Source organism: Mirounga angustirostris, unplaced genomic scaffold (assembly GCF_029215605.1).
Source record: "Mirounga angustirostris isolate CCGP_5_RB_7025 unplaced genomic scaffold, mMirAng1.0.hap1 SCAF_6, whole genome shotgun sequence".
NCBI lineage: Eukaryota > Metazoa > Chordata > Mammalia > Carnivora > Phocidae > Mirounga > Mirounga angustirostris.
The window spans coordinates 82,669,585-82,730,532 of record NW_026991714.1 but is presented as its reverse complement, the minus strand read 5'-3'; the positions used below and the strand labels follow the sequence as shown (position 1 = coordinate 82,730,532).

Below are 60,948 nucleotides of genomic sequence, written 5' to 3'. Positions count from 1 at the left end.
CAAAAGGTAGGCTATTTTCCCCCCTCTTTTGTCTTCAGTGCATTTCACACAGCCCAACATGGCTGATTCGTTCCAAAGCTTTCCAGAGAGCAACTCCATGTCTCGACAGCCTTTTCAGTGTTGTCAGGATCTTCCTTCCAGTCTACGATTGCAGAGTGGCTGGCTCCGCTGCAAGTTGAAAAATAAACAAGCGCTTTCTGGCCGTACTTTGTTCAGCTCTTCTCTTTATCTGTTTCCCTTATCCAGTTGCCCTTTCCCCCTGGTCCCTAGCACTTTTTTTTTTTTTCCTACCATCAGTTGCCTTTTTGTTCTGGGTCTTTTTATCTCCTGTTCTTCTCCTGCAGTTCCAGTCAAACCCCAACCCCAAACCCACACATCCTTTGGTCACATTGCCCTTAGTGATTAAAACAATAGCCATTCTGAGCTTACTTTAAAAAATTAAAAAAGGCCTCAGAAAATGTTCAGTGCTCCCAATTTTATTTTTATTTAATGCTAAAAGTTAAAGAAAAAAAAAGGTACTGTAAATCTGACAAATGACAGAATGCATGTGATTTTTCCATAGCGTGATTTTAAAATATAATAGTGTTGATATCTGAGATTACACTCACTTCAGCTGACATGAGTTTCATCATATATAGAAAAAGTATCACCTTCAACTTAAAAAAAAAAAGTAAAGGTTAAAAGGTGGCACACTTTAAAAATACTTGGTGGCCAAGGAAAGGTATATAGTAAAAGTTGTAAACCATGTGTACGTTCTCATAACTTTTAATGTGAGGCCACATGAAAGACAGCACATCTGTTATATTCTATAAATTGTTAAAGCAAAAAAAGGGAAAGCTTCAACACCCCATCCCCTAATATTTTGAGTATTAAAAGCACAGCTGAAATATTTAGGATCTTAAATCTGATACTGCCCATGTACAGTAAGTAGCTTTCTGACATTTTTATCCAGCTGTGGAGAATCTCTGCACTGTCATCAGGTACAACAAAACATCAAACCCATGTCCCAGTGTTAACTTTTTAACTTAAGAGAATGCCAGAAAAATAACCCGGATCAACATTTTACAGCTGCAAGCCTTCCACGAAGGCCACCCAAAGGCCAGGCGGACTCATGCAGACCTTAGTTTTTAATGGGAGTAACCTCAATACACAGCCCTTTAAAGCTATTCCTATTCTCCCCCCTCCTTACACACCAGCACAGAGAAACCATAGGTTGTCTTTTCCACAGCTGGATAGACTTATTCAAAACAGCAGGATGGTTCTTTATTAATCTTTTTTGGAAAGCTTATCTGTATTGAGATTGCAAAGCATACAGATAGCTACCACGAATTAGGTCAAATGACTGATCAACTTGTAAAGTCTATGAGGTCAAATTCCAGTTTATAATAAAGTGCTTAGATACACATTTATACAACAAACCATAATAGTTGAATTCTTTACACATGTCTTTATGGGCATGTAAAATTGACTCTGTGTTTCTGCATGTGTGCATTTACATAAGAGAAACCAGTCTGATCTGAGTCATAGATGCGCCAATTAAAAAAAAAAGTGTAACAACAAACTGGTTAATCATGCAAGTCTGTTTGTAATATAACAATGACCAGTAACATGAATTTGCACAGCATTAATAATAGGTGCACTCATTAAAAACACTACAAAAAAAAAAACTATTTGGTGCAGTATCTGATTTTCAAGTGTTAATAACTCGACCATTAAAAAATATTTGAGCAATTTAAAAAAGAAAGACAAAAACGTAACTAAAAAAGAATCCAAAGAGGGTAACAATCTCTATCTTCAAACTAAAACAGAAGCTAGGTCGTAAACGATACACATAAGTTGTAGTAGACCTTGAAGCCATGATTCAGCCTAATTAGAGGGCCAAGTTACAAACACCTGAACATAAAAGGATTTAAAATAGTGTTCCTGTCAATGTGAAATCGTAACAGCACAAAAGAAAAACCAGTATCACTGTGAGACAACTATTTCTAATAACAGATGATTTATTGGTTTAAAAAAATCATTTTACTGATGCAAAATAGTAATCAAAAGAAATTAGTTTACAAAAGGTTTCTAAGAATAGTTTGAGAGGTGGGGCCTGCCTATTATTAAAACCCTTTCTTTAATTTTCACTAGTTTATCTTTTTTTTTTCCCAGAAGAACAGTATTATTCACTTGGTATTTCAAACACATGTAAGAAGGAAATTACAGGCTTCCCCCACCCCCGGCTGGGCTGTCACGGATATGCCCACGGGCAGAGCTGGCGGCACCATGCGCTCTTCCTGCCATCGTACCATACTGTATTTAGCACTCACTAGCGACAGGGTGTCGGTGATAGTACCAACAGCAGTAGCACTACAGGTAAATGATAAAACAAAACAAAACACAAAACAGAACAAAACCAATCCCACAATCTCCAAGTTCACCTGAACCGTAACTTCTCTTGCGACTCTTTTCAAAGGAAAGACACGACCAACAACAAACAGAGCTCTAGGGTGTTTAAAAAGATGAAGGGGCGCTGCAGAGCCAGGCTCTGTTCAAAAGATAGCAGTGCCATCTTGTATACACCACCATCCATTATCACCGCCTTCAGTCACTGAATTGGGTATTATGTAACCAACTAGCATGCAGCATTGTACTCGTACAACTGATCACGTGGGCAGTGAACAGTGGTCAACTTTGCCTTTAAAAAAAAAAAAAATCCCCCCCCCACCCCCAAAACCACACAGTCCTGAAAATCTCTCAGCAGCAACTCTCAGGCAGTCATCAATATCCCAACAACTGAAATTTAAGAACAAAACAGAGAAAGATTCAAAATCTATTTTCCTACTACTTTGAGAGGACAATGTTTTGGGGTAAACTTGGTGACATTTCTCAGTGGCATGCCGCCCATTTCACAACAGTGCCCCCTTCGCTCATTCCCTTTCCTTCTCCACCAACTGGCCTCCAGCCTGAGAGAGGGGCCAGCAATAAGGAATAACAGACAGTAAGGCAATCTTACAATGTCAGAAAATGTATTTGGCTTTTTTTTTTCTTTTTAAAATAAGTGCATACAAATACAGCTAGAAGCATTTCGGATTTGCCAAGTGCTCTAAAAAAGCAGCGCAAGTCACAGCCTACATTGAACGGTAACTGTCACCAGGATAATAAAGCACAAAGATATGCTAATAACATTAACAAAAGAAGAAAATGCCTTTATAAGTACATACCTTTTGTCGTCAAAAAAAAATATATAGAAACACAATGTATTCAAAAAAATCAAAATTATACAGCCATGTTTATGAAGTCTACATTTCCCTTGTCTTGGATATATATATATATATGTGTGTGTGTGTGAGTGTGTGTGTGTGTGTGTGTATATATATATATATATATATATATATATATATATGGAGATATATACACAATTCAAGCAGTTTTAGTTAAGGGTAATCATTGGGTTTTTCTGAAACCGGAAAGTCACGAGTCTCTCTCTTTTTTCACTTTCACATCTCCAGCAAGGATGGTTGCAATTTCCCCTTGCATAAAGGCCCAGGGGACATTGGAGCCCACAAGAGGGCATTTTTCCCCACTGGGACAATAGACCTCTCCACTAGCTCCCTGCTGTTTGATGCTTTGTCTGGAGCAAGGGAAGCAGAACTTGTGCGAAGGGACAGACGGGCACTGCACAAAGTGGGTGTCCTCCAGCCGCTCGTGGCAGAGGGTGCAGCATAGAGGGGCGCTGGCTGCCAGAGAAGAGTCTGGGAGGCTGGCAGGGTGCACTGGCTCCAGTCCTCCTGTGCTGCCTGCCCCCTGGCCCCCCACCTCTCTGGGGCCTAGCCTTCTTTGGTTCATAGAGGACGGAGAGGGTGGACTGCTGCTATTCCTCCTGGTAGTGGAGTGAACCTGGTTGGCATCTTTCGAGGCATGACTGCCCCCTGCATTGTCTGCCACTAAGATCAGGGCTGCCATGGGCGACTGGCCATTCTGAGCCGCTTCAGGCGGTGTGGTCCGGTTGGAATGAGGTGAGGCAGTGGGTGGCGGTGGAGACACAAAAGAGGATGTAGGAGTAATGGGGATCTTGAGCCCTTCTGTGGGTGTGGACAGCCATGGCTGTGCCTCTCCATTGATCTTAGGGGGCCCGACTTCACCTTCTGGTTCTGGAGAAGGCTTTCTTTTCCTTGCTGTTCTTGCAACTGACCGGTGGGGGGGGGGGGGGAGGCGGGGAAGAAAAGGGAAAAACAAAATAAAACAAAATAAATGGATGTGCACTTAAAACATGTCTTTTACTCACACCAAACAAGACTCACTAAAGAATTTCTATTCTCTCAGAGCTTGTATAGAAAAATCTCACGAGTTTCAAGTGCACGTGCAACTCACAACACTTAAGACTTACGGAGCTCTGAGGCAGGATTTTAAAAGGCCACAGAACAGAGCAGGTACATAACGGCCTGTTTTTACACATGCATGCATGTACCCAGGTTGAACTATGCATACGATTACTATTGTCCCCCAACAGGTTAAAAGGAGGCTGGTGCCCTCACGCTCCCATCCAAGAATGTGCTGGGAAAGGAAAACCCTGTGTCAGTGCCTATCAGCCCAGTCTGACTCATCTCTGTTATGCTGCTTCAGCACATGAACACGTTGCCACTAAGCACTGGTTCCGCCTCAGGCAGATCAGGAAGTTGGGTGTTTGTTGTTTCTGGGCTGGGGTAGAACCGGTGAATGGAAAGAACACCCCCTCCTCTGCTCTGCGTCCCCCTTTCTCCCCTGGGTCCCCTCACTCCACAGCCGCCCCTACCTGCTTTAGACCCGTTGGCCCCGTTGGCCTCGAAACCCAACAACCTGCCTGCAGTCAGGGCCGGCTCCTTCTTAAACTTGCTCTCGAAGGGCCCCGAGTGGCCGTGCTGGTGCAGCGCCAGCAGCGTGTCTCGCACGGTCTTGGGCCTGTTGACCCAGTCCTGTTCTCCGGGCCCGCGGCCTTTGCTCGCGCCCTCGGCGCCCAGCTCGGTGGCCCCGGCCGCGGTGGCCAGGCTGTCGGCCGCGCCGCGATGCGAGGGCGGCGGCGGCTGCTTCTCCTTGGCCGCCGCCTCGCGCTGCTCGTGCTCCACGGCCGCGCTGCTCGACACGGACGCCGGCCGCTTGTGCGAGCTCAGTTCGGCGGGCTGCGCCGAGCCCAGGCCGGCGGCCGCGGCCCCGGACACCGCGGCCAGCGAGGCGGCGGCGCGGCCGCTGAGGCCGAGCGCGGCGGGCAGCGGCGTGGCCGAGCCGTTCATGAGCGGCACCAGGGTGGGCGGCACGGCGTGCCCGCGCCGCGGGTTCGGGCTCTGGCGGTTCAGCTCCGGGGGCTCCTCCAGCTTGGAGAAGCCGTTGGGCACCAGGATGCCGTTCACGGGCGGCGGCTGCGGCGTCGGCGGCTGGGCCAGGCCCGTGGCCGGGCGGCTGCCGCCAAAGTCGGAGCCGAGGCGCGGGGGCCGCTCCGCGGCGGCCGCCAGGGGGTAGCGCTCCAGGGCCTGTGGGGCGCGCGGGGTCGCCTCGGGACCGCCGTGGCCCAGCTGCTGCTGCTGCTGCAGGAGGATGTCCTTGGCCGAGAGCGGCGGCGGCTTGGCGGCGGCGGGGGCCGCGGCGCCCGGCGGGGAGCGGCCCTCCGGGAAGCAGCCGTGCGCCCGCTTGAGCTGCCGCGCCGTCTCGATGACGAACTCGACGCGGTCGGCGCCCTCGTAGTTGACGCAGCCGCGGCACACGGGCTCGGTGAAGTCCCAGATCATGGCCCAGGGCATGCGGGGCAGGTCACACAGGTAGCACGACTGCCGCCGGGACGCGGCCGCCACCGCCACCGCCGCGGCCATGTCCGAGGAGCCCGCGGCGCTGGAGGTGGAGGAGGAGGAGGAGGAGGAGGGGGCGCCGCCGCTCCCCGCCGGCACCACGCGCGCCCTCCTCCCCCCCCAACCCCGCGTCTCCCCCACCAGCGGCGGCGGCGGCCGCAGAGGCGGCGGCGGCGGCGGCAAAGCCCGCGAAGGCTCGGCGCCCGCGCAGCGCCCCCGGGGCACGAGGGGCGGCGGGCGCGGGGCGAGGGGTTGCAGCCGCGGCAGCACGTCCCCCCGGCCGGCGCGGGCTCGGGCGGGCGGCGGGGCGGCGCGGCGCGGCGGGCGCGGCGCTGGCGGCGGCGGCGGGAGCTCGGCTGGGGCCGCGGCCGGCCTCCAGACCGGGGCGAAGACGGGCCGCGCGGGCGCGGGGGAGCGCAGCAGGTCGCGGCGGCGGCCGGCGCGGAGTGCGGGGCGGGGGGCGGGGAGGCCGGGGGGGCGGGGGGCGGGGGGCGGCCGCCGGGGCAGGCTCAGCCCGAGCGGCGGGGCATGCCGCGCCGAGGCGGCGGCAGCGGCCGGACGGCTTGGAGCACGGGCGCGGCGCGAGCTCCGGGTCGCTCCGCTGCTCTCTCACAGCTCCTGGCGTCGCCGCTCTCCAGCGCCCGCGTCAGCGCCCAGCCCGCCTCAGCTCCGCCGCCGCCGTTGCTGCTGCTGCTGCCGCCGCGGCCGCTCCACTTCTACAGACTTGATTCTTCGACAGCCTCGCACGGCGCCTGCGCGGGCCCCCTCCCCTCGCGCGCGCGCCCGCCCTCCCCCGCGCTCGCGCCCTCCCCCTCCCCCCCGCGCGCGGAGAGAGAACGAGCGCTGCCGGGAGAGCCGGCTCCGGGCGCCCGCCCGCGGGGCAGCGCCGCCTGTCCGCGCTGCGACCGGTGTCCCCGATGTGAAGGCGGTGGAAGCGTGCTTTTGCCTCCACTACTCGGTCACCATTCCTCCCCTCCAGAACGTTTGGGCCAAATCGTGCTAATGCTCGTGTTTTTAAAAGCAAGGCCACTTTGTGACTTGGTGCTGTCTCTAGAGGATGGGGATTTTAAATCTAGCGTGGTTCACAGTTTTTTTTAAGGAGTTACATTTAAACTCCACTAAGTGCTTTCACACTCGCATTTGCCTGGGAAGGACACACGCGCCGGCGGTGCCCTTAAGTTTTACTAACATAAGAGTCTCTTTCCAAGCCAGGGATCGCGTCCACACGTCGTTCGGCGGAACCCTCCCGGAGGGGAGCGGGAGCGCCGTACCCCTCGCAAACACCGAGACTTCCTCTCAGCCCCGCCCCCCCGAGCGGGGAGGTCCTCGCGGCGCCGGCGGACCCAGCCGCCTTATGTAGGACCGCGCGGCGGGCCCGTGACGTGGGCGCAGAGCCGCGGGCCCGCGTGCGCCGCCGCCGCTGCCGCCGCCGAGTGCGCACGCTCCGCGCGGACGTGACGGCGCCGCTGGCACTGGCGGCCTCATTGAACGACTGCACATTCCAGGGATCCGGGGTCCACGGCCAGCGCGGTCGCGTCACCGCGCAGGCTCCGCCCCCTCCGGCGACAGTGGGCCTCTAGGCCCCGCCCCCTGGCCCAAACTTGGACTAGAGGTGGCGCGGGGCGCGGTCGCCGGGGTCCGCGCCGGCCGTGGGGTAGCCGGCTGGCCGGCCTGCGGGCTCCGCAGGCAGGTGTCGCGCGGGGCCGGGCCAACGGCAGAAGTCCCCGACGCCGTAGTGAGGCGGGACTGACGGCGCGGCCCAGGCCAGGGTAGCCCCTGGTGGGTGCAAACCCGCCTGGAGCGAAGGCGGGGTGCGGCCGCAGAGCCTGCTCGGCCCGCTGCGCTCTGCCACGGTTGGCAGCCGCAGACTGTGCGCAGACTGAAGTGAGCACTCGGGTTTCACACTTTTATCGGGAGGAGGAGCTGGTGTGTGTTATGGTAAATCACTTTTGGCTGGTCGTTAGTCTTCCTGACTAATAGACGCGGGCTTAGTCACTCTCAGTTGGGACTTGGACACTTCAAGTCTGTAAGGGCGGCCCTTTGGAGCTTCTTTTGTTGGAAAACAGGCCCACATCGCTCCCTGAGACTGGAATGGGCTGGTTAAGTGTGGGAAGAACAGGGTACTAATTATATTATCTTTCCTACAACTGGATTGGTAGGTGGAGAGAGAAAAAAATCCTGCTGACGTTTCTCTCTAGTTGTTGCTATTGAAAATGCCAGGTTGCTTCAAAGGATTAGCCACAAGGAAGAGGAAAAACACCCTTAGCGAAACAGTGGAGGGAGCTGCCTAAAGCACATGAAGAAACCTGTTCGAAAGTGGCACAGAAAACGTAATGCCAGACTTAAATGTTTTTACAGGCTAGCCCTGCATGTCTTCTCTTGGGGATTTCCAGAGAAGGTGTGCTTGCCATAAAGGTCTCCCCATCTGTTCCCGGATCTTGCTTGCAATTGCAACCCTGCCTCACTCTCTTCTAGCTGGGCGAATTGGGCCTGCCCAGATCCTTCCCTGGAGCGGCTGGTACCAGTGGGCTTGGTCACTCCTGGTACCTGCTGTCAGGAACCTCTTTCAGGACCTGCTCCTCTCGTCACTCTCCATGGAGACCCTGTGCCACTCCTTGTAGCAGGTGACTTTTCTCCCCGGGCCACTGCCCAAAGTGGACGAGGTCCCGTCTGTGTGCTGCAGAGAGACTAGCCATCTGAACACCCCCCAAGAGATGGCCCCCACTAGGCAGTGACTGGAACATTAAAAACAACAACAACAACAACCCTGTGTTAGAGCCATGGCCTAATTATACTCATTTACCTACAAGCTGGTACTGTAATACCCTGAAGGAAAGCCTGCCATTTCATACCAAAATAGAAATAGTGAGCTGCAAATTCTGCCTTGAGAGGGACTAAGTAAGGATTTTTGTAGAACGGAGCTTTTCTTCTCCAAATGAAGGACATTTCCTTTTTATTTTACACTAGGAGTTTAATGTCGAAACGGAGTTGTTGTAACTTCCCTAATGAAATGCCTGCTGGAGAATGGAAAGGCTATTTTAGTTCTGGTCTCTCTTGCCATAAAAGGCTCCGGGATCAAGGGGGTTAAGGCTGGCCCTGGATCCGGGGCAGCAATTCCTTATATTGTATCAAAAGTCTTTCATGCTACCTGGCCTTTCATGTAGCTCCGAAGCAGCTTTATCGATCTATGCTAAGTAAACATAGCTTTGTTTTCTTCTTCCACCCTCCGCCCTCCCTCCCGGCACAGACTGGAGTTGGATCCCTTCCAAAGCGGCTGCTGCAGCAGCTACAGCCGCCTCCTCCACACACAGAAGCAGGGTTTCTAGGGTGAGGCAATGCGTCTGCAATTCGCAGAGACAAGGCAGGAATTGTAATTGTAGTTCATCATGTGATGACTTATGAAAGAGGAAGTTGGTATGTTTTAGTCACGTAGACTCTGCCCTCTTGCTTAAGGCTGCAGGTCCTTTCAGAAGAGCATTATGGTAATCTTTGCCATTCAGAGTCAAGGTTACCAGGCTGGCTGCAGGGTGCTCCTACACATTCATATGTGGACAGGCAGGTGGATGGCACACGAAGGGTTGGTGGGACAGTGGGTTGAGGCTGGCTTTTAACCAGAACGCTGAAATGCTGCAATTTGTCTTAAGAACTAAAGGAAATGTTCTATGGGGAACACTTCTGCCGAGATTAGATGAAGCAACAGTCCTTTCCAGCTCTAATTTCTAAGATTTCTTTTTTAAATAAAAATCACAGTTAAGGAGCAAAAGGAAAACTGTTCTGTATGATACCATCAAAAGGCAGGAATAAGGGAAGTGATCGGATGTTAAGCCAAAGGGAGCAGTTCTAAGAAATAGCTCAATGGGTGGAAGAAATCTGCCCTCCCCACACTGCGATTTACATGGGTTTCCACCCCGTGAGCATTAAACATCTAAAATCTGAATCTGGTCCCCGGAGCTTACTCCAGTGGAGACGCTCTTGTTAACATACCACGGCCCTGTACTGACAGTCCACAGGGCAGTGTAAAAAAAAAAACAAAAAAGTTGTTCCTTCCAGAAGACCCCGAGGGAACTCTGCCCTGAGGACACACAGCGGGGGGAGGGTTGCAACGTGTGTGCTGTCCACGAGGTGGTATTCCTAGAGACTGCTGAGTTCATGCACTTCACCCTATATTCACATGTGGAATCACAGCCTTCATTCTTTAGAGTTCAGTTTCTATTAATAGCATGATGTTGCAACCATACTAGAGCTTCTTAAACTCTGACCCTGGCATATTTGGAGGAGGAAAAAAAAAAGGCAGCGGCGTGTCATTTGGATTTCTGTGGATAACAACCTCAGCTCCTTGTACTTAGGCAAAACTGCCGTAAGATTGGAAGAGTGCATGTGCTACTCAGGGCTTTTCTACTTAAAAAAAAAAATTATAAATATGTACTTGAACAGATCTGTTTATATGAATACGCCTATACATACTATGGAGAGTCATGACACAAATGAACCTTCTGTAGTAGATAGGAGAGCCTTTCTTCTAAGTGATAGCATTTTATGAGACAGTTCTACTGTTTTCAAATTGCAAATACACTTTTTTAGAAATACTTTCCCTCTGTTTGACCTCTCCGTGTAGCCTGCCTCCCCTGTGCACAGAATGCATGTGGATATTAAAGAGACTTTTGCATGTGGAGGAGATAAACTCTGTGGAGGGTCTAAGAATCAGGCCAAATAAAATCACAGGAGCTCTTAATCACCCACATATTATACACAGAAGCTGTTAGTCACCAGCCTATGTGTAAACATATGTATAGGTCCCCATTTAGAGTAAAAATTGGGGTCTTGATGTAGGCTAACTACTTACTGTGTCAGAATTTAAAGAGCTAAGTGAGAAATACAGACAAAGGAGAGATTGAGGTCACACACTCGCTCAGTCTGCAAGGAAATTTGTAGGAGAACTGGAAGGGATTCAACAGCCATTTGCTGCCAGAACCCTCCTATTGACTTTTTGGAAAGAGCATGATGAAATGTACTTTTCTGGAAAAAGGTCTGAATGCGGGTTTAATGGATATTTAAGACACCAAAATCCTTTAAAAGAGATCACTAGGAAGATGCTGACAAAAGGGGTGAACTAACTTCAAGGATAATGTTTGAAAATATCAAGATGGTAAATTTTCTTTCATTAGCTTACCTACTTAAAATGTGACTTTTCCTGCATACACATTCAGTAGTAAGGGGACTGAAAAAATGGAAGATGTTACAATTCTAAAAGGTTAAGGATAATATGACTGCCTTGTGTTTATTATACCTTTCATATGGACATTCAAAAAAGATAGTTCAACCATAAATTGTATTATCTTGTCATCCTTTTTCAGAAATGGAAACCTAAAGTACTGGAAGATTAAGTGATTTGCCTACAGTAGCATTAAAGGTGAGTGTCAGAACTGAAATCCAGTCCTGTTGTCTAATGATATAGTCTAGAAGATTCTACTTGCATTTTGAGTTTTTAAAAAAATCACATAAGCACAGTGTAGAAACCTAGCAGGAGAGTGTTAACATTTGTGAGTGTTAACAAAAAGAATGTTAAGATGTGCCAATCTCTATCTATATTTATAGGAAAAAAAGCAATTCTAGGATAGTTCACAGGACATGCAATGTAAAGAACAGCCAACAATCACAACAGATAGAGGGAGATGGTAGAGATGAGAGACAGTTGCCACCACGCCGTGCCTGGTATGGGACACCTTAAATGGCAAGCTATTTTGTGCTGGTCTTTATGAACCTTAGATCAAAATCGATGTTGGTGGTAGGATAAAAGACTTCCATTCTGGGATTCAGTTGGGTGAGGATATGGTTTGGGCAGTCACCAAACTGGAATACTGCACCTCCAGCTCCTTATGATGTGCTTCCTTAAGAACAAAAGGGAATCATCTCATGAAATCATTTTATTCCTGTTATAGGATTCCAGTCCTGGCTACTTTGCACTCAGACAAATAAACACAAGGGGCTAGGGGGCCCTGAAAAGAAAAAAAATAACGTGAAGTCAGATATTCCATAGCATTTCATGATTATAAAGGGCTTATAGGAAGCAAAATGATCATAACTTATTCCAAATAAGCCCTCATTGTCATTGTATTTCTTATGAAAAAGAAGTGAGCCAATATGAGCTAGACTGACTTTCTTTTGACAAGCTGAAAATATATTTTGCAAAAGAATGCCAGTCAGCGGGAAAATCTGGCCTTTATCAATGGGATTTCAATAATCTGTTCTGGTGGCTTACTTGCTCTAGTCTAATGTGTTTAGAACCAAAAAACAAACAAAAAAAAGAAGAAGAAGAAGTAGAAGAAGGAGTTCCAGTCCAAGATGGCGATGTAGGAAGACCCCGAACTTACCCCCTCCACAGAACACGGTAAATTATACCTACTTATAGAACAATTCTTCCCAAAGAAGCACTAAGGGCCAACCCAACAGCTTCTCCACAACAAAGGTTGGAATGGGGGAAAAAAAAAGTAGTATTGTCATTTAAAACAATTATTTTATGTGTATAGGTGATATTCTAATAATACCCAAAGATCTAAATGTTTAATAGTAAAATTATTTCTCCATTTTTTGTGTGTGTGGTCAGTTTTATGTACAGAGGAGACACAGAGGGCTCCCTGTGGAAGGAAAAATGGAAGAAAAATTTAAAAGACTCATCGTGGGCTGTTATTTATTCATTGGAGTAAGTGTGCATGCGCATTAGCACATCCGCTCTTGTGCCCACGTGGCAATGCCTCTTTGCCAAGGGGAGTGCAAAACCACCAAGACAATTAAGATTCACACTCAGAACTGAGTTGACACAGGGAAGAAGAAAACCAAGTACAGCTGTCTGTGAACAGAGAGCCTGAGTTTATGCCCTAACAAAAGACCACTGGTAGACAGAAATAGAGAAAAAGATTTCCTAATGTGACTGCCTAAATATAGTGTGTTTACTAAAAAGCTGGTCACAGACAGCAAAAATGCAAGTAGGATGAACTTTGATGGACTTGTTGGCCTGCCTTGTCAGCCCTTCCAGCAAATTCCTAAGCGAGGAAACCGGTCTGAAACTTGCCTGGGAACTACACACATGCGAACTTCCTAGGGGCTATCTCTTAGCATTTCAGAGATTGCTAGATTTTGAACATTTTTCAGATTGCTTTTATCCCACTACCTACCAATCTACCTATATTTGCATTAACAGATCAATTCGTTCTTCTTTACCATGACTAAGACGTCCTGTCCGCTCCCTTTATCAATTTATTGGGGCACCAAGGCAATGAAGACTTTGCCTCAAAGAAAACATGCAGGTAAACAACAGCTAGAATCCACGTTTCCCAGACTGCAGTTCTTTCTTTAGCCCACTGGTGGGCTACCTCCTATTTCTGTTTTCTTCCCGGGTTCTTTTTTTACGTACATGTAAATAGTTGCACAGGAAGTGGCCGAGGAACCATAGGTTCTGTTCACACACCTGGCAGATCACCTGAGACAGGTCACTTGGACACCCTGGGCCCGGCATTTTTCTCTACTGGGAGAGGAGATGCTGAACTCGATGCCATTTCTACTCAGACCCTTTCCACGGTGCGCGATTTCACGGGAATACAGGGGAATTTGACAAACCCAAGCCCGACATTCTTCTGACACACGTGGCATCACAAAACAATGCAGAGAAATGACCAGGGAGTGTCTGCCCAATATTTTGGGGCACTGTGCCATCTAAATAAAGTTGTGAGGTTAAGTGGCTACCAGATCATCACATCATCTGAGAACATTATGTCTGCTTGGTTTGGGCTCCGATCCCAGGCTAGGAGTGCCTAAGCCACGGTCTGTACTTAGTTTAAGTTAGCCAGGGCAAAAGCATCTGTATCAGCATTAATATGCCCAATTAAAGTGTCTCAAGACTTACGGAAAATATTTCTTTTCACAAGAGACTGCCTTATTTTATTTTAAATATACTTGTATATCTTAATATATATATGGGCAAAGATTATGTATATACTTCATATAAAATGGGCAAAGATTCAATATCCTATTGACAGCTCCTTCAGATTACTCAAGAGGACCTAAGTTGAGAAAAACAAAAAACTTCCATACACGGATACATCAGCAGGATGTGGAAACTTGTCTTGAGGATTTTTTTTGTATTCTCACCCAAGATTCCTCAGCTTAATAGCTGTGCGGCTTCTCTGCTGGCTATATACTGAATTTATAAAAGATGTTAGGGGAGATAAGTTCTAGGAATCCTGATATTTTGAAATTTGTTAACTATAGTCAAATATTACATTCACAACCTTCTGTATGTGTTTCATTTATTTGAGTCTGATTATGAAAAAAAACTAATGAAGTTTCTTAAATTCTGTATATTTCAAAAACGGTGTTGGTGGGAAGCACTTATATGTGGATGTTTCATTTCAACTCTTCTTCCAAAACCAAAAAAGAGCCATATTCCTTGCTTTTCGTATAAAAATTACTCAATATATTTAAAAATGAGTGTCCCAGAATCAAACTTCTAGATTCCATGAATTCAGAGTGTGGAAAAGGAGAACCGGCCCCTTTTAGCTGTAACAGGAGACATTCTTTTAAAAGCCTGGAATGCTGAAGCCCTCTTATACTGAAAACATGTCAGGACATGCCTTTTTGGGATGCTGTCAAGTGGTTTAGGCTCAGAATTCTACATTCCATACTTTTGAAGTTGTTTTCTGTTGGCAGACGACCTCTTGATTATTTTCATGTGGTGGGTGTCCAGGCCAACCTCTCCAGTTCCCTGTAATTAACCACCCCCCTCCAAAAAAAACCCCTAAAACCTCATACCCTGTGAAGTGTCCATATTTTACCATCAAGTTATGGGTCGTGTGAGTGCTGGGCTTATCACGGTCAATCCTATGAGCCTTGTCACAGTTCGTCACAAATGTCAGTTCCAAATCGGGTACACATGACCTAGAGTGCTTTATCCTCCTATGCTCGTTCCTACTTCTTAGTAGTGTCACCATGTTAAGGAATGAAAAATTACACTTGCTGTGAAAAAGTTTTCACCTTTAAGGAGCTGTCATTTCCCTAGTAAAATCAAATAACAATTTCTATTCACCTCGGCTCCTTTTGGGTTCAAGGCTGGGAATGCGTTAGCAGACAGACAAATGAAGGAACTGGTGAATGGAGTCTCTCCTGACTCAGAAAGGTGCAACTGCCCCCTCGTGCAGGAGATACCAGTTAGGTGCAAACCAGTTCTCCCACTCCATAGAGCCCCTGTTTTCTAGGAAGTTGTGATTCATGGGTTGGAGAATGACACTATAGTCCAGTACACTGTACAGCATGAACCTAATTAAATTAAAAGTAAATACTACCCCCTCCTTGCCTCTGAACCATCAGGAATTCATTTCACAGGTGCTTCTATCTGTGGCTTCCGAACAAAGGTAGCCCACTTAAAACTCCATCAACATTTGCCTTGTTATAGAAGACACAGTAGTAGATGTTTTGATATTGCTCGAACTCCAGCAGGATTCTCAACATGCCCCCAAACGGAGAGGCATAATCTTGAGTGATGGTTAAAAAAAAAAAGTCTCATTTCATTTCACTTTGTGGGAATTAGTTCTTAATTGTCTGTTTTATTGGGAAATTTCCCAGAGATTTACACAATGAGAAACTAGTCTGGAAGAAGCCAAACAGGACAGACATAACAGTCAGAGGTCTTTTAAAACATTTCATCTTGCAGACCAAGAATACAACTTGGAAATCATTTTTATGCTTTTATTAAGGTATATAAATTATGATATTTTAGGTGACGCCAATAAAGCCAGCCTAGGGAAGAAAATCAGTTTCTTTCTTCAAGCTTTCCAGAGGTAGTATAAGTTAAATAATTCTATGGTAGAGTTTCAACACCTCCAGTTGAGCACTGTTGTTTACGAAGTAAGAACAGTAATCCTCACGTAAAAAGGTGGTATTGCTACCCGAGACAGCAGATGGTGTTATTAAATACACAGGCAAAGTCTAAGGTCATAAGGAACTAACAATTAACTAGAAATACGATCTGTCACACTCGTTTAATGGGTAACCTACCAGATATATGTCACCTGTATTATCGTGAGTGTTGGGAGGTCCATCGTCAAGCTTCCGAGCAGTTACACAATCAGTTTGGAAATATTGTGATTATGTTCTCCTCTAAGCATTTAGTGAAACCAACAAGCTAGAAAGAAAGTGAAAATTAGTGTGATTTCCTCATAATCTTGCTTTTGGTTGCCTACTTTCAAAAATACTTTACCGTTTCAGATTGCACAATTTCACAGCTATCCCTGAATATAATTGGTCCACCCAAACTAATACTTGTCAAGATTTTGGATTTTGTACTGCTAATTCGAGTTGTTCAAGGCCTCTTTACATTATCATAGGTATTATTTTTGCCCTTGCAGATTTCATAGTGGGAAGGTGATGAGAAAAGATTTAGCCGTACATGGTGGCAGCACATGGCGGGGGTGGGGGCAGGCTGAAACCAGGAGGGTGGGGACGCCTGGGTGGCTCAGTCGTTAAGCATCTGCCTTCGGCTCAGGTCATGATCCCAGAGTCCTGGGATGGAGCCCCGCATCGGGCTCCCTGCTCAGTGGGGAGTCTGCTTCTCCCTCTCCTGCTCCCCCCTGCTTGTGTTCCCTCTCTTGCTGTGTCTCTCTGTGTCAAATAAATAAATAAAATCTTAAAAAAAAAAAAAAGAAAGAAAGAAACCAGGAGGGTGGAGGAGGGGCATTGAGTTAGGAGTGGGGGGTGGGGAGCAGGGGGCAAAGTGTAGTCAAACACTTACCAGTGAGTAATGAGGGCATGATTAAAATCTGGAAGTGGACTCAGTTTTGATTATAAATCAAATACAAATATATCAGTAAAGTAAGATCTTTACACAGACAGCCCAATTCCTTATGAGGGTTTTCCAAGGAGAATTTGCCACGGAGAATGTGTGAAGTTTCCTTTTCACTTAGGCTTTTGAGGATGAAGAACTGAATTCTAAATTCACGCAAAGGAAAAATGACCAACAGGGCAACAACCAAGTCTGAATCACAAAGAGCAAACAATTTGCTTAGAATTTGGAAGGGTGAGCCTTGGCCCATAAGCAAGAACTCCAAAGTGTGTCAAAGAGTTGTGACTCCGACCATTGTGTCGACTGATCTGAAAACCACCATCTGGAAAAGCTGAAACATCCCCAGTGCCCCAGGTGAATAGAAGATGAACAATGGAAAACAAGGTTCGGAGGCCACTGGTTCCTCAAAGTAAGTGGGTGGATCGCAGTCTGTGGACAAAAACCCGTTCTTAAATTTCCCTGCTGCTGGATTTGGTGAGGAAGTCTGAATCACAGAAAATGCATGCTAATAAGATTTTTTTTCTGATGCAGTTTCACATATTTAAATGTGTATATTTACATTTCTCCACATTTAAACTGAGTCAGAAAAGCACAGCGTCTGAAGGCACAGACTCCCAGTCTGAGACCTTCATCAACGAGCTCAGGGAGCTCGATTCTCCACGTGGCCAGGACTCCTGCTGAAACTTCCAACAGCCCTCAGAAAAGCCAACGAGGTACCCTTGGGCTGAATGAATGAGAACCTTCTGGAGAGCCGAAGACTGGTGGAGGTCCAGCTGGAAAAACATATGGCAGCAGAGGCGGAAAGAGGGCTTCATGACCGAGAGCTTTTATAAAAAATGTCTGGAGGCTCAAGGCAACCGTTACAACCCAAGATCTTACTAAGCATGATGGATATTCTTACTTCTAGGATTGCCTCCAATTTACCTGGATCACAGCCAGCACTGCATCCTCAGGCGCCCCTCGGGATGGTGCCCAATGAAGAACAGCATTGCACCACATCCTACCCCCAAGGCCAGGACCCCATGCCTGTTCCCCCCGCCCCCACCCTGATAGAGCACTCAAGATGGCAGCTCACTGTGTCGTCCTGAAAGAAAACAAAGTTTGCAAATTACTCCAGTCTGTTTGTTTTATAACAGGTCAGGAGGGAAAATGACCATGGTCAATTCTCTTCTTACCCCCGTGTGAACTCAGAGCATTTTCGAGCTGCTCAGTGAGCAAAGCCAGGCAGTGTGAGTTTCTGACGAGGACACCATGCCAAGATGGCCTCTCCAGATACAGGCACAGCCTTGAGGTTTTATGTCAGTCCCTCCCCGCCCAGCGTCATTTCCAAAATAATGGAAAGGAAGATTTGATTTTTCCATGTGAATTCTCCATAATAATCTTCTCTTATCGCTAATAACCATTTGTGTCTGTTACTGAGCTTTAAGAACATTCTACACGGAATGCTGTATCCCTTAGAAAAGACATAAATTAGGAGTTGATTATTCAGAATTATATATAAAAAAATACACTTTATAAAGTCCATAATTTACTGCAGGGTTGTAAAAAAAAAAATAGTAAGTTCCCCTAGAACACTGAAGTAGTATTAGGTTTTTAAAAATGAAACCAACATATACTTTTTAAAGATATGCACAGACTGTATTGGGAAGGTAGACATGTGTACCTCTTTTTATCAGTAATGTAGTTACAGCTGACACTATTACTTTTCTTCAACAGATAATACTGTCTCCCTTCCTGTGTCCCTGATGGTTTTTCCACCACCATTCTCCTTACGCGAGGCAGTTGTAGAAGCGGCAATTATTGGAGTCACAAAACTCGGGGCCTGACTTTATTACCCAATCATTATGCCAATTATCCTTCTAGTTTTCCCTTTGTCCATATGTACACATTTCCAAGACATGTTTTTTCACTACTGGAAAGAGAAAGGCCAATGGATCAGTTACACACACTCTATACTGATAAAGCAATGTCATTAACTTTTGATAAAAGAAGCAGCAAATTATAGCCCTTTATGCTTAGATTGTATTTTCCTTCTTAGGAACCTGAAGCAAAAAGTGTGTGGGGGGTGGCGTCTGGGTGGCTCAGTCGTTAAGCGTCTGCCTTCGGCTCAGGTCATGGTCCCAGGGTCCTGGGATCAAGCCCCATATCTGGCTCCCTGCTCAGCGGGAAGCCTGCTTCTCCCTCTTCCACTCCCCCTGCTTGTGTTCTCTCTCTCTGTCAAATAAATAAATAAAATCTTAAAAAAAAAAAAGTGTGTGTGTGTGTGTGTACATATATATTACTATATTGTTATATAATTATTATATACTACTAAAATATTTTTAATAATGTCAGGTTCACAGTGAGCTTTCCATCCATCTGGCCAAGGGGGTTGGGGACTGTGTACCTAAGTCTACTTGGGCCTAATGGAGAAAGGGCTTTGAAGCCCCAGAATTTTCTAGATGTTCAGAGAGAGGAAAGAAAGTCACTTCTTCTCAAGTAAAGCTTTTCTCTTTGTAGGGCACCAGAAATGCAGAGATAGATACGGGCTGGGGTAACTAAATGTGTGTTCTTGTGAATGGAGGCCCGTTCCCCCTTGGCCGCCTGACGCTACGGCTCCTGGTACGAGGGACGCCAAATCCCTGTCTGTAGACACTCTGGGGTTGAACTCCTGGGGGCGTAACTCATGCTCTGCGACAGGCACCACTTCTGCCTCTGTAGCCCCAGTACCGTGTAAACACGGGCAAACCCCTTTTCTGTGCTTCATTTCCTCTCTAAGTTGACATACAGTTGACCCTTGAACAATGCAGGGGTGAGGGGCGCCGACCCCCACTCCCAGTCGAAAATCCACACGTAACTTTTGATTCCCCCAAAACTTAACTACTAATAGCCTACTGTTGACCGGAAGTCTTACTAATAACACGCACAGTCGACTAAGCCGTATTTTGTATGTTATGTGTATTATATGCTGTATCCTTACAATAAAGTAAACTAGAGAAAAGGGGCACCTGGGTGGCTCAGTTGGTTGAGTGTCCGACTCTTGGTTTCAGCTCGGGTCATAATCTCAGGGTCATGGGACAGAACCCCACATCGGGCTCCGTGCTTAGCAGGGAGTCTGCTTGGGATTCTCTCCCTCCGCCCCTCCTCTGTGCACTCTCTCTTTCTCAAATAAATAAATAAATCTTAAAAAAAAAAAAAACTAGAGAAAAGAAAACATTATTAAATAAATCATAAGAGAAAATACATTTACGGTACTGTCTTTTATTTCTGGAGTAATAATCCGCATGTAAGTGGACGCTCGCAGTTCAAACCCACATTGTTCAAGGGTCAACCGTAAATGTGTGTACTAATATGTCCAGAGACCACTCAGTATGGGTAGGTATCACCCAGTGGTTAAGACTGCAGGGCCTGGAGGCAATGAGCCAGGGTTTTATTCTAGTTCTTCCACTTTTACCAGCTGTGTGAGCCTAGGCAAGTGACTTAAACTTGCTGTGCCTCCATTTCCTTATCTGTGAAATGGGTATAAAAGCAGCACTTGCTGCAGAGGTTGATAGAAGGGTGAAATGACATACCACGTGCCTTGAGTGGTGTAAGGCACATGACAAGCCCTTGATTCACCCTGGCTTTCGTTATGTTAGGTATTTCCGGACAAGGCTGAAGCAGACATTTTTTTCTAAAACCAACCAGTTCTTCTACCTCCCGTGGCCAGACTTGAGGATCTTACTTTAGGAACAAGCCCTGCTACTTCGCATCCCTCCACACCCACCACTCCAGGAAGTAGTTATCACCAAAGCTGCCAATGACCTCATTGTGACCATCTCCAAGAGACTCTTATCTCTAATCCTTCCTGAGTCATCCGCCACTTCTGCGATCACTCCTTCCATTCTTTTTCTCACTTTGGCTCTTAAAGTAACATCCTGTGCCTACTGAACTTAAAGAAGGCAAGAACTTCAGAAGTTCTTAAGGTGTGTGTTCTACCGCCCCTTGCTTTACTCCAGGCTATAAAGTCCTTAGTGCTTGGCATGTAGTAGATACTCAATAAATGTCTGGGGCCCTGCCTTGAACTGAGATGTTGAAGAACTTCCTCAATCTCTGTCCCCTTGTGTTGTTTTCTTGATATTTGGGTCCTTGCTGCTCTCCCTGGAATCTCTGCTAAATGAAGGAAATCCTGGAAGGCTGTCTGACTTCTCATCCATCTTTTTCTTCACTTAAGACCTGAAATTCTTTATAGTTAAACTTCCTCTGCTTCAGGTTTCCAGTTTTTGGTGGGGGGGAGGGTATATTGTTACTCCTTTTTCCGGGAAATGTAGGAATTAAACCCCTGAAACATCAAAATCACACACAATTATTCTGAAAACAACTCCTTTGGGGATGTACAAGATGCATTCTAGCAAAGGAATCATATTCTCCCAGAGGCAGAACCCAAGGATATGCATTTTAAAAATCAAAGTCCTGGGGCGCCCGGCTGGCTCAGGCAGGAGAGTGTGCAACTCTTGATCTTAGGGTTGTGGGTTCGAGCCCCACGTTGGGTGTAGAGATTATATAAAAATAAAATCTTTAAAAAATAAAATAAGAAATAAAAATAAAAACAAAATTCCTTTCTTATACACAGTAAAGTACGATAACCATTGGTTCAATCTCACCCTGAATCCCTTTTGCCACACATCTCAATTCAGGGCCACTTCAACTGAACAAAGTTTACCTGTGAGGATCAAAGCTACTTAATATATTAGCTTATAATATTTTTTTAAAAAGGCAGATTTCCCCTTACATGCACACACCTGCACACACCTGCACATGCGTGCATGCTCACACACACACACACTGAAGTCAACTGTACAGGGGTTTTTAAAAATTACCCATTATTTTGGATTATTCACACCATTAGGCATAGCAGGGCCAATGATACTTTTAGGGAAAAGTTTTAATTTTTAAAACGTTTGAAAATGTTTTAATTTTTAGAAGATTTTGTTTATTTATTTGAGAGAGAGAAAGAGAGAGTGAGCAAGCATGAGCGGGGGGTGGGGGGTAGGAGCAGAGGGAGAGGGAGAAGCAAACTCCCCCGCTGAGCAGGAAGCTTGACGTGGGGCTCGATCCCAGGACCCCAGATCATGACCTGAGCCAAATGCAGACACTCAACTGACTGAGCCACCCAGGCACCCAAAAATGTTTTAATTTTAATTTCTTTTAAAATCAGAAGGGAGAAAATAGTATAACAATAGTGAATATATATTAATGAATTCAGTCTCGATTATATTTGGCTTTATACCACTGCAGTGGTAGGACGTAGTTTTTAATGGAGGAAGGGGCCCACAAAGGCAAAAATGCCCACAGAATTTCTGGGAACCACAAAAGTTGTAATGCAGCCCTGATAATGACCACTGACCTTTTTTAGGTTCCTGTGTTCATATGAAGAATTCCCGGAATACTTTCATATTTTTAATGTATACATTGCCTTAGACTTTGTCTTTGGTATTCTAGTTTCTTTCTATTTATCTTGATCCCCCAGAGACCTCATCTCTTGCATTACCTTTGTTCACTGTCTCTATACTAATGAATTCCAAATCTCGCTCCCCCTCTATCCTTGTGTCAGATTCTAACTTTGAACTTCTCACTGCCCATCGGGTATTTTCCACTTGAGTATCTCATCACTGGCTCAAAACCAACAGACACATCCCTGAGCTCACCTTCCCCTGCTCTTCGGCTCTCGCTCTCTGCTCTCCCGTCTGTCTATTAGAATTACTACTAATTTTGCAGTCATTATGAGGCTACCTTCAGCTCAGGTCCTCTCTCCCTCCCTTATCTGGCTGGGCCTTAGGTCCCATGCTCGCCGCTGTCCCTATCTGAGTCTCGCTACCCATTCCTCAGCCCTGCTTTCCTTGCCTCTCATCATTCCCACTTGCATTCCAACGTGAATTCCCACTTCCTCCTACAACACAATTCCTAACCATCCTTGAACTGACCTTAGCACTCTTTGCATCATTTTTTCCCCCTCTGCTCCATAATTCCACTACTTCAACCCAAACTCCTTATCAGTTTTTAAGGCCCTGCCTAGGTGGATCCCTATGTTCTGACCAACATGTCTCTCTGCTCGTGAACACCCACCAAAGATGACAGTTAAAGACTCCCCTCACTCTCTCGTGTTTGCTGTCTTTGTCTTTTGTTTAGCTCTAGATTCATTCATTCACTCATTTACTTGGTAGTCTGGGGGTACTTCTCCGTCCTGGGCATGGTCACCTTAAATGTCCCCTTCCTACCTATTCCAACCCTATATAGCTTTCAAAGCTCAGGTCAGGTCCCCATGTGTGTAGCCCCAGATTTACCCATGATCACTGGTCTCTTTCCTCTGTACCCTCAGGGTAGCGGTGTAGTGTCCCAGAATTTAGCCCTCAGTGATGCTTGTGGTGTGGGATTTCTTGACAGTGTCATGGATGCTATTTGCCTGAGTCTTGTGAAAGCAATAATCTTTATAGACAATCTACCTTTTCTATCACCCAACTGCACCTGATATCAAGCCCGGGGCTGGGCTAGTGGTGCCAACCCACTGATTATTATCAATAATCCCTGTATTTCAAGTGTTTTCTATACTATGATCCAGGCACTATATATGCTAGACACTTTATATACACTGATCCCTATGAGGTTGATATTATCATCCCTCTTTTACAGGTTGGAGAAACTGAGGCCCAGAGACATTAAGTGACTTGGTGAAGTTTACATAGTTGTGAAGTAGCTAAATTAGAATTTAAGGCCTGACATGATCCAAAAACTGTGCTCTCACTCTCTTTGTTAAATTACCTCTGCTTTCGGTTGATCTGTAAATATTCAAATCTACTCATTTTCTTCCCGGTGATAATTATGTTTGTTTTCTATCTCCGTTTATATATGTAAATTCTTTTTTTTTTTTTTTAAGTAATCTCCAGGCCCGACATGGGGCTTGAACTTACAAACCCAAGATCAAGAGTTGCATGCTCTATGGACTGAGCCAGCCAGGCGCCCCTCTCCCTTTGTATTTTTAATAGCCTGCTATTCTGTCTTTTCAGGGCTCTCCACTTATATCAGACACACTAAATCCTTCTAGAATCTTATCATAAATGTCCACCACATATTGGTTATTCGTGCGATATTTATATAAAATAATTGTAAGCATCAAGCTCACATGTGGACCCATCCAGCCAGTACCTTTCACTCATGCAATGTAGTATATTTTGTCAATTAAACAAATCTCAAGATTTAAAAAAAAAATCAATAAACATACAATGGAAAGAGAAGTTGGGAACATAGAAATAGTATCTCAAAATGAATACATTATATATAAAAGTTCACAACCAGGAATTCTACAATTGGGTTTGTGGTAATGTTAAGTCATTAATCCTGTGTTCCTCTGTTGTTTCTCCATGTACCCTAACCTGGTGGAGTTCCTGTCAATTCTTTTTTTTTTAAGATTTTATTTATTTATTTGACAGAGAGAGAAACACAGCGAGAGAGGGAACACAAGCAGGGGCAGAGGGAGAGGGAGAAGCAGGCTTCCCGCAGAGCAGGGAGCCCGACGCAGGGCTCGATCCCAGGACCCCGGGATCATGACCCGAGCCGAAGGCAGACGCTTAACCACTGAGCCACCCAGGTGCCCCATTCCTGTCAATTCTTAACGCCAGATTATGGAGTTTATCTAGACTATTCAAAGCCTTCCATAATATTAAGAAAACAAAATAATAAACTAAAATTAACTTGCTTTATTATAAGATAGTACTTTTAAGAACTTTTGGGGGGGCTGAAAACCCCTGGAGATATTTGTGGTGAAAGCGTCATAGCAAAACAAAATCTGTGGTAGAGCATGCCATCTCATTACTGGGAGGTGATAAGTACTTGCTTACTAGCCCTTCAGTGCAATGCCTCTCGCTTCCTGTGACAGAAACTGTCACCTATCTCCCACTGTCCATCCTCTTCTCTCTCTCGGTAACATCGTCCTTATTATAAATAGTGATTGCTTTCTTCTTCTTTTTTATTAAGATTTTATTTATTTATTTCAGGGAGAGAGAGAGAGAGAGCACGAGCAGGGAGGAGGGGAAGAGGGAGAGGTTGAAGCAGACTCTCTGCTGAGTTGGGAGCCCGACTCCGGGGTCATGATCTGAGCCGAAGGCAGACGCTTAACCAACTGAGCTGCCCAGGCGCCCCAGTTCTTCTTTTTTTACACCTGAATCATTATTTGCTCTCTGTTCAAAAATAACTCAGCCAAATAGATTTTCCTACTAAAGCTATGATGTCAGAACAGAAAATGTCACTCTAACCTTTTGTTTTATTTTGCTTATTTTGTTTTTATCTATATCTGTTTGCCACCTTTATTCCTGAAAGAATAATTCGGGAATTATGCAATACTCTAAAATAGGGATTAACAGGAAATGTTCCTGGACAACTTTGGTTTGTAAGAGAAACAAAGAATTTATTGCTGACTTGGTTACTAGCGGCAGGGTAATCAGAAATTCTGTGAAGGAAGCTGGAAGCTGACCTCTTTTAAAGTCACTTAAAAAAGCTGAGGTTGATTTTGTAGTTCTTGGTCAGAATCTTGCAACCCTTTACTTTTGTGTGTGTGTGTAACGTAGTGGACATCTGCTGCTTTTTCCTGCTCGACTTCCATTTCTTCCTGTGATACTGGGATCCTAGCTTTCTTTAGGAAACTACCCCTCCCTGACTCCCAGTCCTCGTAGTTCTTAACACCAGATTATGGAGTTAATCTAGACCATTCAAAGCCTTCCGTAATATTAAGGTGAGCAGTCCAGAGGGCTGGCTATTTTGGCTTCTGCCAGTTGGATGATTATTTGCCAACCTTCCAATGGATGCCAGTGGGAACAGCGCTGCAGGCCAAACGGGACTCTTTACAACTGTGTGTTCCTTAGGGGGAAGCACTCCCAATACAAATGATTGAAATGGAAACCGGTCTGCAGGTTTCCCAAATAAAAGCGCACACAGATAGGCCATTCCGGCTCAATCACGAGGAGCACAACAGGATCTGTCAGGATGGTCGCTGCAACCTTTGTCGCAGAGAACGAGCGGTGAGTAGCCCAAATGAATGGGGGTGCCGAATGGCACCTAATGTGCAGCGGGAGCTCAGCACCTTTCCTCTCTTTGCTGCTTCCCTGGAACAAGGAGAAAAAGACATCAGGATGAAGGATAATGTGCTATCAACACATAAAGATGAAAGAGAGAAGGACACATGAAATGTCACTCATTTGAAGGTCTACTTTAGCCTGTTCTGTCCTTTTACCCCCCAAAACACATTGCACATTATTTTACCTGTCTGTGGCGCACTCTGGAGCCCAGGGCATCCAGGCGCTCCTGGTTTATCCTTGAGCCCAGCCACGTGAAGCCGCGGCCCACCATCCGAAGGGGGGTAACTGGTGTATTTTACTGTCTCTGCTGGGAAGAGGGCATAGATGTATCAGATCCCTGTGTGATGGGTGGAATTGCATCCCTCAAAGAGATTCGCTGAAGTCCTAATCCCTGGGAGGTGACCCTGGGGGTCGCTCAGTCCAGGGTCACTGTGAATGTGACCTTATTTGGACATAGGGTCTCTGGAAATGTAATCAAGTGAAGACGGGACAGTTAGTGGGGGTTAGCGGGGGCCTAATCCAACCTGACTGTTGTCCTGACCAGAAGAGGAGAAGAGACCCCGGAGAGGACACCATGTGACACCCGACACGGAGATTGGAGCACTGTGTCTACGAGCCAAAGACATGCCAGAGAGTGCCAGCAATAGCTGGAGGGAAAAGCAAAGCACGGGACAGATTCTCCCCTCGAGCCTTCAGAGAGAGCATGGCCCTGCTGACACTTTGATCGTGAACTTCTAGCCTCCGGAAATGTGGGAATAAAATTCTGTGGTTTTAAGCCCCCCCCCCCCCCCAGGTTGTGCTCGTTTGTTATAGCAGCCCTAGGACACGAATACACCCTGCTGAAGATCAGTAAAGGCATGCTACTGTGAAACCCACTGCACAGAGGAGACGGTCACCTAACAGCTGTCCCGCGTGGTCATAAGGAACGATGCCACCTTCCACAGAGGAGGTGCAGCTGTCCCAGGAGTCAAGATGCCTCCTCTAGATGCAGCTGTGCAGATGTGCCACTGGACCAGGGACACGTTGAGGGCAGGACGCGTGCCTTGTTCTCCTCTGCATTCCTCCTTCTGTGCCTGAAAACCAGAGGTGCCCAATAACTGTGGAAAGTATGAATGAGTTGATGGGACAGTGTTTTCCGGATGAGCGATTAACATTACTTTCTGACATCACGGAAGTGTTTACGATCCTCTTCCGTGAAAATGTAAGTGGCCAAGACATCATATCAGATGCCTTCATTGGCGAAACCCACTCTTAGACCTGGAAAGACACAGCCTTGGGCTTCTTTGAGATCTGATTTGGTCCCTGGCGCTCTAGGCGGCAGATGTAACCAGTAACACCTTTAAAAAAAAACAAATCTGAAAACCCCACTGATATTGTGATTCTGCTGCTCAGATGTGGCCTCAGTTTCTTGACTTTTTTTTTTTTTTTAAGATTTTATTTATATATTTGAGAGACAGAGAGAGAGCGTGCCAGCAGGGGGAGGAGCAGAGGGAGGGAATTCCAAGCAGACTCCCCACTGAGCATGGAGCCCTACACGGGGCTCAATCTCAGGACCCTGATATCATGACCTGAGCCGAAATCAAGAGCCAGATGCTTGACTGAGTGAGCCACCCAGGCGCCGCTGTTTTCTTAACTTTTAGGGCAAGGGGTGTTACTCTCCATTTAAAAATCAGCCCACCCAAAATGATAGCCTTCTGTTTTGTGCATGAATTCATCTTAAATGCCTTTTGAGGCTCTAAGTGAAAGGTACTATCACCAGCAACAACCAATAAATGAAATAAATACCAGATATAAAATCAGCTACATGGGCTCCTGGAGGGACATGGAATGTGTGGGGGTTTCATTTGCTGAATGAGGTACGTTTTAATGTTGAATGAGAGCTTTTTTTATAAACTGTAAAAGACTATAAAGAAGTCAGTCACTATGACTATTATTTTTCCTATTCCATATCCTTGATTAAATGACTAACCCAAAGATTCAGTAACCAACCTTTTCTCTTCCCCGGACTGTGATTTCTTTACCCAAATGAGTAAGTTATGGCTAATATCCCAAGATCCCAGTTAAGTCGACTTTTTCCTTGGAATCTATGATTCTATCAGCAGGAGTGTCTATATACCTAAGTTCCTGAAATATGAGAAGACATTTGGTGACTCTGCTGACACATAATATTAAATTGTTTGACATAAATTTTTCAGACTATATTTTGTATAATATAGAAGACAAAAAAAGGTAAAGGGGGAGTAGAACATGAAAAAGTATCAAGCATTTAAGAAAATATGTATATTATAATAATAACTAAGATTCAACTTACCTAAAGAGGAGAGGAAGAGTATATTTATGATTCACATGAGTATATGCCATGCTCATTGAAAAATAGATTTTTAGAAAAAAAAGAGGAGCACAAGCTTCATGATGCACTTAGAAATCCTAGCTGCCTTTTAAATGTAAACAGCAAACTTAATTTTTTATTATGTAAAATAAAAAGTTGAACTACCCCTAACTTCATTGCATAAATCAAACGTCATATTCAAAAGTGACCATTGTTGAGTTCTTTGGAATCAACAACTTTTTCTGTGGCTAACAGTGTTTCTTGATATTCCTGAAATCAGCTAAAATGCTGGAAAGAGCATGTAGAAATATAGAATCAAGAAGCTATTAATAGAGGATTTTGAATTCAACGGAATCAGCATTTCTTGTATATATTTCTTGTATATTTGCTTTTTTAAGACAATAAGCCTTTGATTTAATGTGTGTGCTAGCCTTGAAATCAACTCCCTACAAAGAAATTCCTGGTTCAATGCAGGGTCCATCAGAATGCCCTTGAACCTTAGGTCACAGGCCACCAAATGTGGACAAGGCAACACAGACCATTGATAATAGAGGAATCTCTAGAGTGAGTGCTCCCGAGACGCAGGAGAAAAACATGAAAGCAGGAGGAATTCTAAACTCTAAAGATGACAAATACTTAGACTGGTCAGGCTAAAGGAATTGAGGCAATAGGACTAAAAAAACAAAAACCAACATAAAATCCCCCAAAACAAAAACCCAAACCTGTCATTTCTCTCCATAACTTTCTTTAGATAGTCCTTACATGTTTTAAGAAAAAGTTTTTAAAATATTTTAAGAAATATATAACAAGAGCTGTTCGACATGCTTATGTCCCTTGCCCTAGTGATTCTGCCTCTAGATATTTGTCTTAAGAAAATATCAGAAGTGTGTAGAATGATTTTGAAGATGTGTGTTTAACTGAAACATTATTTGTTTTTTGTATTTTTATATTTGTAATATAGAGGAACTGAGAGACAAGCTCAATGTACAAAAATAAGGAAAAAGTTAAAAAAATTGGGTTCAATCCATATGATGGAATGCTGTGTCGATATTTTAAAATCCTATTTTCAAAGATAGTTGTTCATAAAGGAAAATGCCCAATCTGTAGCACTCAAAAAAAGGGCAGATACACAGTCATATATTCCATATAATCATAACTTTAAATATGTATATGTGTCCATGTATATATAAAGAAAAAAATTAGAAAAACACACCAACATGTTAACTATCCCTAAGTGGCAGGATTTGAGATTACGGGTGATTGTTTCTGCCTTTGTAAATATTTTAAGTAGTATTTTTTAAGTCTTTTAAGATTTTTCTACAATGAGCCTGTATTGCTTTTAATATCAGAACTATTAACTTTTAAGGTTAGGACATTCATGGACGTTCCCTTAAAATGACAGTTTCCCCCCTAAATCAGAAATGTGGAGACTGTGTTTTGGGTTTAATGGAGCAAGGTGCAGAATTATGATTCAGTGCTAGATTTTCACACACAAGGACCCAGTCAATGAATGGATATTTACAGAGCACATACTCATTCAATCAACCAATGCTTATGGAGCACTTGCCCTGTGCTGGCCACTGAATTCATGCCCAGGAGCCAGGGGACCTCAGGGAACAACCAGGGGTGGCTGGTGAGGGCGAGAAGCTCTTACTCTGGGTATTCGTGAATGTCACAAATCACTGAGGAATGAGACATTCCTAAAGGTTGGGCAAATGTGCCCAAGCTGACTCCCAAGGAGTTGAACCTTTGCTCACAAGTCCAAGACCCAGACCCCCCTGCTCAGCCAGGCACACCGCTGAGCCCGGAGGCAGAGTCTGCGGGTTTCCAGCATGATGTAATGGCTGCTTCGTCACCTGCAGTCTTGTCTCGGAAGCTCTACTGGTCCTGGAGGCTTGGTTTGTAATATCCTTGCACAGCTTAGTACTTTATTAGCATTCTGTTTAACCATTGACAACTTGATATTCTGACCAATGGTTACGGTATTTCTCCGTATGTTAGGTTGACAGGTTGTTGATTTCCCAGATCAGTTCGCTCTCCTTCCCTTCCTCTCTTGCCCCACCTCTCTCCAGTTTGCAAGCTTCTATTTTCCAGTGGCGTTATCTGCATTTTGTAAGTACACTGAAATAGGAGAAAGCAGGGGCTCTGGGACCACGTGGCCATCTCTGCACAATCAGATCCTCGGGGCTTGCTATTCCTTAAAGTCACTGAGGATGGAGCCGAGGCAGCCCTTCATCCCCCAGAATGAATGCTGCCCTGTGACTACCGGTGGCGGGAGCATATTGCCCAGGGTCACATATGGTCTGTTTGGCGGGAGCCCCACGCTGTAAAGGGCAGGTCTGATTGTGAACATTTTAGTCACTTTCCAGAGAGCCTCCTGGTGAACAGGGAAGCATGTAAGCAGGTAGTTTTCTGCTGCAGAAGCCACCCAGATGTGCCTTCTTCCTACATGGGCCACGGCTCTTCCCAGCCCCCGACGTTGGGGTTTCACGTGAGTCACCCAGAGAGGCTCATTAAACCGCACTCATTAAACCGCACCAGCGCGCCCCGCAATTTCGTTCTCTGTAGAGCAGGGTCCACCACCCATTCTGGGTCTTTCCAGTCAAAGTGGCTGTTTTTCTTCAACCGTTCCCTGCCCCTTGGGATAATGAGAGTCATTTACAAGGATAAACGTTTAAACCTCATTAGGAGACAGCATAGCCTAGTGGTTAATAAGCACCCTTGTTTCAAATCCTATCCCAGTGGTGTGCAAGCATTGTGTCTTTCAGGAAACGTACTGAAGTTTCCTCACAGGGGTGTGGTCAAGTGATAATTAGGGTTGCCCCTTGACCCAGTGCCTGGCTGATGGGAAGTCCGCAGTAAGGGTAGCTGTTACGGTTATTACCCGTTCCCTACACGACAGTGTCCCTAATACAGAATGTATGCCTATGCACGTGCGAGTGCACATGTATTTGGTGCGTGGGAAGAAAGGAAGGCTGCCACTGACAAGGCTTGCTTGCAGAGTTGCCGTGGTTGGACTTTTTTTCCTTGGGAAGATAGGAATGTGACATTTCTTACATATCATATGGGGAGGTGACTTCGATGTTTCTTTCGGCTCTTCATCATTTGAAAGGGCATCTGGTGACAGTGAGCTGTTTTAGAGGTCTGTCTGTGAGCTTTGCTAAAGTTAAAAATAAGTGAGACAGTGAAATTTTGTTTGTTCTCTAAAGGAAACCTCTTTCCCCCTCCCAATAGCATGGACGGTGTAATGTGCGTTCTGACGTACCCTCTCCTTACAGTACCCTCCGCGCATTTCTTTTCCCCATTTCTTCTCCTTCTCAGAAACAGGATCTCTTGAGCAGTAAGACAGAGCTTCAACTATCCCAAAACAGGGAAACTGTGAGATGGCTCTTAAAGGATATAAGCTAATACTAATCACATAATATGTAATAATCGCACCTCTATATATGATACATGATACACAACCACCGTAACAATCCCGGCCCTCTTTGGGAAGGAGAGCTGAGCTCTAGGCAATTGACGGCTTGTCCTTCAAAGCACCAGAAAATAACTAACTAAATAAATCAATAAAATAAAATAAAATAAAATATTTTTTAAAAGGAAGGAAGAAACAAAAGACAGGATGTTTTGGGTGGAAAACCTTCTGAAATGTAACTCAATCTCGACTGCTTTCCGGAAGAGTCTGGGAAATTTACATTTAACACCCCTTTTTCTTTTCTTGGTCTCGAAGTCGTCATCATGAGAACCGATTCTAATGCTACCGTATGACAAAGTTATGTGCTTAAGCAATTGAGATAGGTAGGACGTTTGCCTGCACACTAAGAAGTCCCAAACCACTGTACTTTTTAGAATTCTTGTGTCTGCTATCCACAATTTTCCATTTCCCCCTTCTGTGGGCTGTCAGCATTACTTCTGGTCAGCGTGTATGTCTACAGCAAAAGGCCTCTCTACTCCTCATTTCCTAAGTGTTGGAGGGGTGAAAGCGAGAAAATCACACTGGTTAAGGGTCTAAGGGCTACTTCTCCCAAGAGAGATGTATATGTCTAAGAAAAGTATTTCTCAAGTTTTGTTTTAATTTTAAAAGATTCCTTGTTTCAAAGCTATTTTCTGGATAAGTGAGGTTATGCAACGGCCAGTTCTATGTAAATAAAAAATATACATATAAAGTATTGTGGAGCTTCTCACTCCCGGCTCTGTCAGCCGTTACTCAAGTGCTTGCATTCAGATCATATATTTCCTCGGTGCCCTGAAGTTTTGAAAATTTTAATAGCCCTGTGGATGGAACTGACATGACAGGAAACGATTTCAAGTCTCCTGCAGTGATTTTTACACTCATAAAAGTGTTCTCAATGTACCAGAGGCAGTGTTGGATCCCAGAGAAATAATATCCTCAGAAATCTAACTCAGGTGCCATCTCCTTTTGGAGAAAGTTTCCTGTTTTCCCAAATGCTTTATAAGATGCATTTTTCTATGACTGGCCGTTTCTGTTTAAGATTCTATTGGTCACACATGTAACCTAGGCCACTGGCAGGCTCTCGGGATTTCCTGGCAGAAACCGTCGTGAGTATTAAAAGTCAAGGGGTTGGGAGCAGTGAGTCACCAGACACCACCACATTCAGCCGTGCGATGCTCCTGATTTACAGCTTTGTCCCACTTCCTCGGGTTGTCCCCCACAAGCAGAAGCAACTCAGGAGGCTGAGGAACGCAGAGCAGATTGTGGCTGGGCTGGCCTTCCAGAAAGGTCCACGCAGTGGTCCCTGGACCCTGGGAGGCCTCTGCTCCCCCCACCCCCACTGTTTATATTAGCTATCACGCACGGAACAGTCAGGTGGTACGCTGCTTTGCAGTCAGCAAGTTTATCTTGTGTTAAAGTTTTACCAGGAGAAGTCAAGTCGTGTTTACCCCCGTTCTGCGGCAGGTCATGTGCAAACAGCACCTGTGAACCTTTTCAGCACACGTGCTGGACTTTCTCCTTCATAGTTCTCATCACAACAACTGTTGGGGGGAAAGCCAGCAATTGTTAAATCTCTGGCAAATGTGACAATCCTCACCAGAAATGGCTGTCACTGCTGTCAAGGTGCACGGGACGTTACGTTTGCCGTTGTCGGAGCATGTTCGTTGATTGTAGACGTCAGTCCTAGCATAAACCCAAACTCAGCACACACGTAAGGACTCTGAGTGCAGCTACCAGGCATTCCCTCCGTGAAACAAGGGTCCTCGACAGGTAGAATTTTTTTTTTTTTTTTAATGTGTCAGCATTGAAAAGGATTCTATAAACTGGATTTCATCGTACTTCCCCATCTCTTTATTTAGTATTTATGTATCAGTCATAGTGTGTGAAGCGCTGTTCTAAGTGCTTTAAAACACTAATTCATTTAATATTCAAACAATTTTGTGAGATAAGGACTATTACCCCACTTTACATTTATGTAAACCAAGGTACAAAGAGATTAAGTAATTTGTCCAAGGCCACATTGCTGGTTAAAGGATGGAACGAGAAGCTGAAACCAGACCAGGGCAAGCAGAGAACTTACTATGCTGCCCACCCCACCTCCTGTAGTTATAAGTATCGGTAATACTGTTCTTTTTGCTTTTCCAGACAAGTTGAACCAAACTTGAGTTTTTAAAATATCTATTGTATTAGCTTGCTAGGGCTACCATAACAAAGTACCGAAGACTGGTCATAATATGCTAGCCATTAGTATGCTAGACATTATTATTTTTTTTTTGAAGATTTTATTTATTTATTTGAGAGAGAATGAGAGACAGAGAGCATGAGAGGGAGGAGGGTCAGAGGGAGAAGCAGACTCCCTGCCGAGCAGGGAGCCCGATGCGGGACTCGATCCCGGGACTCCAGGATCATGACCTGAGCCGAAGGCAGTCGCTTAACCAACTGAGCCACCCAGGCGCCGTATGCTAGACATTATTAACAAAATGTCAAAACAAGGGGTGCCTGGGTGGCTCAGTCCGTTAAGCGTCTGCCTTCAGCTCAGGTCATGATCCCAGGGTCCTGGGATTGAGCCCCATGTTGGGCTCCCCGCTCAGCAGGGAATCTGCTTGTCCTTCTCCCTCTGTCCCTCCTCCAGCTTGTGCACTCTCTCTCACTCTCTCTCAAATAAATAAATAAATCTTTTTAAAAATGTCAAAACAAGCTCCATGTGCTTTAAGAAGAGATAATATTCAAAATGGCCATTGGGATGCCAAAGTTTCGAGAAGTTCTCGTGTTTTTTTGGAGGGGGGTGTAGTTTCTTTGACAAGTCTCTCCAATTTGAAGTGGGTCCTATAACTATGAGACATAGTGCTGAAACCACTATTGTACCTTGATTTCTTCCCTTCCTCTTCTTACACCAAGTGTGAAGGTGTGGGGAACTCTTCCTCTATCTATCATCTATCTATCTATCTATGTATCATCCATCCATCCATCCATCCATTCATCCATCTATCATCTCAATAGACCACAGATTGAGGAGTGAAGTAGTCATCTTATTAGTTAATTGCATTTTTGGCAAGTGTTTAGAAAGACTTCATTTTAGCTTTCTCATCATAGAATGTGTCCTTTAAGCCAACTGTAGAAAGTATGAAGTCATATAAAGGGAAAGAGCTTTATGGCAAGAAATCTAAGGTAAGCCATCTTTTATGACTACAAGTAAATCCCAGGTTACAGTGAAAAATCAGTGATATGTAGAAATAATAGGTGTGTATATATGTAAATGTGAAATATCCTACAGTGTCTGGCATGGAGCAGGTGGTTAAAAATATTAACAGGCAGGCAGGCATGTGGGCCCAGTTTCTCCTGACAAATGGTAGAAATTGAGACCAGCAATGATTTTGGTCCCCTTGATGATGAACCACATGTAACACTGTAATTTTACTTCTCAGATAAGGTCAAATATTATCCCACCCCTGCTAATCCTAATTCAGATTCTCTGTCTTAGCTGTGTTCGTCATTTCTGCAACTACCACTCATGGCCGTGGAAGCGCAGCCAACACCAGTTTGGAAGCATTAGACAAGCATGAGCGCGAGTAGGGCTCAGTATTTGGGGCAATAGCCAGGTGGCTACTGTGGCGGATCACAGTATTGTTCACAATTATTTGTTCCCTTTCCTTTATGTGTGTGTGTGTGTGTGTTTTTTAAGATTTATTTATTTATTTGAGAGAGAGAGCGCACGTGAGTGGGGGCAGTGGGGAGAGCAGAGGGAGAAAGAGAGAATCTCAATCAGATTCCACGCTGAGCACAGAGCCCAATGCAGGGCTTGATCCCACAACCCTGAGATCATGACCTGAGCCAGAAACCAAGAGACAGACGCTCAACCGACTGCGTCATCCAGTTGCCCCCTCCTTTATTTTTTTTAAAGATTTTTTTTTTAAAGTAATCTCCACACCCCATGTGGGGCTCTAACTCACAGCCCCAAGACCTAGAGTCGTGTACTCCACCAACTGAGCCGGCCAGGTGCCCCTATTCCTTCTCCTTTAGAAGAATTATATATCCAGGGAGCCTGGGTGGCTTAGTCGGTTAAGTGTCTGCCTTCAGCTCAGGTCATGATACCTGGGCTCACCCAGAAAGGGGAATCATGAGTAAGAAGAAAAGGTCTAAAATGTTTTGAGAACTTTTGCACTTTGTAATTATATTCTTTTGGCCCTTTTCTCTGCTTGTTGAATGTTTTTGGATTCTTGCTATTGTCCCTATGATTGATTCAAGCCTACTATGATGCTCTTCTTAGATCCCAATTCATGTTCTTGCAAGGACATTCTTTGGAGGACCATGAATTGAGAGAACACATTCTTTGAAATTTAGAAATAGGTGGATCCCAAAAGTATCCAAGAATCCATTGTCACTTAAAGTGAGCACATAACTGGGGCACCTGGGTGGCTCAGTCAGTTGAGCATCTGCCTTTGGCTCAGGTCATGATCCTAGGGTCCCGGGTTGAGCCCTGCTTGGAGGAGAGTCTGCTTCTCCCTCTCCTTCTGCCTCCCTCTCTCTCTCAAATAAACAAATAAATTAAAAAAAAAAAATGAGCACATAACTTAATTCATATAATACAAGGTAGGGAATTCATTGCTCCATTCCCATCCTTTCCCTTATATATTCTCTCTTCTACAAGATCAGGCATATCAAATGTGGGGCCTGTCATGCTGCTAACTTGTAGCTGATTTGTTTGCCTCTCAGTGCGGTTACGAAAGCTCATGAAGTCAGGAGCTGGGGCAGCCATCTTGCAAGCATGAGGAGGCAAACCTGAAGACAAAAGCCAGCAATGCTGAGGATGGAGAAGCCAAAAGGTGGGAAGAAACCGGGTCTTCCATTTCAGCCTCTAAATTTACTAATCCTTGAACTACTCGGCCCCCAAACTTCTTGTTATGCAAGGTAATGGGCATCATTTGTCAGGTGTTCTGTTCATGACAGCCAGAAGTCAACCAGAATGATCGCTTGGCCTTTTACCCTTTCACAGATTGACTGTTGTGCCCAGACATGCCTGGCTCTCAGCAGAAGAGCTCCTGTTGGGCTCTCCGCTATAGGTGTCTCTGGGCTCTGTGAAGAAATAATGAACTGCTTGTGGGTCCAAAGTCCTCGCGGCTCCTTTGCTTTGTCTCACATATAGGCCACAGCAAGCACTCAAGAGTAGCAACTGCTTATTTTTTCGTAAAATAGGGGCTAAATACATGAATATATACTTTTGAGACTCTATAGATGCTCCTACAAAGAACAGTTAAGGGCCCTGGAAGGTGACCATACTCATGTGAGTCCTAGCTCTGTCCTCCCTTGACTGGGGCTAGGTCTCCCAGGGAACCATGGTGTCACCTACCTTGTGAATCCGATCCCATGAGGTTGCCAAGAAGTTGACTTCTCTGCCTCTATTCTGTGTGAGGGGACACTCGGCATCAGTAAGTTTCCTAAATATAAAATAGTAAATGTGTTCTAATTAAATAAATTAAGTACTTGGGAAATTAAACGTAAAAACTAACAACAAACCTCCCATTTACCCCAGCAATCATTTAGGCTTACACCTCCCCTGTTAGCAGGACTAAGAAGCCCCAAGAATGGGCTGAAGCTGCCATTTCTCTGTCCAGAACCCTCAATAGACTGTATGTTCTGTGAAGGCATTAGCTATGTCTGCCTGGCTCACCCAGTGCCTGCCTGAGCTTCTGTCTCCTTGTAGATGCTAAATACCTACATAAAGGATGAATAAATGATGAGCTGTAATGCGAGGCCCAGGGCTATGAGAGGTTCAGCCATATCAGATCCTGGCGGGGACTGCTCCTAAGGGAGTCCTGCTCCGTGAGCTCCAGGAGAACAGCAACAAGGATGAGTTAGTACATTATTGGCAAAAGGGCTTCACTGAAATCTTGCTGTAAATTTGTTGCAGAAAGGGCACTTGGGCATTTACTGTTAAACAAAGACAGGAATCTATATAACATTAATTAGAACTTCCATTTACTGAGCAAATGCTGTCTCAAACACTGTGCTCTGCTTTAGACATTCATTTAATCCTCCTGACCACCCCACAGGTACTATGGTTGGCAGCCTCTAAGATGTCCCCTGATGACCCCCACCTCTTGACATCTACACCCTTGTATAATTCCCTCCCCTTGCGTGTGGGCTGGATTTATATACTCAGTTCTAAAGGACAGTGCGGTAGAAGTAATGGGATGCCACTTGCAAAATTAGGTTATAAAAACATTGCCTTCTATCTTGGGTGCTCCAGCTGCCGTACCGCGAGCTGCCTTGTAGGGAGGCCTATGTGGCCGAGAACTGAGGGAGACCCCCAAACAATAGCCAGTGAGGAGCTGAGACCCTCAGTCCAACAGTCTGCAAGAAATAGCATGCTGCCAACAATCACACGCATTGACGTGGAAGAGGGGTCTCTCCCAGTCAAACCTTCGGATGGGACCACAGCCCTGGACGACAGATTAACCGCAACCTCATGAGATCCCTGGAGCCAGAAGCTCCCAGCTAAGCCATGCCTGGATTCATAATCCACAAGAATTGTAACATAATAAAGGATTATTGTAAGCTGCTACGTTTGGGGGTAATTTGTTGTGCAGCAATAGATAATATAAGGAGATACTAGTATTATTTGCACTTTACAGAAGAGGAAACTGAGGTTCAGAGTGGACAGGAAATGGTGAAGCCGGGATGTGGACTGATGTGGTCTGACCTCAGAGGCTACATGATTAATGACGAGAGTCAGTTTCAGATGGTGTTAAGCGCGTTGCTACCGTTTAGCCAGAGTAGGTACTGTGCAGAATCTTTCTTGGAAAAGAGTCTTCTTTGGAAAAGCTAATATGTGTCCTCCCAAGCCAGGTAAAATTTTTGAAAGATTCCAAAAGCAAAAAAAATTTACAACATGCAAGCGATCATAGAGCATTGCCATTTAATTTCTAGCAAAGATGACCTCCCTGCCTCCCAGCCCACAACCCCCAAAATAATCCCTCCAGCAGTTTCTTCTCTAACCCCTCACAATTATGCAAAACACAGCAAATGTGCATGCATGGTTGATTTTATACAAATTTTATAGAGAGTGTGCACACACACACACACACATAGACACACACACACCATCTATGAAAATTTGGGATCACAATTGTTCCTGTTACCTATTGATGTGTAGCAAATCACTCCAAAATGCAGAGGCTTAAGGCAGCACCAGCGTTTTCTTATCTCCCTCTCATGGTTTCCGAGGATCTGGAAGGTGGGAAGGGCCTCGGCTCTGTGGTGGGCTTGGTACCCTTTGCAGTTACAGTCAGACAAAGGCCTGGGCGACCCGGGGCTGCCCGGCTGCCCTCCGTCCTGTGCCCGTTTGGTGATCTCCGGGCAGCCTGACCGCTCACTTAGCAGCTGAAGGCTTCGAGAACAAGTGTTCTAGAGACGAGGCAGCAGCAGTGACACCTTTCATAACAAGGAGTCAGAATCACATATTGTCATTTCTGCCGAACCCTGCTGGTCAGAACAGTCACAAAAGCCTGCCCAGTTTGAAGGGGACGAGGCGTAGACCTCACCTCTCAGTGGAAGGAGCGTCAAAAAATTTGTATACATATTTTTGTGTTTTTTAAAAAAATTTATTTATTTGACAGAGAGAGAGTGAGAGAGGGAACACAAGCAGGGGGATTGGGAAAGGGAGAAACAGGCTCCCCGCCGAGCAGGGAGCCCGATGTGGGGCTCGATCCTAGGACCCTGGGATCGTGACCTGAGCCGAAGGCAGATGCTTAACCGACTAAGCCACCCAGGCGCCCCTGTATACATATTTTTGAATTGCCAGTGTGGTACTCTCATTTCTAATGTGGAATGAGTACACACATCTGGGGGGGTCCTGTGAGATAATTCAGGGAGCAGGGGCATAAAAAATATTAGAGCTTATATTCCTGTACTTCAATTCACTCATTTTATCCCATTTTTGAATCTATTTATAACCAACACATATGTTGGGAAATAGGCTCAACAGTTTTTTTTTGCTAATGAGGTGCACCATTTCAGAACTTTGTCAGATATTGCTAATGCCTTGTCCAGAGCCTGGCTCTCCTTCTCTACTTCTTACAAAAAATCAATGACCCCCCTTTATCAAGATCCACCAATCAACTCAGAACCTTTTTCTAGAAACTTCTTCAAAGAGTTCTATTTTCTAGCCAGTTTCAGTGGATCCCAGCTTTTTTTTTTTTTTTTTTCCATTCCCAACAACGCTGTAAGGTACATCCTCGTCCCAGGTGTCATGGTGGGATTTTGCCAAGGTAGGTGTGGGCTAAATTCAAGCAGTGGGATTCCTGGATTAAAGATTATGTACATTGAAAATTATGATTGACATTGCTAAATTGCTCTTAGAAGAATCTTAGCAGTAGCAATGACTACCAGTCGACAGCCCTCATAACAATATTTGCACATACCTATTCCTCCACATAGCTTCACAAGCAGTAATTATTATAAAACTTTATAGTCTTTGCCAGTTAGGTGAAAAACGGTATCCTGTTAGCACTTGGACAATGTGTCTTCAATTTCACACAGAGTGCTTGTTGGGCATTTGTATTATTTTTTCTTACAAACTGCTCATTTATGTTCTTTGCCCAGTTTTCTATTGGGTTATTCTGCTTTTTGTTTATTGATTTGTACTAGCGCTTTGTAATGTAAGGAAATTTGTCCTGTGTTTCCATTATGGGTTGCAAATATTTCCCCCGTTTAAAGGTGTTTTTGTCACACAAAGGTATAGATGCTTTTATGGGATGGAATTTATGGTTTTTAAATCAATGGCTTCCTCTCTAGAAAGGACGTCCCTTACAGAAATGATCAACAAAGGCACCCACGATTTTTAAATCTTATGGTTTCAAATATTATCTTTAAGTTTTATCTACGAGGAATTTATTGGGAGCCAAGAGTAAAGTAAAAATCAGCTTAAACTTAACTTGTTTTTCCGAATGGCCCACCATTTCTGAATGGTTCCAACGCCATTTGTGGAATAATCCCTCTTCCTGCCACTTTCCACGGGCTCTTGCTACCTTTACCTGATCCACACTCCCTGGCCATGCTGGGTAGATGGTTATTCTGACAGTGACCTAGAATTAGGGTGGAAGCGACTTGTAGCTTCGGGAGAGGAGAGAAAACGGGAGAAAGCCCACGGACCAGCTTCTCACTAAAGGCAGACGCATTCTCTATCTTGGGGACTGAATGGAGCCCCCCCACCCCATTCTCCTGGCCCCCCACCCTGGGCCTGGCTGAGAAAAATCTCTGTTGTGTCTCTTTGGCAGCTCTTGCCCACAGGACCCTTTTCGGGTCAGTGCATTAGGCAGAGCCGCTGTGTAAATTGCTTTCATGGGAGTGTTTTGGAGACTATTCAGGAAGAGCTAGCCATGAGCAAAATGGAATTTGAAATAAATCACTTGCCTCTGTGAAGGTGAACAACTGTAGGACTTTATATGGACATGGCCCTGTCTTTAAGAAGGCGCAAGGCACTTTGCCCTGTGTCATTAACCCATTTGGCTTGGTGGGGCGGGATAGGGGGAGGTCTCTGGTGAGATCTTCACTTCCGCCCTCCATTGATATGACAGAGGCTGGGATTAAGCTGAAGGTATCTTTCCAATTGGCTAATCTAGGCTGCTTGGAAAAAAGTTAGGTTGGCACCAGGATTCAGCCCTTACCTACCTAGCTAGAGACAGCTGCTGGGTCCCTGGCATGGACATTGGCACCCGTGACAGCAAAGGTCCAGGATCCAAGCCAGCTGCCTAGGGTGCTCGGGAGAGGCATGGGGAGCCTCCTTCCCACACTTGAAAGGTGCCAGGACTGGAGGCCAGCCCTTGATTCTTGTCTGAGACAGAGAAACCCCCACCCCCGCCGCGCCACTGAAGATGGGGCAGTCCCCACTATGCTCTCCAGAAGAAGCAGGATCTGGGTTCTCCCACACCCAGCGGCAACTCAGAAGCCCCAGAGCATGAGCAGGAGCCCCCCTAAGCATCCCTGTCCCACTCCTGTCTCATGCGGAGGCTGGGCCCACCGAGCCCTCCCCAGCAGACCCAGGCTGGTCCAGGGACTGGATTTCTACCTGAGGCTCTGTGGCCCAGCCCCCAGCAGGGGCCTGGGAGAGAGGGGATTGGGGAGAGCCAGCAGATAAAATCTCACCCCCGTGGGACTGTGCAGGTGGCCTCAGGGCCTCCAGCTTCCCAGATAAGAAACGAGAACACTGCCACCCCAATTGAAAAACAATTTAAGATATCATGCTCATTAAAGGGGTTTGCAGGCATAAGAACTGACTAGATTTAGATCTAGTAGTGAACAAAAATCAGATGGTTGAGAACAAGAATTTCATGTAAGTAAAAATATGACTCTGCAATGCAACTGAGCACTTGCAGGGTTTTTGTTTTTTTTCTTTTTTTCCCCCCAGGCTAGAGATAGTTCCTGTCACCAGACACACTGCGTCTGACATGGGACACCGTGGCTGGGGCTATTGACTTTTTTATTTACTTAAAAATCACTGCAATTTGCTAAAGAAGGTTGAATGGTCCTACCTTTCTGTTTAAAAAAAAAAAAAAAAAAGGCAGTCCTAAAATGAATGGTTTGGTGAATCAAATCACCGAAGAAGTGGTACCAACAAGACCACCCAGGCCCCAGCACCACTTTTTTCCTCCAGCCCTCTTTGAAGGCGAGGGTTTAGGCTTGTAATTAAGGGATGCCTTTGTTTCTTTAATGATGCTAATCCCCATCTTGAGGGAAATCACCTTTTAGGTAACTCAGCAACCAGCACCCGCCCCAAGGGCATGAAACAGGGAGGCCCACCTAAGTCCCAGGCTCCCAGCTGGAGGAGGAGGAGGAGTCTGGCCACTGGGCAGGCGAGGGGGCGGGGCGCACAGATGGTTACCGCAAGGACTCCGGTGCCCTCATAGGAGGGGACAAAAACTACTTTGCAAAAAGAGAACCATCACCGTTGGGATCGTGAAAAGTTGAAGTGGCCCCTTCTCCTCCCCAGCCAGCCATTAGAGCCTGAAGTAGGCGCCTGTGGGAAGAGGGGCCTCCGGGTAGCAATGAGCTACCAGGTCCCTAAGGTACCATGTTGAATTTCTCAATCTCACTTTGTTTAGTTTGGGGAAAACATTTTTTCAGTCCAAAAAAAAAAAAAAAGAAAAGAAAAGAAAATCACTGTGGTTTCCCTCCTACTCCCACCCTCCTACTCCCACCCTCTATAATCGCCGCTTGCAAGAAAGAGTTTCACCATTTTCCCATAAAACCAAAAAAAAAAAAAAAAAATGAGGATGCTGGGCAGACATTCTTTGTTTCTTTTCTTCCATCTCTGTGGATTCCCCCCACACCAGCCCTTCTGCTCCAGGCAGGCCTGTCTGCCCACTGTCCCCACACATTCCTCATTTGCACTGGGCTCCAGCCAGGCAATGTCCTGCCCCTTTCTCCTGGTCATACTTCTTCTTCCAGAAGCCAGCTCAACACTCACCTCACTAAGCAACACTGGGGTAGGGTTGGAGGTGGCCCGGGGTCCTTCAGAGCACACACTGCCGGGATGGCCCTGGGCCATCTGCCAGCCGCGGGGAGCTTACTGCTTCCTCCCTGCAGTCTGCCCAGATTGTCTGCAATGACTCCTTCACGCTTCCCTTCTCCCTCCGGTCACTTGTAACTAACTCGTCAATGCACCCATTGTCCGGCAGCTTCTGAGCTCCCACTAGGATGGGTCAGCTCGTTGTACAATATTATTTCGCAGCCGCCCCTTTGTGAGTCTCCTAAAGCCCGTCCATGGGCTCAAGGACACTCTCTTCTCAACCAACATATTTTGAGGGATTCCCTTTGTCTTCCAGTTATTTTCGGTTGCTAGTCTTCTCTCCACCGCTTTACTCACACCTTGGCACTGGTTTGGTGTTTCAGCCAACTTTTGTCCATTCTATTCCTTTAGCAGGGCGGGGTCAGGGGTGAGTAGCTCCTTAGTCAAAGCTCTTGGATTCTCATTAATTGCTCTGCTCCTGACTCACCGCCTGAGCAGGGACGAGTCACTTCCCTTTCTCACCCTTGGCCTCCCCAGCCTCACCGGACTCTCTGCACATCTGGAAAGAACATGGCCAGAATGAATGCGATGTCCTCTATACATCGGGTGACTGTATAATCCACTGTACAGCGGTCCCTTTTGAGAGCAAAAGGAGGTGTTCATAATTATGCCGCAACAGGTTTAAACAGGCTGGTCCCCGGCAGATTCTAGAATCTCATGTAAAAATGGGGATAGGAGCAGGCTTTCCTTAGCTTATCACCTCCCAGCTCATGGACATAGAAGAACATCAGCTCGCTGCAGTCTGTGCTATTAGCTTTGTCCAAGAGGAGGGCTGAGAAATTCAGATCGTCTCTCATACATTTCGAACCTATGTGCAAAAATAATCAGATGCAACCTGTTAACACGGGGTGACCTGAGAAATGGTAGGTGACGCTGGGCAAAGCTGTCATCCTGACAAAGAAGGCTCTTATCTGCTCGTTGTAAGTCCCAGCCTCTCACACTATGCCGTGCCCTGCCTCTCTGACATTTAAACCACCCTGTTATCAAGCACTTGCGTATTTGAGGTATCTAAAAGAACACCTGGCCGTGTCGATTAAGTGGGGCCTGGAGGAAGGGCTAACAGAACTCCAAATCAGCTCTGAGGGGCCTTATGATGTTCCGAGAATTCAGTTGGTGGGAGCATTCCCATATAAGATCTACATCTGGGCTGTGCCCATCGGGCCCCTCGACTGAACTCCTTCTTCTGGGAGGGCACAACCAGACCAGAAGAGAGAGCCAGCACGCAGCGTGCAGCAAGATCAGGAATCAGCAGAAACAGAGCTACCCATGCTTGGCTCGGGAACCAGATACCAGGCACTGGGCAGGAATGCGCCCTTGGGAAGCTGTTGCTTAACCCCCTGGCTCCTCAAGCTCCCTGCCTCCTTGACAAAGGCCAAGGCAAACAGGGATCCTGGGAGAGACCAGACCAACCAGCCAATGCCAGCTCACTTGGGGTTAGACCGGGGCTGGGAGGGGCCCAGCAAACCTGCAGGAGGCCGGGCTCTGGGCACAGTCCCAGGGCTAGGCAGGTTTCTGCAGCTCCCACTTCCCAGTGGAAAAGTGCAGGATTCCCAAAGACTGTTGAGCAAGAGGCTCAAATTGTCTTCAGATTGGGTCTAATCTAGCTAGAACCATTCGGGATCCAGGATGAAGCTGGATCCAGTTACAGACCTCCCTGAGAAGTGAAGAGAGGTCCAGATACACCTACATCTCCAGCTGACACGGTCTCGAGGGTGAGCCCAACCCCTTAGTGTGGAGTTAGGGTCTGTGGCCTTTGCCCCAGGTCAGCGATCAACATCGTAAAGGGTTTGTTCCGTTATCAGAGGGAGGGGAATGGGGAGAAGCACAGGAGATGGTTGTCTGGGTGTGTTTATTTTCTTTTAAAATATAAACTGAGTTGGAGATGTTCTCAGGGACACATAGAGCACTGTGATTGTCAGCCTGTTGGACGGGCAGTCCGTGTGATCTCTCTTCTGCGCTGCACACTGTCGGCACGTGACAAAATGGTGGCCATCTTTATACCAGGATTTGGGTGGCACACGGGGCTCCCGGACATTCATCAGGACTTCTTTCCCATTAAAAATGGATGGGCTGCAGCAACCTGAACCAGGTAGATTAACTCCAAGTTGAAAACCTTTCTCCTTTCTCCAGGAACTCAAATACAATACTGGAGATCCTGGGGAATATAGAGAGGAGAGTTAGCTTCGGAAGGTTGGTGTTGTCCAAAGATTAGGTGTCTCTAATGAATGAAATCCCAGAAAGTGCATCTCCTCACATCCTGGTGTGATTTGGCTCTTATCGGTTTCAATGATGAATAACTAAGTATGTGCTTTCCTTCCGTATACACACACACACACACACACACACACGCAGAGACCCTGTCTCCGGGGCAGGGAGGTAAGATTAGGTAGAGATTAGGTAGCTGATCCTTCTAGGCTGATTGATTGGCTGTTGCTCAGCCCCAAATGCAGCAGCTCCAAGGACAAGCTGCTTCTGGGAGGTCACAAAGAGCCTCGACATTTCAAGACAGTAAAAGTTGGTGGTTGCGGACGAGGAAGTCTTGGTGGCTCAGTCGGTTGAGCGCCCAACTCTTGATTTTGGCTCAGGTCATGATCTCAGGGTCCTGAAGTCAGGCTCCTGACTCAGCGGGGAGTCTGCTTAAGATTCTCTCTCTCCTTCTGCCCCTCTCCCCCTGCTCTCTCTCTCTTTCTCAAGTTAATAAATCTTTGGGTAAAAAAAAGTTGGTGGTTGGGAGTGAGAGAAGCCAGTGAGGAAGACCCTGTCCCAAGAGGCTCATCTTCACCACTGTCCAGTTTTTAAAACTCAGGTTTGCTCTGTCAGGTGCCTTGGCTGGGAGACTGTCCTGACAGACACAGGGAAGGTTCTGTACATGGGAGACAGGCCATCTGGGCCAGAGCTGAAGACTTGCAGATTCTCAGGTGACTTAGAGTGAGTCACCAGCCCAGGCCTCTTTCTAGTTAAGCAGAGGCCATGCCCCAGTTTTGAACACCTGAAGGGCACACGGGTGGCGGGAGGAGCCCGCCCTGATCTGCATACAATGGGGACAATTGCAGGCCCAGGTTGGAGAACCAGAACTGAGAACCCACTGCCTTCCACACCGCCCAGAGTCCAGAGTCGCTAGAGGTCTTATCCCCATATTCACACCAGTGCTTCCTTGTGTCCTAAGCCATGCACGCCTCCCTCCCCTCAATTCACTCAGAAAAGAAAAAAAGAAAAAAAAAAAAAGCCTTACTGAGCAGCCCTCAGCCAACCCCTTCCCCCCTGTGGCAGGTCCTTTCTTCAAGGCCCGAAGTGCCACCTTTGAGGTCACATCCGTGGAGGGAGGAGAGACAACAAGCAGGGGTGAGTGGGTGATGTCACCCTGCGTTCTTGCAGGCTGAGGACATGCTCTACATTCTTGGGGATTGGCTCCAGCCCGAGCCCCTGGGATGCAAGACAGGATGAGGTAAAGCCACTCCTGGACGCCGACATCTTCTATCAGCAAGCCCAGAGAACACGGAAGAGAAAAAGCACAACAATCTCAATGGGATTAATTAATCCATTTATGTATTTAGTTTGTGAAAGTTCTTCCGGTTCTTTCTAAATGAGGGAAAGGGGCAGGCTGGGTGGCTTTGGATAGTATCTGATGAATGGAAGACAGATACGGATCCCAAACCCGAAAGTTCTCCAATGCCAGGCTTGGAGAGCCTTCAGACGGGAGCCATGGGAAGTTGACAAGTAAAAGGAAAACAAACATGGTTTTCTCTTTCCTAATGCTTTCCCCTGCACGTTAACAGTTTGCCTACAGATCCAGCAAAGCCTGCAGTGCTGGGTGGCTCTGAGGACTGACTTGGATGCTGGCCGCAGGATGTGGGGTCCTTCGTCTACTGAGGCCTGGCCTGGGGGCTCGGCCAGCTGTCGGCAGGGCCTCTCTGCTGTCCACCCCGTGTCCTGCGGCAGGAGATAAGGAAGCAGAGGAAGGGCAGCCAGGAGGGGGCGAGGGCTGGAGTGACCTAACCTTTCCCTTTTAGGTTCCAGGGCCCTCCCTCAAGGCGCGGACTTCATGAGAAATGGACCCACAACTCAGGAGCCGAAACAGACACACCCAGCCCGGTGACGTCCCCAACCAGCCAGTGACCCGCGGCAGCCCACTCTCACTGAGAGGTTCCTGTGCACACGACCCTGTTGGGGAGCACCTGCTGACCATGGCTGGGGGCTTGCGGAAGTCAAATTAGGGAAGTGAGAGGAGCACATGAGAAGTTCTGGAAGCAGGGAAGGATGGTTGCACACATTGAGTGAGCGTGGTGGTGGGCAGACTGTAAGAGGAGGCAAAGCTGCGGCTGGGACTTGAAAGGGAAGCAGAATTCAATGAGCAAACCAGAGATGGGAGGGAGATCTGGGCTTAGAAAAAGTGGAGGGACTATGGACAAGGTGTGCTTGGGAGAGAGTGACTATTCAGCAGAGCGGGGCTGGGGGTCCTGGGGTGGGGGACAGTGGGAAATAGAGCAGCAAAAGTGGGTTCACATCAGCCTTTGGATGTTCCTGAAAGTCACGTGAGGGGTTTGGGCTGCATTCAGAGGGGAGCTGTGGAAAAGTTTTGTTAAGGGGGGGGTCAGTATGTATTGAGATCTTATCGTGTGCCAGGGACTGTGGTAGGAACTGGGGGGATCAACCATGGCTAAGACCTGGTCTTTTCCCTTAGAGACTTTCTAGTTTGGGGGACATGAGGGATAAGAAACAGATACATTCAGTCATATATGCTAAGTGCGGGGGTAGAAATATTCCCAGGCTACCGGCAGGTCTCAAGGAGTTAGAAGCTGGAACTGAGAAGAGGCAAGCAGGATGAGCAGAAGGGCCAGGCCCCTCCATGGCTGTTGAGCTCATGGGCCGCCCGCCTGGCTGAAAGCTCCAAGGAATCTCAGCTGAAAGGGTCAATCTTACTGCCGCTAGTTATCTCTTTGAAATAAATCTATTAATTCCTTTTGTTCTATAGGAAGAAGAAACTTCCCCCTGGCTTCCCAAAGACCACCACCACTGCTCACACTTTGGAAATTCTTCTGTCAATTCATTTTCAGTTTTTATTTGGTTTTCACATTGTTGTAATCATACCGTGTTTACAATTTTGTATCCCACTGCATTTATCATCCTAGTGTGTATATGTTTCTGCATGTTAAATTTATCCTGGTTATTGCGAAGGTTCATATTTTTATATATATTTACACGCAAAGGTCACTTCACTGGTTTTCCCTTTCTTAGCAGCAAACTTTGAAAATGTTTCTTTTCTTTTCTTTCTCTCTCTCTCCCCCACCTCTACCCTCCCTCCTATCCTTTCTTTTTCTAAAAATTTCTAGTTGCCAGCTCACTGCCTCCCTTCATTTCGCATCTTTTCCAGACTCATGACCGAACATCTCTTTCCAAGCTGCAAGGAGCTTTGTTAAGACATACACCAGAGGATTGCTCTAAGGTCTAAACTCCCCGAAGTTTTAAGGTACTTGCTGGGCAGAGGGGAGATTTCTGGTGAAGGCAGTTCTCACTCAAAGGGGCTGCGGCCGGGAGGCTCATTACTCCAGGCCGGGGACAGTTGTCAAGATGAAAAGGACAGGAAGGCGAGTCTGGGCCAAGGCATGTAAAGGTGTTTCCTGGATTTTTCAAGATCTAGAGTGTCAGAGAAAGGGAAGTGTAACGTATTCTACTTGGAGAGGAAATAAATGTGTGGTCTGTCAACTAAGCCCTGGTCTACACTCAGAAAGAGAGTTTTAATATCATATAGTGTTTACAGTGATGTTTCCCAAGGGCAAGCTTGCCCTTTCCCTGCTGGGTACCTTGACTAGGTAGGTACACACAGCCCCGCTCTCTCTCCTTCACCTTCTCCCTCTTCTCTCTCCCTTAGCTCCTCGAAATATCCAAAGGAGCCTTTGTCCAATAATCATGACACTAGCTCGCTTTGTCCCACGTGCCGGTCACTCTCCCAAGCTCTTTTGTGAGTGTCTCAGGACACTACCAGGAGATAGGCAAAAATCATCGTCCAAGGTCACACGACCAGAATGTGTCAGAGCTTGGAGGTAAACCCAGGGCACCCTACCCGAAAGCCCATTCTCTTAACCGCTACCCCCATTTGTCTGTTAATGCACTCTTAAGGTCACCCCTTTCAAATGCACAACAGAATCCCAGTGGGATTCTATTGCAGAGATAGGCATGAAGTTCAGAACTCTTTTTTTGCATTATATGCCAAGAATTCTACATTTTTTGCAGTTCAGTGTTGGGTGACTGCTTTTTTGGGCCAGGTTTGGAGCGACTCAGAGAGGCTCCCTGCCTTTTCCTGAACTACGCAGAGAACTCTCAGAGCGCTGCCTAAGCGGGGCAGCCTGGTGTAGATACGTCAAGGCTTTGGGCTCCATCTGACATCCAGGGCAAGGGCCGCAGAGCGAGGACAGCGTGTTCCACCGGCCTGATCTAATCAGAACTCTGCCGCCACCGCACGTCGGTCTGTCCCCCGAGTGTCATAGAGTCCATTTCCCATCCCCCAACACCTCTGTTCCTGTCCCTATCGACTCGCAGGATGGAGTTTCTGGAGGAGAGAACTTTATCAGGAAGAGGAAGTCACCAGTGTTGATTTCAAAAGATCCCCCTCTGCGCACCTCCCTTCTCTGAGACCCTTGAATGACTTTCACTGGGGGTAGCCGCCCTGCCTCAAGTCCACCCGCCCCCACTTGCCACACACTTCCTGCCCCGAATGTCAAGGTTTTCATTTGACCATGATATAATGAGCTGTATAAAATTAAAAACAGCTAAGTACCATCTTATTTACAGCAATTTTCTGAAGTCATCACAAAAACCTCTCCTTAACGACGCCAACCTACAGATCATACCAATCACCAAGGAGAAGCCCAATCACTACAGCCACCGACTACAACATAAATCAACTCGGAGCCCCAAGAGCCCGCTCACCCTCACTCTGTCCTTAGCCCAGGCGGGTTTTTCCATCACGTGCTTTTCCGGCAACAGGGAGCTGGGGTGCAGGGAACGCTCCGTTCCCTTTCTAAAAACTGGGACCACTTAAAAATATCTCCAAGCAAGCAACCAGGATTCAGAGGAATGCTGTTCACACCTGCAGGAGCTCAGTGCTGGGTTGCAGGCTCCTGAGTGCCCTCCAACCTGGACTGTGGCCGCGGCCCCACATGAGCACCGCAAGCAGACCCAGATGGAGTGGTTGTATCTCCACCTGGGTGGATAACCTAGCCACAGCCCTAACTCCTTCCAAGGCCTGTTATGAACTGAATTGTGTCTCCTCTTCACCCGACATCATTCATATGCCACTGTCCTGACCCCGGTAACTCAGAATGTGACAGTGTTTGGAGATGGGGTCTCTAAGGAGGTAATTTACGGTTAAATGAGGTCATAAAGGTGGGTCCTAATCCTATATGGCTGGTGTTCTTAGCGAAGGAGGGAGAGACCCCAAGAAGGAAAGGCCACGTGAGCACAAGGGGAGAAGGGCAGCCACCTACAAGCCAAGGAGCGAGGCTCTGGGAGAAATCAACAACCTGACACCTTGATCTTGGCCTTCTAGACTATATTCTGAAAATATAATTCATTCCCTAATTTGGGTACTTACTGGGCTTGGGATTTTCTCAAATACACGTAATGATCCCATATCTCAAAATAGATCATGGGTATCAAACTTTAGTATGATTTGCTGACGTATTTAAATCTGTTTTTCTTTCTCCCAAATTACCTGTTCCTGCAGTCATGCTCTTTTATTTGTCAAGTATAGATTTAATTATTGTCGTATGCAGTGAGTCTCTGCTTTTTATCAAGTTTCATTCCTGGAGAGTTTATGGCAAAGTGAATGGCCTGAAAGTAGATTATATTTTACCATAGGAACAACAATGTAACTGAGAGTTTTATTCTTGATTTAACATCAAATGAATTCTAGATATGACCATAATATGTCACAAAAGCAAAAACACAGCACTTTTAAACCTCTAGAATCGATTGCAAGAGTAAAATTAATGTTCTGGCCATTAAATAGGATTAAATGGATTATATATATTTTGTAATGAAAAAGCCTTCGTGTGTGTGTGTGTGTGTGTATAAAATATAAAATTTCCCTGTTTCTCCACCTCTTCCCTGACAATCCATTCTACACACTGGCACCAGATTTATCTTAATAGATGAGCCTCCAAGTTGACAGAACTTCTTGCTCCCCTTCACTTGTAAGAGCAAGTTGAAACCCTTGAGCATGGAAGATCCCCACACGAGAGAGCCTCAACTACCTCCTGGCCCCTCCTCCAGTCTTCAACATTAGCTCACTGCTTAGCAAACTGGCTAACAGATGCCTCCCAGGCCTCACACAGCGCCCCTCCAGCCTAAGAGGACTCACATGTCCAACCCCAGAGCATTGGTTGGCTGGTCACCTCCTTCCACGTTGGGGCATCATTCTGTGCTATTCCTACTGGGTAGTGCTATCCATGGTAGACAGCTGGGCCTCAGTAAAGGAAAGGGAGAGAAACCAACATTAGCTGAGGACCTACTATGTGCCAGGCACCATGTCTAGCATTTTTACACAGTGAATCCTTACAACATCTTTACGTGGTAGGTATTTGCATCTTAACAACCGAGAATGCAAGGGTTCTTTGAGTAACTCGGCTAAGAAGTAGAGCCAGAATTTAAACCTAGAAAGTACACAGGAAGGATAGAAAGCTAGAAATCAGGAGATCTCCAATTGAATTAACCTCTTCCCTCTTCGAATCTCATTTTTTCTCATTAACATAGAGGGCTTACAATATCCACCTCACAAAAATGGGCAAATTAATTGAAGACATGCTTTTGAAAGGCTTTATCAGCCATTGGAGGGATTATTTCTTATGGTGCTTAGCACAGCGTAGCGCTCACCAAATATTTGTTGTTAGATTGATTTCTGTTTCTTCTCCTAAGAGTTGCAAGGTCTGCTGGTCCCACCCGCCATGTCTCCCTGTTATTAGCTGGTTCATGTTTTCATGACATGACATGTTTTCATAATATTCATGTTTTCAGCTTTGAAAAAGAGATCACACTGTTGCTGAGAACCCTTTCCCGGTCCAGAATGATCAGATAGTCAACACTTACCTGCACACATTCGCAAATATTGCTTAATGTCCTTAGGAGAATTCCTCCCTATATTTTGTAATCGGTGTTGGTGAGTGCCAACGAACTCCAGTGTGTAAGGTCAGTTTGCTTCTACTCCTTGAAAGATAACAATGGTCAATAATCGTTTCTATGTCTCCTACTTGTAGGGCTCACTTCAGTGGGCTGAAAACCCCTGATAGGGGGTGATTACCAGCCCTTTCCCTATAGTACCTATGAAAAGCAGTGTGGGTCACATGCTAAGTCATTTATTTTTACTAAGAGTTCTGTTGTTCCTTTTCATGATAATGGTAACTGAGTTTTGGCTTCTAACTTATCTTGCCACACCTTCTGAGTATTTGTGCGTGATACTCAGCATGTTTTATGGTCTGGGTTCTGTTATTTATTTGGGGCTTCAGTTTTCCTTCTGTGTCTTTGTCCTTCCTTTGCAGATGACACAAGTTAGCTCCTTGCAAACATGTCTTCTGCATTGATTCTCATCACGGTATGATTCTGACCCTCAGCTGTCCTATTTAACCTTTCAGAAATTTCCTGAAGCAATCTCCTCTTGCTCCCGTGTAATTAGAGTTCCTGTCTCTGAATTGCTATAGTCAGAACTTGCCTCTATCCACAATTTCTCTCCTGCTTATAAATTTCTTTTCATCTGAAGGAGTAAAATCAGTACCTCTTTACATTTCTTAACTGTAGTTTTAATAGCTCGGATTCTTCTTGTAAGAGACATGCTTACCCTTCAGAGCACCTTTTCCACCACAACTGCCTCTACAAAATCAAAGTTATTTTTAAGACAGAATGGCACACAAAAAGTAGGAACCAACAGCACTTTTGTGCATAATGCTAATAACTTCTAGATACAGATTTTATTTTTCTACCCTACATTCCTGCTCTCTACGCTTACTCGGGGATCAAACTGAAACCTCACCCGAGCAAATCCATTTTCCCCTTTTCCCTTCTTGTCCAAACATATAAGCCTTTTTCACTCTGCCTAGTTCAGCTCTTCATGAATATTAATCAGTCCCATTGAGTCATCTTTGCATTTTCCATCCATTAATAGACACCTTTCTGGATGGACATCAGATGGTTTATCTACCCTAACTAGGCTCGCTATTCTCTTTTTTGAAGAACGCTTGCTTTAGAGAAGTCAAAGGAAATGCACTTCCCTTCCTGCTTTCTTTGACTGGTCTCCCACGGACAAGTAGAAGGTGCGAGGGGGCCTAGTTCGGCAGTCTTTCCTTTCTTCCTCTCTGTCCCCACAATGCCCCTTCCTTGGCCCCAGCGTTTTCTCCTGCCTGCCCATAGGGCTCATTCCCTGCACCACTTGTTACTTAACATCCATGCTGCCTGGCTGCCATGACGGTGCTCACCATTCCAGTAGGCCTGGGCTGCCATTGTTCTTGCTCCATGTATCCTCCCAAGAGCCCTGTTAAGTGGAGGTGCACTAGGACCAGGGTCACTTATGGTGACTGCTAATGGATTGCTGACAGGCTGGGTGGACTGAAGGTCAGTCAGAGCCACCCTGGCTGGGGGTGATGGCTGGTCTTCATTGGTCAAGCAGGCTTCCTCCATCTCCTCACAGGGGACACTCTGCCAAGGCAGTCAGAGTCGATCGAGGTGATGTTCATCCTCCAGGCAGTGGCCCCCTTCCTTTGCTAACTTTACTGACAGATGGGGCTCCAGGAGAGAGAGGTCCTCTCTTTCCGTAGGGCCACCCAAAGCAAAGAGCCTATTTCTCTGCTGCTTGCATATAATCTCTTTGGGAAATGGTTTGTTTAGTAGCTAGAAGAGGTAACTAGGTTGTAGGTGCTCAACACACCACCTGGTACTTGCTGTTCTGGAAAGAAAAGTAGATACATAAATGAAAGAAAGAGGTGTACAGGAGGTTACAGAGCAGAGGACAGCGGTGAAAAGAGAAGTGAAATTCAAGTTTCTCAGCGTCAGAGTCTCCCCACCCGGCCTCCCCTACCAGGGGCATAATGAATAATAGGTAGTAGTAGTAGTAGTAATAATAATAATAATAATAGTTAACCTGTGTGCTCTTTTATGTGCTAGGCATTGTTCTGTGCCAGCCATTGTTCTAATGGTTTAAATATATTAACTCATTAATCCTCTTATCAACTACAACGGTCCTCATTTAACAGATGAGCGAGAGAGACTCATGAATGAAGTGATCGAGGTCACAAGAGAAAAGGGTGTGCAGACCCTGGCAGTCTCTTACCCACACGCGTGTGTGGCTGTGTGCATGCATGTGTGTGCAGACATATATGTGTGTGACAATAAGCGAGAGTCATATTTCAAAGACAGATGTAGAGATGTTGATGAGCATATGGTTCATCTAGTTCCTCTTTAAAAAATATTCCCAGACGAAATAACAGTCCCAAGAGCTACCATTTACTGGGTGCCTTTTAAATCTCCAATTCTTAACAACAATCCAGCAAGGTCAGTTTCTAGGTGAGAAAACAGAAACTCAGAGAAGTGAAGTGAATTACCCAGGAGTACTCAGCAAGAATAAGGGGAGCACCAAGATTAGAGTCCAGAGGTCACGTTCTTTCCAGGAAACACCGGGGGCCATGCCTGGAGAGGGCCCCTCCTCTTGCCAAGGGCATGGGTCAATCAGATGCCTCACAGAACTTTACAGAATTAAAAAAAAATTTTCATTGCACATCTGGCTGATTAAATTTAATAAGATCTCATCTGACCCTAGATCACTGGGAGAACAGCATGGACTCCTCTTTGTTGATAATTTTCACACGGAGTCTCAATGCAATATTCTGGATTCATCAACATGCCCATAATTACAGAACTAAAGGATTAGCCCAGTGATAGTCGCTGAATGCTTATCTCTGAAGGAGGAGCTGTCCCAAAATTCAAGGAAAGAAGATGCTACAAAAGAGTATTGCTACTCCTCATTATCACTTAGGATCTAATTGTTTCTGTCCTTCCCTTTCAAATGTTCTGACTAGCCTGAAGGTAAAGAATGTCACCTGGGTCCTGATCTGGACTCGAGCTAGGATCCAAACCTGACTGGCAGACTCGTGCATGGCTTTGAGGAGCATCGTTCAGTGTGGGGTTTCAGCTGAAGGAGGAGGAAGGCGCAGGTAGCTGGGGGAGAAGCTGAAATGGGGAGGCTACTGTGGTATTTGTCACAGGAATTGTGTCTAGCTCAGCATTGTCACTTCCTGTTCAGTCCCTTGGCGAGAGGGTCTTCCGGCTGGGCTGTAGTAGTTGACTCATGGGGTCTGAGGAGAGTGTTCTGCTTCGAGGGAGGAGAAGTCATAAAGCAGGCGAGGGCTATTACCTCCACTAACGTGGGGGTCAGGGCACTCAGGGAGGACCTGGATGTTCTCTTGGGGGATGGGGGGCACAGACCCTGACCCTCAGTGGAATTGGTTGGGAAGCCAGAACAGTAGCAAGGTTGTTAGGAGCACCTGCGAGACGCCTCTCAGGGCCCACAGATATTCTTGGAGGGCGGTACAGGTCGTGAAAATCCTGTATTCTGTGTGTTGGTGTGGGCATTGGTCAGAGCCTGCGAAATCTGGATCCTTGCTATTTAGAGGACTCATTAGTATCCACAGACCATCAGAGCCTGGGCTGATAAGAACAACATGCGTCTGAGTGCCGTGGTCCCCGAATATGGGTGTGGTAGGTTCTCCACCACCAGGCAGCCTGTAAATAGGAGGTAGATTCATATTCATGCTTCAGTGTAAGTGTATGTTAGAAGAATATATAAATATAGATACATATTTCTCTTTAAACAGCTATCTTAGGGCTGAGGTGCCTGGGTGGCTCAGTCGGTTAAATGGCCAACACTTGGTTTCGGCTCAGGTCATGATCTCTGGGTGGTGGGATTGAGTCCCTTGATGGGCTCCATGCTCAGCGCACATCTGCTTGAGATTCTCTCTCTCTCCCTCGCCCTCCCTCCCCCCCAATAAATAAATAAATCTTTTTAAAAAAAGATATCTTAGATTTTTTAGTTCCAGGATCATGGCTATGATTCAAGTTATAGGACCCCTGATGATGGAAACCTCCTTAACAGACTCAGACAAATAAAAGCACACAGAGTGAATCTGGGGTCAGCAAGGCTGAGAACACGTGGGCTGAATAACTGGTGCACCCCCTTGGCAGGTGCACTGCATGATTGAGCCCAGGGCAGCCCCCCAGTGCTACCGGGGCATCCAGGACATTTCCATAGGCATCCACATACAGACACTTCTGGAAGGCAGGGGGGGCTCAGTCTCCAGGAGCTCAGCCCAGAGCTCCCACCCAGGCTGTCCTGCTCCCCTGACACTGTCACCCAAGCCCTCAAGCAGACGTTGGAGCCAGACCCCCCGCACGAGCTAGGACAGGACCCTCCTGTGCCTCCACTCGTTCCAAGCAGACCACCAGCAGTGCCGGGCACCGTCCACATATCTGCTAAGTCTTTCCTCTTAACCTAGTGTCTTGATACTTTAATTAAAGGATCCCAGAAAGCCGATTCCTAACAGAGGCTGGTATTGAGCGAGGCCCTTCTATAACACACCTACTTGCTATAAACAAGAGTGCCAGAGAAAGATCTATGGGATGGGAAGCACCCCCCTTCTCTTCCTGCAGTTTGGATAGCAGCCTCGAAAGAGTCCCACGTAAGAATGACCACCATCCCACATTGATTATTGTACTTACGCGTTCTCCCCCCTTTCGGCTCTCCCCCTTCTTACTCCACCTTGAACTTCTCATCTTGGAAGGAAATAAAGTTCTGTGGGTTTTTTGTTTGTTTGTTTTTCTCAGCATCATGCTCCTCAGCAGAATGCAAGGCTTCTTACCCGGACCTTTTACCTGGAGTAGGTGCATGAGCCTGGTGAGGGGCGTGGGAAAGCCTGCTGGACAGAAGCAAGAGGGAAGCCCTTGAAAGCAATTCCTTGTCTTTCTATGGCTCTTTCCAAGCTTCGCCAGAGGGGGACTCAGCTTGGAGGCTTTAGTAGCTGCCTTCTCAGCACATAAAACAACAATCAGGCAGCAATGGAGAGGAACATCCCTGTAAAATGAGAGGTAGAGCTGGATGAGGCAAGGAGTCGGGCATGTCCTCTCTCGTGTCCTGAAACTGAGATTAGGGTGAGAGTGGTCCTGTGGTCAGCGGGGAAGGCTGCTGAGGGAGTGTTTGTTGACTGGGTAGATTGGGGAGGATCTTTCCAGAGCACTTAGGAATTCTCCAGTTCTGCCACACTCCTGTGGATGGAGGTATGGAAGACACAGGTAGGGTGTTGACCCACTTCCATCCTGCTAGGAATGGGGCGGACATCAGGTGAGAGGCCACGTGACCTGGAGCCCACAGAGTTCAGGAATCCTCTTCTCCTATGGCAGAGGCAAGGATTCAACCAAGGAATGGGAGGGCCTGGGGAACTAAGCCATCTGGTCCACAACCTGTGGAAGTGGAACTTGATCACTTGTTTCTGGGAAAAAAAAATTTTAAATACATAATGAGACCCTTAAAATTGTGCCTATCTTGGGGCGCCTGGGTGGCTCAGTCATTAAGCATCTGCCTTTGGCCCAGGTCATGATCCCAGGGTCCTGGGATTGAGCCCCACATCGGGCTCCCTGCTCTGCGAGAGGCCTGAACTCCCCCTGCTTCTGTTCCCTCTCTCACTGTGTCTCTCTCTGTCAAATAAATAAATAAAATCTTAAAAAAAAAAAAAAAAAAAAACTGTGCCTATCCTGCTTCAGGGATTTCTCTTCTAGGAAATTATGGTAAAGATGCAATTCAACCCGTTGACAAAGATATAAGTGTAAAATGTACATCATGACTTTATTAATATACAAAAATAAATGAAAGAATTAAACAATCAGAGACTTGTCCAGGAAATTATGACACATCTGTACTTTGTAATAACACGAATATTTTTAAAATTTATGTTTTGCAAGAATGGCAATAACAGGGAAATGTCTGTTATATCGTACAAATAAAAAGCAAGTTCTAAAAATTATTTATAATTTTGTATTTATTTTATAAACATAACATTTATTTTTATATACATTTTGTTATATTTATATATAATAAACCAAAATTTTGAGGAGAAATAAAAACACATAGAGGAAACTAGAAGGGAATACACTTAATAAACTTTTTATTTGGTGTGGTAGAAGGTAGAATTGTGGGTGGTTTTTATTATTTTTTTTTATATTTTTCTGTACTTTCTTTTTTGGGAATAGTTTCTATTTTACTTTCTAATGATAAAAGTAAAGATCTTTGGGCGCCTGGGTGGCTCAGTTGGTTAAGCGACTGCCTTCGGCTCAGGTCATGATCCTGGAGTCCCGGGATCGAGTCCCACGTCGGGCTCCCTGCTCAGCAGGGAGTCTGCCTCTCTCTCTGACCCTCCCCCATCTCATGCTCTCTATCTCATTCTCTCTCTCAAATAAATAAATAAAATCTTTAAAAAAAAAAAGTAAAGATCTTTTAAGGTATTGGACAAGAATTATTCAAATAAATGAGCTTTTTAAAAATCAGTTTACAAATGAAGTTACATTGCATCTATGTCACCCTGTTGTCTACCAGGAATTAACAATTTTCCTCCAATCCAATACTTTCATTAGTCCACTAAACAAGGACTGAACTGGAATTTAAATCACAGTCTAAAAGGCAAAGAATAACAGTAGTGAGCTACCAGAAAAATACCCCCAGTTATTTGCAAGTCAGAGGTCAATGTTTCCTTCTGCATCTACTATGGGAAGAGTGTCCAAAGTCTTCAGGGAAGGCAGGGACATTTCATGCACTGTGCTCCTCCCATTCCCACCCTGAATCACTTTTTTCCCAGAAAAGAATAAAGAATACTCAATGAAAACTATTAAAATGCTTGGCAAAACTACACAGACAAACACAGAGGCCAATTAAGAATAAATAGTTCATACCAAAGCTGTCTTTTTGACCCAGCCATGAATATCTACCCAGCCCCAGATTTAAATGTTTGGATGAAAATGGCAGAGCAGCCAAAGACCGGCCAGCCAGATGCAGAGAAGCACCCATTAAGAGCGATCACATCTGTCTGAAGACTATGCGTGCAGTGTGCAGTATATTTTCCTAAATGCATGGAAGAGGGTATAGATATCTGACAGTTGCCCTAAACCCTGTGATTTGTTTTTTTCCACCACCCATTCTGACTTTTATTTTTATTATTTTGGTCTAAAACAGAAAGGTCCACTCCTCTCTTTGGATTTTGAAGTTATTGGTATCCTTTTTTTTTCTTTTATGGCTTAGCTGCTTTAGACTTTGCAAATGGATACACCAGTATTCACTATGAGAAGACAGCCTGGCATTTTGGAGGACAAACGCTGTGGGGTGGTGGAACCCTGAGGACTCCAATCCTGGCCCTGGCATTTAGTGTGTGCATCTTGCTGTATTCCCTCGCCTCCCTGGACTTCAGTCTTTCATCTGTAAATACAAGATGGCAATACCTGCTGTGTTGTAAGGTCATTGTGAGGATAAAATGAGACAATACTTTGTAACCTCTTAGACTCAGTGCAGTTTAAGATGATGCAGTCATCCTTACTTTGCTAAGTGCTGTGTACTCACCGCTCTTAAGGTAAAATTAAAAAATACTTGGTAATGCCAAAAAAAAAAAATCACGGTGTTAGCCTATTTATATAGAGATGATTAAGGTAGGAAATATACTTTGATTTTTTTTCTAAGAGTGAGGACAGGGGTTACCATCATGCATTTATAACATGTATTTGGGGGCACCTGCCTGGCTCAGTCGGTAAAGCATGCAGCTCTTCATCTTGGGGTTGTGAGTTCGAACCCCACGTTGATTGAATTTGTTGAATCTCATTGGTACCCGCGTTAGGTGTAGAGATGACATAAGCAAAAAAATAAACTGAAAAAGAACACATGTACTTATGATATTTGATAAGAAGATAGCCACTGTATAGACTGCCTCCCTGTATATTAAAAAAAAAAAAACAACTAAAACTATTTTGAAAGTACAGCTAACAGCCTCCATTTCCAAAAATAAGGCAGATTACATTACCTGAGCTCTCTCCTACTACAAAACACTTAGCAGTGCTGAAAACCTATAACATCCTTTTAAATCCATCATCTGAATTCCAAGACAGTAAGAGAAATCTCGGGTTAAAAAATGAAGGTGAATGTGAATAGCCAAACGGTGAGCATGAGCTGATGTTGTAAGTGCCTGGATAGGAAAGGACGAATCAGAGATGGGAGGTTGCCCGTCTTATTAGGCAACAGGATTCCCCTCTTTCCCTGTCTCTCTCTCTCTAAAAATTTTACACACACACACGTAGGATACTATGAGTCCCCCATATACTACCAACAAGATTCAACAGATTCAATCAAGATTTTGCAGCATTACATTTATATTTCCTTTCTTTTTTTAATTTGCATTTTATCTTTGCTGAAATATTTTACATCAAATCCCAAACATCACGTTATTTCACTCTCCGTCCTACGACCAGACAGGATGCTCCCCCGAGGTGGAGCACTAGGAAGGATACAGAACCACCTATGAAGTATTGTTTCCAAACAAGCAAACAAAATTGAACCTAAATCTATATTTAACCATTGCTTTAGGGAGCTAGAGGACCCAGGAGACATCTAAGCTTTGGGATACTGATCTTCAGAACTCAAATCACCAAAGACTGATGCCAATATATGAATTTATGTTGCTCAGAGCTGCTCAGATATTTTCTAGTAAATAGAATATTCATGTAGGTGCTTTTGGGAAAGCCCTCTGCCTTTTCTGTCAACCAGGTATCCAAGAAACTCTCAGACTTCAGAGTGCTGTTTGGTGAATATAAAACC

The 60,948-nt window shown here is 45.7% G+C and overlaps 1 protein-coding gene and 3 long non-coding RNA genes across 6 annotated transcripts; 3 read left to right on the top strand and 1 right to left on the bottom strand.

Moving 5' to 3' along the window:
- Nucleotides 1-1,982: 1,982 nt before the first annotated feature.
- Nucleotides 1,983-6,039, bottom strand: IRF2BP2 (interferon regulatory factor 2 binding protein 2). Of its 2 annotated transcripts, none has more exons than XM_045877808.3 (2): nucleotides 4,826-6,039; nucleotides 1,983-4,172 (listed from the first exon to the last, which is right to left on the bottom strand). In XM_045877808.3, the coding sequence occupies exons 1-2, from the start codon at nucleotides 5,823-5,825 to the stop codon at nucleotides 3,457-3,459; spliced, it is 1,716 nt and encodes a 571-aa protein (XP_045733764.1). In that variant the 5' UTR covers nucleotides 5,826-6,039; the 3' UTR covers nucleotides 1,983-3,456. The 2 variants fall into 2 exon arrangements, with proteins under 2 accessions (XP_045733764.1, XP_045733763.1); XM_045877807.3 differs by having other exon boundaries at nucleotides 4,778-6,036.
- A 2,394-nt stretch (nucleotides 6,040-8,433) lies between these two features.
- LOC123846407 (uncharacterized) lies at nucleotides 8,434-18,845 on the top strand. 2 transcript variants are annotated; one of them, XR_010412425.1, is made up of 5 exons: nucleotides 8,434-10,947; nucleotides 11,156-11,211; nucleotides 12,084-12,189; nucleotides 13,000-13,105; nucleotides 16,754-18,845. It is a non-coding gene; the product is annotated as an uncharacterized LOC123846407 (long non-coding RNA). The 2 variants fall into 2 exon arrangements; XR_010412426.1 differs by having other exon boundaries at nucleotides 12,070-12,189.
- A 14,146-nt stretch (nucleotides 18,846-32,991) lies between these two features.
- LOC135364755 (uncharacterized) lies at nucleotides 32,992-38,061 on the top strand. The gene is made up of 3 exons (XR_010412427.1): nucleotides 32,992-33,271; nucleotides 36,215-36,324; nucleotides 37,749-38,061. It is a non-coding gene; the product is annotated as an uncharacterized LOC135364755 (long non-coding RNA).
- A 6,503-nt stretch (nucleotides 38,062-44,564) lies between these two features.
- On the top strand, nucleotides 44,565-48,296 carry LOC123845443 (uncharacterized). Its single transcript, XR_006791041.2, has 3 exons — nucleotides 44,565-44,779; nucleotides 47,078-47,210; nucleotides 48,040-48,296. It is a non-coding gene; the product is annotated as an uncharacterized LOC123845443 (long non-coding RNA).
- Nucleotides 48,297-60,948: the final 12,652 nt, after the last annotated feature.

Coding starts and splice junctions, on each gene's coding strand:
- IRF2BP2 (XM_045877807.3), bottom strand. CDS start 5,825: ATGGCCGCGGCGGTGGCGGTGGCGGCCGCGTCCCGGCGGCAGTCGTGC. Junction 4,173..4,777: donor GGCCAACGGGTCTAAAGCAG/GTAGGGGCGGCT, acceptor CCCACCGGTCAG/TTGCAAGAACAGCAAGGAAA.